This window comes from Mercenaria mercenaria, chromosome 13 (assembly GCF_021730395.1).
Source record: "Mercenaria mercenaria strain notata chromosome 13, MADL_Memer_1, whole genome shotgun sequence".
NCBI classification, from domain to species: domain Eukaryota; kingdom Metazoa; phylum Mollusca; class Bivalvia; order Venerida; family Veneridae; genus Mercenaria; species Mercenaria mercenaria.
In genome coordinates, this window is record NC_069373.1 from 63,274,544 (window position 1) to 63,342,406 (window position 67,863).

The 67,863-nt window shown below is 36.1% G+C and overlaps 2 protein-coding genes across 3 annotated transcripts; one reads left to right on the forward strand and one right to left on the reverse strand.

The window, feature by feature from the left end:
- The first annotated feature begins 8,185 nt into the window (after positions 1-8,185).
- LOC123528664 (CXXC-type zinc finger protein 1-like) lies at positions 8,186-41,978 on the forward strand. Of its 2 annotated transcripts, XM_045308556.2 has the most exons (16): positions 8,186-8,300; positions 13,793-13,831; positions 14,657-14,796; positions 16,245-16,345; positions 16,842-16,978; positions 19,473-19,562; positions 20,602-20,670; positions 26,080-26,177; positions 27,868-27,901; positions 28,580-28,663; positions 29,408-29,580; positions 35,337-35,547; positions 35,902-36,009; positions 38,853-38,996; positions 39,883-40,035; positions 40,656-41,978. In XM_045308556.2, exons 1-16 carry the CDS (start codon positions 8,295-8,297, stop codon positions 40,797-40,799), a joined length of 1,731 nt encoding a protein of 576 aa, XP_045164491.1. In that variant the 5' UTR covers positions 8,186-8,294; the 3' UTR covers positions 40,800-41,978. The 2 variants fall into 2 exon arrangements, with proteins under 2 accessions (XP_045164491.1, XP_045164492.1); XM_045308557.2 differs by lacking the exon at positions 13,793-13,831 and having other exon boundaries at positions 8,207-8,300.
- Positions 41,979-44,799: 2,821 nt separating this feature from the next.
- Positions 44,800-60,070, reverse strand: LOC123529541 (39S ribosomal protein L46, mitochondrial-like). The gene is made up of 6 exons (XM_045309910.2): positions 59,959-60,070; positions 55,498-55,720; positions 53,837-53,982; positions 46,510-46,658; positions 45,938-46,060; positions 44,800-45,075 (listed from the first exon to the last, which is right to left on the reverse strand). Exons 1-6 carry the CDS (start codon positions 60,029-60,031, stop codon positions 44,923-44,925), a joined length of 867 nt encoding a protein of 288 aa, XP_045165845.1. The 5' UTR covers positions 60,032-60,070; the 3' UTR covers positions 44,800-44,922.
- Positions 60,071-67,863: the final 7,793 nt, after the last annotated feature.

A 67,863-nucleotide genomic window follows, 5' to 3' on the forward strand; every position in this document is an offset into this window, starting at 1 on the left:
CAGCGGTCATATCTTTTTAAACTTTAATCTATTTATGCGATTTAAAACACAGTGCTATAAATGAAACTTCTATGCTTTGTAAAACAACTTCCTGGTAAAAGGTTTGCAACGAGGACCGGACCTTTGAGGAACAGGCCTATTCACACATGCGGCGCACTGTCATGATTTGGTGGTCAACATGAGCAAAAATAAGTCTTTCAAAAGGAGCTTTGAGTGATGATTCAAGGCTTGAAGGGGAACTGGAATGTTGAACGCAAAAAATGGTATATTGCCCCTTTTCGGCCCTGCTGTCGAATTCTGTTACCAGGGTGATGGTGCTCCGTGTGTATGTGACTGGCTAGTAGGAAATGGAATTCGCAGCATAAAAGTTGGCCTACCTAACACATCTCAAAAGCTGTTTGCTACGAATAATGATTAAAATATACAGTAGGGCTGATATAGCCATAAGTTTGAAGTGCCAATGTGTATGATATCTAACTCTAGTAAAAACGAAATCTGACAGTAAAATGATCATTCAGTATTTTGATTTTACATTTTAGGTGTTACATGTGATTTCTATATAACATTCTAATGAGCCAGTCGTTTAACTTCATCGAAAATAAATGCAAAACGTCTTTATTTGCACATTATGTCCATTCAGATAATTCCCATTGTCCAGTCTATGATTCAGAAACGTGCTTGAGGTTTTGCGACATACATCTACTTTTTCTGACAGTATTTTGTGCGTTCTAGTTTCGTGTTCTATATATCAGTGGTCACATGGTAAAAAGAAATGGAACACTCGTAAATGTTCTACATACTTGTAATTATATTACTGCGTTTACGGAAATGTATTTAGGCTATAAATATATATCTGGACAAAGAATAGATACCAATAATCTATCGATACTTAATACTACTCTTACTGAAATAACAATCTATGTCAAAGGGGCAGTCTCCATAAGGCTGTTTTCCTGGTACAAACAGATTTTGATATAGTTTTGCTAACAGTTAGCCTTATGAATGGGCCTTGCATCCCGGAAATAGTTTGCCAATCGGAGCTTTAGTTTTGAGAGAATTATGTCTTAAGTGTGGGTGGGGTAATTCCATACTTGTCCTGCCTTACGTAACAAATAGGTGGATTTCAATGTTTTTATATCAGCTAAACTAAAAGTAATGGGGTATAATGTGTACACTACAAATACATACTGACATCATGTATGACATTTGATTCTGCAGCATACCTTTACAAAAATATGCCACTTCATATGCACTTTGTAGAATCTTACACATTTTGCATCTACCATCTTTGCGGAAAACCACATTTCTTGATACAAGAAGAGAGACAACTTCCATTTATTGAGAATACTTGTTAATGACTAGACATTGCAGAATTATGGGGATTTTTCTGTGCTTTGTCTATGAAGTGACTTATTTGCCCTTGACTGCAGAAAAAAGACATGAGAAAAATGCAGAAAATACCAAATTGTCTTATTTCAGAATTTCAATCCATTCATGTGTAAAAATAATTCTGGCTGAACGAATCATACCGTATTTAACTAAATATCATTTTTAGCTCCACTATACGAAGTATAAGGTGAGCTATCCTACTCGACCTGGTGTCAGCGTCGGCGTCTTTCCGCGTCCTCACCTTGGTTAAAGTTATTTTTAAACCCTCTCTTTTTTTCTACTTATCTCTGTAATTACTTGATGGATTTGACTCATCATATGAAGCAAGATACATAACTCTGGCACAATTTTTTTTTTCGTGAATTATTCCCCATTTATACTTAGAATGTCATGTTAAAGTTTTGATGAACTTTCACTCTAACTCTATTATTACTGAATTGATTTGATTCAAACTTAAAGTAGTTGTTCAACATCATCATCCACATCATATGACACAAGGTGCATAACTCTGGCACAAATTTTTCATAAATTGTTCCCCCTTTTTACTTAGAATTTCAGGTTAAAGTTTTGATGCACTTTCACTCTATCTCTGTTATTACTGCATGGATCTGATTTAAACTTAAAATAATTGTTCCACATCATTACCCACATCATATGACACAAGGTGCATAACTCTGGCACAATATTTTCATGAATTAAGCCCCCTGTTACTTAGAATTTAAGGTTAATTTTGATGCATTTTCACTATAGCTGAGTTATTATGAAATGCATATTTAATTCAAACTTTAAGTAGTTGTTCCGCATCGTCACCCACATCATATGACAAAAGGTGCATAACTTTTGCACCAATATTTAATGAATTATGCAAGTTTTTTTTTTTTATTTTGCATGACACATGCTATGTAAATCATTACCGTATATGTTCTGGTAGATTATATATTGTAGTTATGCACTGTTAATACTTTAATTCAAAGAATTGAATATAAAACCTAGGAGGTTATTGTTCTGCATTATATAATAACAAGTTTATATTTGTATACATTTTGTTTTCAATATGATGTGGCAAAGTCAAGAGGCAAAATCTGCAGAGGCTGTAAAGTCAGATATGGGCGTTTGTCCCGACTAAGAAGATTGAATGAACATGATATTTGTGTTTTACCTTCAATATCAAAATCAAAAGTTAGTGAGATTAATTTCCTTTGTGATAAATGTTACGGGATTCAAGCTTCCTCCTTGCCTAACTCTATCTTAAGGGAACGGCAATCAAATAATAATGTCAGCACTTCAGAACTAGATCCACCATCATCCCCTTCTTCTGTGAAGTGTCTTATGTGTCAAAAAGACAGACATAGATATAAATCTGCCAATATGACAAAGCTTTCGCCAAAACAGAGAACTAACATATTTATAAACACAGGCATTATTATTACTTATTATTTAAGTTTTAAATGCCACCAGCAAAATTAAAGCCATCCCAATACACATGACAAACTCATGGTAGCTTTGACAGATGCTGCATCTGAGGTATGGGGCACCGAAAGTGCATAACTCCTCACGTGATGGTTATGCAGAATAACATAAAGACGATGAAATATCAGAAATTTGAAACAGAAAACATAACACAAGGAGTAAATATACACCAGGCTCTTATATTTAATTGCAAAGTATGTATCTTTTCCCCATTGCTTTCACCAGTACAGCAACGCTAAGAGAGTGTAAAGGCTGTATGACAATATCAAATTAATAGCAACTGAGAATTAAAAGAATTAAAAAATGATTTTAAGAGTCAAGTACAGTACATTTCATTAAGCAGTGGTTACTTTTACACATAAAAATAATTGAAATTGTGAAATAAGAAAGTTTGGCATTTTCTGCATTTTTCTCATGTCTTTTTCTGCAATCATGGGCAAATAAGTCACTTCACAGGCAAAGCACAGAAAAATCCCCAAAATTCTGCAATGTCTAGTCATTAACAAGTATTCTCAATAAATGGGATTTGTCTCTCTTCTTGTATCAAGAAATGTTGTGGTTTTCCGCAAAGATGGTAGATGCAAAATGTATAAGATTCTACAAAGTGCGTATGAAGTGGCATATTTTTGTAAAGGTATGCTGCAGAATCAAATGTCCTACATGATGTCAGTATGTATTTGTAGTGTACACATTATACCCCTTTACGTTTAGTTCAGCTCAGTGATATAAAAACATTGAAATCCACCTATTTGTTATGTAAGGCAGGACAAGCATGGAATTACCCCACCCACACTTAAGACATAATTCTCTCAAAACTAAAGCTCCGATTGGCTAACTACTTATGGGATTTAAGGCCCATTCATAAGGCTAACTGTTAGCAAAAATATATCAAAATCTGTTTGTACCCGGAAAACAGCCTTATAGAGACTGTCCCTTTTAAACAAGAACCCGTTCCCATGTAATGAAGCTTTTTTTGATCGCTCATTAATTAAATAATTACAAAATCAAAGTTTATCGACTATGATGATGTATTACGAAATTCAAAACTTATATCTTTTGAAAACAGATGCAGATATCATATTTCATTACAAGTGTACAAATGTAAAAAAAAAAGGAGATTGTCCTATATACATTTCAGATTTACTACATTTTGCTCATAATGATCATGATGGTCTGCGTTCATCCGAACACAATGATCAGGCATTCTTTTGTTAAACCTAAAACGAACTACCTGAAACAAACGTTTAGTTACCATGGAATTCACTTTCTTCTTACATAAAACTTCATAATACTATGTCTGCGTTCAAGCGTGCTTTAAAGGATTTTCTCTTGCTACAACAGTTTTAAGCAATTTATTACTTGTAATAACAAGAATTTTGTTGCATTTTATGCATGTTATTTGTTTTTCAAAAGAGCGTGAATGTTGAATAATTCGGATAACAATAATAGTAATAATTGTATGTAGTATCTTATATTCCAAATCTGGAACATGTATACATGTCGCAAGGGTTTGAATTTTTAAAAGCCCGAATGTTTGTTATCGTTTGGATAATCATATCCAACTTATGCGATTACAAATATTGGCAACTTTTCTGTTATATAATGCAGGTATTGTTACATATGTATTTTTAATGTAAAATTTGGTGAGCCTCAAATTCCCGTATGCGTGGATTGTGACAATCAAATTCTAGACTTCCTTTAAAACATGGTTAACACTGTTACAATTTTTGTATGTTATGTTTTTAAGACTTCTGTTATTTGAGACGTGTTTGTCGAAGAAACATTTAAGTAATTCTGATATGTGTATTTTTGTATTAAATTTTGATTATAAATTGTAAATGTATGAATGTACATGTTTATGAAATTTAATTGAAGGCCATACTTGAGATAAGTTGTATGATATTTGTTTAGTATGTAACCTCCGGAAAATAAAGTTGTTTTTCAAATCTTATCTTATACTTTTTAAATTTTCGAATATTGTTGTAGAACCATTGAAACTTTTGAAAAATTTTGTCAAAGTATATGTACAAAGACATAATTCGTCGTCTGCTAAATTCTCAACTACTTTCCGAGCTTCTGCCATATGCGTTGTAAAGCGGTAATAAATAAAAATATTGCGCAGAAAAATAGTTTGCTATATTTTCAATATATCAGCTGTAAAAATCGACGTATTTAACGATTTAAAAAATTGAGATATTCCGCACCAACAAATTATTTACCAAAAACAGTCACCCATCATTTATCCAAAGCGGGAAATCAGATATGAACTTCTATTTCCGTAATAAGCCATTTCTGGCCCATGAATACAGACAGCAACACCCATGATTTGTCCGCAAAGTAAGTATTGACCTGGCTCTCATGAATATTCCGATATAATGTTTGGTGCCTAAGCCTAAATAGTGCTAGCTATTCACGTTAGTGGATGCTTCGTGGACAACAAACGTTTTATAAAAATATAACAGCCCCATAAAATACATTACTTAGATTTGTTAGGAGAAAAGTTATACAAGAATAAGGTTACTGACTGATCTATTTCTCTATTTGTTTATCGCCTATATGTAACAGATTGAAAATACTTCAGTCCTGACCAGGAATTGGACCCGGGACCTCTCGCAAGGCAGATAGTCTACCGTGTCGTTATAAAAGCTAGCTCATATAGCAAGCAAGGCAGTATACTTTTTTATGTGCACCCTCATACTCTATGTACCCTACTACATATAGCCTGTATTTGGTCTTACTATGATAATAAAACAATTCAATTCAATTCAAAAGTTTATTAGGCATAAACATACAAACATGTTCACCGCCATTACATACATTGTGTATGTCGGTAAACTTAAACAAATAGTATGAGAAAAGTATAACAATTAGTATGAGAAAAGTATGAGAAGGTATGGGTTAGCAATTAAACAATAAACTTTACAAGATTTTATTACAAAAACAGTATCACATTTACCCTTCTGTATATATATTTCTCTTGCTATTCTAACTATATTACAACTGTATCTTTACTTTACTGTGATATATAACAGAAATGCACTTCCTGTATGTGTATACAATAAATACATTACGTAAATACAACATGTGGGCCATGGAATTTAATCCAAGTTAATGCCAAGTTCTTCATATTGCCCGCCCCATTGCATTTGAATTTCCATACAAATTTTATGGTGAAACGTAAGTCCCCGTTTAAAAATGCAAAATACCTTGGTGTTGACATCAGTCATGACCTTAGCTGGAATATACCTGTATCAAGAATCACAATGAATGAAACAAATTATTAGATTTCCAGATACGCAACATTAAAATATCGCATGAAAAGGTCAAATCGCTATCATACAAAATATTAGTCGGCCCTCCAGTACAATATGCCTCATCTGTACGTTCACCACACACTAAGCTAGAAATGTTCTAGTGGCGTACACTGATGATCAGATTGGTTAAAATGACTATTCCTGTTACACTAGTGTATCACAATTGAAAAACACTCTTGACTGGCGTACCATAAGAACAGATGTTAAGATCGCCCTGGGTAAGCCCTTGCTTCAAGAATTATACCATCATCATGCAGCTGTCTCCCTTAGAACCACCGATTAGGTTAACCAGACATAGGGCCTATGCATCCCCTTATATAGTAACCGCCAACTTCGTGTTGACCAGTTCAGATGGTTTGAAATAGGTTACCCCCCTCCCCTCCCAAATATTGACACACTTCCTGACATCAAGCAGGCATTGCCACGGGTCATTTGAATGTTTCTAACCCTCCTTTACAGATTTTGATAAAACCGTGTCTGTTTTCAGCTTCACGCTGTCGATGAAAGAACTGCTTTTCAGAGTTTGTACCCTATCTTCACTACTAGTGACATGCGTGAGATAGATGGATTGGTATTCCCTGACAAAACTAAGCCCGTCTGCTAAGCTCAATATATCCCAGTCACACATACGGCGCGGATAGCTACGTCTAGCCACGGATAGAAACGCAGTAATTGGTATCGATCCGTACCTGAGTCGTACCTCAAAGTAGTAATCCGTGTCAATCCGTACCAACACTTGGTCAAAACGCATTCAAAACTTATCCCAAACTTGCAAGTTTGAGACGTACCTTGCCGTAGCTGAACATAGTTATCCGAGGCTGCCCGTACTTAAAACGTAGTTCAACGTAGTTCACCGCATACCCGTCCACGCGCTGGGCAAGTTGCCAGGCGCAGTAAAACGTAATTCAACGTAGTACGCATTATCTATCCGTATTTATCCGCGTCCTGTATTTCATTTTTGTTCCCCGTTTCTCGCAATTTTTTTTTCCGTACTAAGACGTACTGCTCCGTACTTATCCGGGTCTCCGCCTACACAGACCAATCCCATCCGCACCGTACCTCAACATATGTCAAGGTGACTGTAGCCATAGAGAAAGTATAGATCTACGGACCACGGGGTTGTGAGTTTATTCCCAGGGCGAGGGATTTGTTAAGACATGTTCTCTCAAACCATTTCGTCTGCATGTGGAGAAGTTAGCAGTAACGGATGGCCTTTGCTGCATAACTGACGTGTGGAGTACGGTATGGAACGCCGCAGCTGTCTTATGTCGGGACATTTCATGTTATATCATATGTTTGAGTGTGGTCTTAACTTGTCAAGCCCGCCCGCTTAGCTCAATAGGGAGAGCGCAGATCTACGGATCTCGGGGTCGTGAGTTCGAGCCCTGGGCGAGGCGTATGTTCTCCGTTACCGTATGTTCTCCGTGACAATTTGATAAAAGACATTGTGTCTGAAATCATTCGTCCTCCACCTCTGATTCATGTGGGGAAGTTCGCATTACTTGCGGAGAACAGGTTTGTACTGGTACAGAATCTAGGAACAATGGTTAGGTTAACTGCCCGCCGTTACATAACTGAAATACTGTTGAAAAACGGCGTTAAACCCAAAACAAACAACAAACAAACTTAACTGGTTAAAACAGTGTCTTATTATGTTAACTAGTCATGTTATCTTCTCAGGGTGTGGTGTTAACCTGTTAACACAGACACTAAATTTGGACAAGTTAACATCTCACATTCACATGATATCATAGCTTTTTAACATAATAAGACACTGTGTTAAGACCATAATCTGACAAGATAGCATGTCTAGTTAACATAATAAGACACTGTTTTGAAAAGTTAACACAAAACTTTGACATGATAACATAGTTTTAACATAATAAGACGCTGTTTCATATTCTAGATACAAGATACAAGATACAAATTTTATTTAAAGTCGGTGTCAATATTAATATTCTGACATGATAACATGATATAAGACAGCTGCGGCATTTCATAGTACGGTATGGGGATTAGAAACTTTACGGATAGTTCTTCTTATGATTTGCACCGTGTGGTTTTTCTAAATTTTGTGTTGTTTTTGTTTTTGTTTTTCTTACTGATAAATATACTACAAACATGACGGTAGGAATTAGCTTTTTTATAGTTGATATTAACTTAAAATATGTATTTACAGTACAGTATCGAACAAGATGTAGTTTCCTAAGAATTGAGCCGTTAACAAAGTGTAGTATTAATCGGTTATTATCAGGTAGGACAAACTTTTAGGTGCTGTTTAGATCCGACAGGTAAACCCAGTCATGTAGAGTAATGTTACTACTTTCAGCATAAACTGTTCATTCCGATATTTTCAGTTCGCTTGACATTTTTTTCTCTTGTTACAAAGGTTTAGAATACAGGCAAAATTTCCTGGGTCTATCCTGGATAGTAACTTATATTCAGTTTGCTCTATTCATAATAATGACATTGTTTGAGGAGTTAAATTCTATTGTGTTTATATCTTAGCTTTAGACTTATGGTACATCTTTCATTAAAACAAAGGGTAAAAGTTCCACTTCTGTCCTGCAGAGATTGTAGCAGGCCTCGACCTTAACTTTTTTCAGCAGTTGCCAGCAGGTCCACCAACTGCTAAAATCTAGTAGACCTGCTCAGACTTTAGTGAACCTCCAATTCTATCACAAAAATTGTGATGTTGTAGACGTCATAACTTCATATGACTCAAAGAAACAGGACTTATTTCTAAAATAATTAAAAATGAAGACTGTAGCAATCTGTTATCCCGAAAATAATTATTTTGATAAGTGTTCCAAAATATGGACACAATAATCACCATCCACCCGACCCGTGTTGAAAATGAAAAAAACAAAAAAAAAAAACATTAACAATTATCGGTAATTATTCTGTTGATAAACTAAGTAATTGACCTTATTTTCATTATCAATTAAAACCTCCTCAAAGAGCTAAATGAAGTGTGTCGGTTTAAATATTATGGCATCTGAAGTGGAGATCAAAGCGGTATAGTTGCCCGAGATTGTCATGGCATTACGTCATGTTTTCGCGCCATGTGACACATCACTGTCTGATCGTACTTTCTCGATTCCTTAAATTGTTGAGAAGAAATCAATAAAAAGGTTTTTTCTTTAATTTTTTAAAAGCGAATGTGCAATATCCCGAATAAACTGACATGTAAATGTGTTAAACCGTGAACGATAATAGTGGATATCCTACCTCTGTGACCTATTTGCCCTCAAGGAATTTACATTATTGTTTGAGAAGAATATCTAACAAAGTGTTGTGTCAAAAAATACATGTACAAAGAATCATTTAAAACTTACTAAAAACCGCAACGACATCATACTGCTTTATTTTAAAACCACAATTTCTATTTACGTTCACGAGGTCACGTAACCTATTCTGCCGCGCTAACAGAAATCTGTTTGCCAAAAATCGTTTTACTCCATGTATTTAAATTGCTGCCGCTTTTTCATTATTTAAGATTTTTTAATTGTGTTTTTTGTACTTTCTGGCCAAAAGTCTGAATTTCATTACCATAGTATGTACCATACCGTTTATTTACTTTATGAAAGAAATAAATAATCAAGATAGCGCTGTTTGAAATTTTACAAAACATTATTTGATCGTTTTTAAAGAATTTTGCCTACATTCCTGTCGATATCTTATTAAAATTGTTATAGAATTCAAACTGTATTAGTTCTCAAGCGGTGTTGAAAATTTGAAGCGATTATATTAAAAAATGAATGCACTACGCGCGTTTTTTGTGTCAAAAGTTACCGCGATGTAAATTAGATATTACGATAGGGCTTAGTGCTTGTGGAATGGAAAATTACCAGCATGACGTTTTGATATTTTTACGATTCGCGGGTAAATTCCTGTCAACCCAGGTAATTTTGCCTGATGTAATTTCTCAATTTGGTAAAGTTACCACGTAAAAACCACTTGCCCGATCGGTGGAGTAGTCCATTCGTGCTATCCTGACTTTAACTCGTCAATGCTTATAACTGTAGAATGCCGTACTTAAGGCAAAATCAACTTTCGTTTTGTGAATTCGCCGATATGGGTACGTTTTTTTCCTCTTATTTTTCACTTTTAAGGGTTTTATTTTACTTGCAGACCGTGACTGAAAATTGGTTGACCGTCGGTCTACCCAACTTTTGATAGTTAGTGGACCTGCCAATATTTTGGTTGCATCGGTCCAACGGTCCACTGCTAAGGTCGAGGCCTGCTACTGTAGTCTTAACAAATTTGACGTGATCCTAAGAAGTATTGAGTTATTTTTTTATGGGCAATATCTCCACTTGCGTCAAATACTCGAAAGACCAAAATATTGGAGGAAATTGCCGATGAAATGTTCATCACTGCTGTTTACATGCTAAAGTAGTTCTTTAGACAGGTTTAAATGACGATTATATCACAGACTGGCTATAAATTCAAATAAAACTTACATACATATGTACATGTATCAAAAGGGGATTTAATTCCTCATTGATTTATGTAAAAATTATCAAATAATTTCCAAATTAAGAATTTTTTGGTGATTTAAACCTATGTATGTACTAATGTTTCAGGGTTAGAATTTGACAGTTCTTGCACTTACAAATTTTTGCTAGTACAAAAAATTTCAACTCGCAATCATATATCAACTTTAGTCGCAATTTTGTTCAACTGTTGTGGGCAGAAACAATGCTCCGTCCTCCGTAACGCTACCGGTAAGCATGTATAGTACAAAACACAGGTTTTCTATCAAATATTGTGCGCACACATACCGGTAGTTACCATGTTGCATAATCAAAATCTGCAAACAATCAAGGCATTACATATAGATGTTAAAACATTATCGATCAGTGCGTACTGTGTGAAACATCATTAAATGCGAATTTAATTTACAGCATTGAAACTGAAAGTTAAAGAAATTAAAACTGACTTAATTTCTACTTGAGATTTTGCGCTCACAAAATTTTGCGAGTTTGGGCAAAAGTCACTCACATTGTTAGCTGGACTATACGAAGTATGGAGAGCAGTCCAAATCGACCCGGCATCTGCGTCCTTCTGCATCCGAACCTTTGTTAAAGTTTTGATGCACTTTCTCTTTATCTCTGTAATTACTTTATGGATTTGTTTCAAACTTAGAGTAGTTATTCTTCATCACCACCCACATCATATAGCACAAGGGCCATAACTCTTGTACCAATATTTCATGAATTATGCCCTTTTTGCTTGGAATTATACTTATTAATGTTTTGATACACTTTATCTCTCTTATTACTTAATACTTTTGACACAGACTCGAACTATTGTCCAATATTTTCATCTTGACACATTGGAGTCATTAAACACTCCAGTGACAGCTCCAGTTTCCTCAGATGTGCCCAGTTTCACTATCCAGCATTGAAATAGTCATGCGAGCTGTCTCTATTGTCATGGGAGCTGTCTCCAGTGACAGCTTTTGTTCAAAATGTACTCGCATTTTGCGAGTATGTAAGCTTAAATTTTAACCCTGTGTTTTCTCTGTCTACTCAACATTATGCGAAGGCGATAAAACCAATAACTTTACATGTCTATGTACTGTGATTTATCCTCCATTATTTTGGTCCTTCACAGTTTTGGCATTTAGATTGCCGATCACAAATATAAAACTAAGGCTTCTTAGTCATCAACCCTACTGAAATAACTAAGATTGATAATTATTAGTTGAATTTAATGCTAATTATGGTCAGTTTTCAACTAGAAAATTTGTTAAAATGATGTGTGCAACTGTTGAGCTGTATCTGAGGAACAATGACATGTACTAGATTGAAATTTCCCGGTGTTTCTCAGTGATCAAACCTTCTGAATAAGCAAGTCGGGTAGGGCTGTCATAGATAGAAATGATATCGATGTATCAACGATATTTTTTTGTCGATCGATTATCGATTCCCATTTTCAAAAATCGATATTTTACAGAGAGAAAAAACTATCCAGATAAACACTCAGACCCTCAAAAACTAATAAGTTCACAAAGTTGTAAATTTAGATAAATGTAAAAGAGAAGTGAAGGCAAAATAAAAATGAAAGATTTCATTAATTTTTATTTATTTCTTTTATTTCATATATACAAATACAACACAATCAAACAGTAATATGAAAAGTAGGCAATTAAACTAAAAATAGCATTTACAGGAAGGTATATAGTAATATGAACAAATAGATAATAATTGATATCGATGTATCGTCGATATTTGTCTTCTGATATATCGGAATCGTCGATATGCCTAAGACCCAATCAATGACAGCCCTAAAGTCGGGTAACTCCTGGTTGAAATTTATACAAATTATGGGCGGTTTTCTTCTTTGAAAATTCAGTACAAGTTTTACATGTTTGTATCTCAGGAACTGCTATATATGATGGATTGAAACTTCACACAATACTCCCAAGTCATTAAGCTTACTGAAATAATCAAGTTAAATAACTCTTGGTTGAAATAAATACAAATTATGAGTGGTTTTCTTCTTTGAAAATTCAGTACAAGTTTTAGTACATGTCTGTATCTCGGGAACCATCCCCCACCCTCTCCCCCCAAACACACACACACACACCCCACCTACAGAAACATACCAAGTTTATTGCGCTTTTTATTCCCCCAAAGGGAGGCATAGTAGTTTTCAACTGTCTGTCCGTTCGTTCGTTCGTCACAACGTTAACTTTTTGCATGAAGGCCAACGTTAACTTTAGCATAAAGGCACTTTACTCGCGAACGACTGCACCCAGGACCTTCAAACTTCACCTGCTGATAGTACTTATTGAGTTCACGACCCTACTGACATTGGGGTCACCAGGTCAAAGGTCAAGGTCACAGGGGCCAATGTTAAATTTTTGCATGAAGGCACTTTACTCGCGAACCACTGCACCCAGGACCTTCAAACTTCACATGCTGATAGTACTTATTGAGTACACGACCCCTACTGACTTTGGGGTCACCAGGTCAAAGGTCAAGGTCACAGGGGCCAATGTTAACTTTTTGCATAAAGGCACTTTACTTGCGAACCACTGCACCCAGGACCTTCAAATTTCACATGCTGATAGTACTTATTGAGTACATGACCCCTACTGACTGGGGTCACCAGGTCAAAGGTCAAGGTCACAGGGGCCAATGTTAACTTTTTGCATGAAGGCACTTTACTCGCGAAACACTGCATGCAGGACCTTTAAACTTCACATGCTGATAGTACTTATTGAGTACACGACCCTTACTGACTTTGGGGTCACCAGGTCAAAGGTCAAGGTCACAGGGGCCAATGTTAACTTTTTGCATGAAGGCACTTTACTTGCGAACCACTGCACCCAGGACCTTCAAATTTCACATGCTGATAGTACTTATTGAGTACATGACCCCTACTGACTGGGGTCACCAGGTCAAAGGTCAAGGTCACAGGGGCCAATGTTAACTTTTTGCATGAAGGCACTTTACTCGCGAAACACTGCATGCAGGACCTTTGAACTTCACATGCTGATAGTACTTATTGAGTACATGACCCCTACTGACTGGGGTCACCAGGTCAAAGGTCAAGGGGCTGCGGGGGCATTTGTCACCATTAGTGACAGCTCTTGTTTTTTTCAGTTTCAGGGCTCATTTGAAGAGTTCTTCAAGCAACAAAAGGTAATTCTTGTTACATGTATGTTTAACTGTGAATATCAGTTAACCTTTAGCCTGCTGGTGGCAAGTGAATTTGCCTTTGCAAATAGTGCAGACAATGGTCAGCAAGCACGAATATTCAGTCAGTAAATTTTCAGAGAACACCTGTTTGAATAATAAGTGGTACTGCCCAAATTGAATGATGGACCGATCCATTTTAGAAATATAGCAAACCTGTTAAAGGTTAAGAAAGGCTGTCTGGATACAACCACTATAAGAACAAAGTTTAATGAAAGAGTACATTGAACTATACACAAATTCATCAAAATGCTGGTGATTTCTTGTGTGCTTTTAGCATTTTATGACAATACTTTCACATAGATATTCTGTTTGTAAGTTTTAAGAAACTGTTTGTATAAATTCTTGTGAGCTTTAAAAGAACATTTATTTATAGTTTCAAAATACTTTGTGGAGGAGGCCATTTTCAAACAAGTGCTTAATATTTTTTAATATGTACTTTGCACCAGTACGCGTATTTAGTAATAAAGAATATCTGAATAATACCAGCTTAACCCTTAGCCTGCTGGTGGCAAGTGATTCTGCCTTTGCGACCAGTGCAGACCAAGATCAGCCTGCACATGGTCTGCACTGTTCGCTATTCAGTCAGTATCTTTTTGGCAAGGACCCCTTTTAACAGTGAATGGAACTGTCCAAATTGAAAGATGGACAAGTTCATTATAGAAATTTAGCAGGGTAAGGGTTAATAAGAAACTTGCAGAAAATTGTAGTTCATTCTCATCTTGGCATATTGACATGTCTAAATGCATGCTGTTGTGTTTTCGTTGCTAGAAAAAGCAAATCAATCAACAGTTTGCTCTACCAGAGAGAAAAGCAAAAGTGGACCAGCTCGTTAAAACGATAGAAAACACAGACAATCCTGACACAAGATATTGCATCTGTCGATCAACTGATGGTACACGTTTTATGATGTAAGTAAGATATTGCTGTGGTGAGATTTGTCAAACATAAACCAGAGAAGACAATAGATGCTGCTTGTGAAGAAAAAGGTCAGTGTTGGGAATGCACAAGTCATGGGCATGGTGGTTAATAATTATAATTATATTTCATACAAGTTACAGCCCCAAAAAAGCTGTATGTATATGGTATGGTTTTGTAGATCTGTCTATTAACATTTTCTGTTTCCTGACTCTTGAGTCATGTTGAGAAAGTGCTATGGCTACAGTTTTCAGACTCTGAAGGATGACTTTAGGAGGAACCCTATCTTTTAAGGGGTGAATAGGTCAAAGGTCAGGTTAACATTGAACTGCAAATTGAAAATGATTCAAGATTCTAAGTCATAGGATGTAACAGCTCTACAGTTTTCAAACTTTACACAATGACTAAGTATCACTAGAGGATGTTCCCTGGGTATCACTAGAGGATGTTCCCTGGGTATCACTAGAGGATGTTCCCTGGGTATCACTAGAAGATGATTGTTGGTTTTTTTCTCATTGGCTCAAAGGTCACAGGAACATGAATGTAGTTTTTGTTCTTTTTTGTTTCTGGGCTCTGTTGGAAAATGTAATTAGCTACAGCTTTTGAAATTTACTTGATGACTAAGCACCACTTGAGGAGAAATTGTTTTTAGGGTCAATAGTTTAAAGGTGACAGTTACTGTGACATGAAGCTAGTAAACAGTTTTGGGGCCCAGAAGTCAGAAAAGTGTAATAGCTACACCTAATAAACTGTTCGCAATGATCTAGTACTACTAGAGGAAGTTCCCTGTAGTTTGTATGATCAGTGGCTCAAAGGTCAAGGTCATGTCATCTTGACTATTTATAAAATAACCCCTGTTTATTATTTTCTACATGTTCTAAATTTTTATTTTTTAAGACAATAACTAAATCAGCTGGTGGTAATTCCATGTAACTCAGTACTGTCCAGATGGAACACAACAGTGAGTAGTATTTGACAGGACACAACTAGTATTATTTCTTACCATGATAATCAACTTTTCAAACAAGGCTTTTTGTGGGGATATGAATCACCTTTAGTGGTAGCTCTTGTTTCAAGTTCCATGACTTTCCTTGCAAACTTGACCTTTATAAATACAGATTTCAAGTGTGCATTTACACGCACTTCATGCTCATATGAAAGGGCAATAACTCAAGTATTGACTTCTGTCAGACTGATATACTGGTATAGAAAAGTTAGAAATTGAAACAAGTACTGGTACTTGGATATATTTACTCACTATGAATAAAACTAAGTGTTAATGAATGCAACTGTTAACATGTTCATTTGCTACATTTTGTATGCATTTAGCTCATTGTTTAAAAGTTTAGTTCAGATATTGCATGTATAACCATTTTCCTTCGGTTTTGTCTTACCAGTTTTAAGTTGATATTTTTAATAGAAAATGTGCATGTATTTTCAGAGCATGTGACAATTGTGAGGAATGGTACCATGGTGATTGTATTGGTGTTACAGAGAAAGATGCCCAGTTTATCAAACAATATTACTGTGGCCCATGTAGAGGTAAGTAGAAATTGCTTTTGCATTATGGAAAAAAGTACCCCGTTTGATAAGATGTCTTATTTATCAAAGCATACTTATGTGGTCCATGCAGAGGTATGTGAAAATTTATCTCTGTGACAGAGAAAGATTAGGACATAGAAATAATGCAAAAAAATGATTTATACTTTTTTTTCCAGCAACTTGTTATTGTGGCTTCTTTGGCGCATGAAATGTATCTAGTGAAAGAAAGATGATGTTTTAAGACATCTCCATTATTCGAGTGATGTATTGTAGATTTAGCAACATACCAGCAAATATTTCTAAGATTAACATTACCAGTTGAATTAGTCTTTATTTAAAATTTAGCATTGCTATGATAGAAGTGTAAAAATTTGCATTTAATATGAATTTTATTTGTTGATTAGCATAAACCTACTCCCATCAAAGGACCATCATGTACAAACATTCCCAGTGAGATCAGATGATCAGACTTTAACATGTGTTTGGCCTGTTTCAGAGAGGGATCCAACATTGGTCACTAGATATAAACACAAGAAGCATAAAGAAAAGGCGGAGAAAAAGATACCTCTAAAACCAGAGAAACTTGACAGAGCTGCTCTCGAATATAAGGGCAAACTCAGGGAACCAGAAATTGTAAGTTGTTTTAATGCAAGAATTTAGATGTGTTGAATTGTACTATTATTATTGTAGTAATAGCAAATATTTAAAAGCAGAGCTTTCCAGATGTCACAACACTCAATTTACTATAATTACTGTTTACATACATAACATTATCATATGTTAAATATGGATTTTACTGGAAGTTGCTCATGTAAAGTATGCATTGTGATTCAACATTTAGAGTGTTTGCTTTTCCAACATCTAGCTTCAGTTGACAGTTATATCATTTCAGAGATTTTATTACTTTGAAAATATACAGCATAAGACAAAATAAATCAATTTGAAAGAAATAGAAAACAAAAGTGTAAATTTAAGGCATAAATTATGTTTTTGTTGTTAACATCTAGATATAAAATGCATTTGGCTGTTTTTGTGCCCCCCTCTATGAGTGGTGGGGGCATATAGATTTTGTCTTGTCTGTGCATCCAAAAAAATTTGTGACACGCCTAGCTAAAAAAGTATTTGATGTAAATTGATGAACCCTTGCGCGAGTCTCTATCATGATATGAACTTGTGCACCTTCTAAGTTTTGTCTGGCTCCGCCCCTATTTCCAAGGTTATGGCCCCTGAAATATTCAAAAATGCACATTTCACCTTGTTATGCGCCTAGCTCAAAAAGTGTTTCATATAACTTGATGAAATCTTGCACGAGTCTTTATCATGATATGAACTTGTGGTGCACCTAATTTAATTTCTAATTTTCGTCTGGCTCTGCCCCTATTTCCAAGATTATGGCCCCTGAAATAGACAAAAATGCACATTTTACCTTGTGATGCACCTAGCTCAAAAAGTGTTTCATATAAATTGATGAAACCCTGCATGAGTCTTTATCTTGATATGAACTTGAGCACCTCCTCTTTTTCTGTCTGGCTCAGGCCCCTGTTTCCGGAGTTATGGCCCTTGAAATACAATGTAATCAAAAATGCACATTTTCACCTACGGGTAATGACGTGCCTAGCTCAAAAAGTGTTTGAAATAAATTGTAGAAAACTTGCATGAGTCTTTATCATGATATAATCACATGCACCTCCTATTTTTATGCCCCCGAAGGGAGGCATATAGTTTTTGAACCGTCCGTCAGTCTGTCTGTCCGCAATTTTCGTGTCTGGTCCATATCTTTGTCATCGATGGATGGATTTTCAAATAACTTGGCATGAATGTGTACCACAGCAAGACGATGTGTCGCGCACAAGACCCAGGTCCGTAGCTCAAAGGTCAAGGTCACACTTAGACGTTAAAGGTCATTTTTCATGATACTGCATTCGTGTCCGGTCCATATCTTTGTCATCCATGGATGGATTTTCAAATAACTTGGCATGAGTGTGTACCACAGTAAGACGACGTGTCGTGCGCAAGACCCAGGTCCGTAGCTCAAAGTTCAAGGTCACACTTAGACGTTAAAGGTCATTTTTCATGATACTGCATTCGTGTCCGGTCCATATCTTTGTCATCGATGGATGGATTTTCAAATAACTTGGCATGAATGTGTACCACAGTAAGACGACTTGTCGCGCGCAAGACCCAGGTCCGTAGCTCAAAGGTCAAGGTCACACTTAGACGTTAAAGGTCATATTTCATGATAGTGCATTGATGGGCGTGTCCGGTCCATATCTTTGTCATTCATGCATGGATTTTAAAATTATTGGGCATGAATGTGTACCACAGTAAGACGACGTGTCGCGCGCAAGACCCAGGTCCGTAGGTCAAAGGTCCTAAACTCTAACATTGGCCATAACTATTCATTCAAAGTGCCATCGGGGGCATGTGTCATCCTATGGAGACAGCTCTTGTTTATGTGGCTCCAGTCCCTATTTTCAAAGTATGGCCCCCTGAAATAGTCAAAAATGCACACTTTCACCTAATAACGTGCCTAGCTCAAAAAGCATTTGATGTAAAGTCATGAAACCTTTCATGAGTCTTTATCATAATGTTACCTTGCACACTTGGCATTCTTCTTGAGATTTTAGAACTAATTATAGAGTTATGACCCTTGAAATAGCCAAAATAGTTGGTTGTTTGTGATGCTCATAGCTCTAAAAATATGTGACCTAAAATAATGAATCTTTTATATAAAATGTTTGTTGATGCTTTGCCCACTTAAAACTGCAAATATTTTAATTATTTCCCCTTACTTGTGACAAATGTACCAGTGAGGACACACCCTTTGTCCTGCAGACACATTCTAGTTGTGTGCCTCCTCCAAACTCTTCAGGTTACTATATAACCACATATTTTTAAAGGATAACAAACACTAATATTCGAACATTTGTTAGTGCCAATATGTAAAACTTCAACTATGAATGCATTTCATTTTCCTTTTGTTTGGTGAGGCGTTAGACATGATTTTGACATTTTTGGTAATCTTTTTCAGAGAAATTTAAAGGGACTTGAAATTTCTCATCTTATTATCATTTCATAATCATAATAGAATTGTAAAAAGATATTCTTTCTGTATTCAACATTGGAGGCTGAAGATAAGAAAAAGTCGAGTAGGAGATGTGGTCAGTGTACAGCATGTCATAGAACTGAAGATTGTGGAAGATGTGATTTCTGTAAGGTAGGATGTCTTATCAAGGATAATAGTGTCCAAATACAGCCACAGAAAAATGCATAAATATCTCCCATTCAAGATGGAGGAATATAGTTTTTATGTTGTCCGCCCATCTGTCTGAATGATTTGTCTGGTCCATATTTTCTAAAGCCTTGAAGGATGTTGATGAACCTTGGGTGAGTGTGTTTCTCATCAAAACAATGTGCAAAATTTGTGTTTAAATTGCACCAATCCCTGGCTAGGGTCACAGATTATCAAATATTTTAGCCTTGGATTCCTGTGGGATCCATATTCTAATGTCAGTTGAGTGGACGGTCATCTCATCCAGGTGATGTGTCCAGATGGTGTATAGAATTTATGTTCAAATTGTGCTGAATAAAGGTCAAGGTCAGAACTGAAGGTCATATGTGTGAACGTTGGATTCCTGTCAAGTCTGTATGTTCTTTACCTTCCATTCATCAAAATAACCTGCAGAACTTTTGTTGCTACTGTGCCACAACAAAGTTAAGGTCACAGCTGAGATGTGTTTGTCTCTTTTAAATGTAAGATAAATTTGTAACTGGGTCACATGGGAAAAACTAGGTCATTAGGCCAAATCATAGAAAAATCTTCAAGGTCAAGTTCAAAAGTGGGGTACCTAAGGTCAGAAACTATGTGACTAGGTCAGGTCATTGAAAAATTTGGATATTGATCTGATCTACCTTATTTACATAAAACATGGTCAGAATGTTTGTCTCTATGAAATCCAGACTACATTAAACACTAGGTTATCTGGGGGTAAGAAGTAGGTCTGATGGGCCTTCCGGTCCCTCTTGATTAATGTTTACTTACAAGAGAGTTGTTCCAGATACAGGCGTTTGCACTGTACCCTTAAATATTTTGTACCATTTACAGCAAACCTTATTACTATGTATATTGTGTATGGTTTTCTTCACATTTGCGAAGTGGTAAGCATTTTTGAAATCTCAGCCTCTACTGTATTAATCAATTTTTGTTATGTATTTCATGTTAGCATTTATATTGATATATTTTGCTTTGAATACAGGATATGAAGAAATTTGGTGGTCCGAACAGAATCAGACAGAAATGCAGACTAAGGCAGTGTAGTAATTTTGTAAGTTTTTATTCAACATTTAATTTGATTGAGCATAGAAAAAAACGGCGCGTTTTTATCAGAAGATGCAGATGTTTAAATAAAGAACTCTTTGAATATGCATCTAAAGTCCATAGAAACTTTGACAGACAACCTGTAATTCAAAACAACAAACTTTGATAAAATAAAAAGAATTAACATTGACAACAGAACTTCTTTGGGTAAGTATCTTACTAAATGGTTTGATTCAGATACACACAATTTTTGAAATCATCAAAAGTGGGATCAGAAATGTTGAAAAATGCAAGAGAAACAGAACAACCTCTGATCCTGGTTAACAGACAAAAGGTCACTAGACAACTTTCTTGGATTTGTACCTGTACCCTCCAGAAGGGGGAATTTCACGTCATCTGTAGACAAAATACTTTTACAAATTAAAACATAATATAATAATTTTTAGCTAGGCTATACAAAGTATAGAGAGTTATCCTACTCGACCCGGCGTCGGCATCCTTCCGCGTCCGCACTTTGGTTAAAGTTTTGATGCACTTTCTCTTTATCTTTGTTATTATTTGATGCATTTGCTTCAAACTTAAAATAGTTGTTCTTCATCATCACCCACATCATATGGCACAAGGGTCATAACACTAGTCCCAATATTTCATGAATTATCCCCCCTTTTTACTTAGAATTTCAGGTTAAAGTTTTGGTGCACTTTTGCTTAATGGATTTGATTCAGACTTAAAATAGTTGTTCCACATCATCACCCACGTCATATGACACAAGGTCCATAACTCTGGCACCAGTTTTTCCTGAATTATGCCCCCTTTTTACTTAGAATTTTATGTTGCTTTTGATGCATTTTCGCTATACTGGTACTGATGATAAACTCGAACAGATGATAAAGTCGACCACCTTCAAATTATTCAATTGCAATTGGTTTTTTATATAATTGAACATGCCGTCTAATAGCAACCGCTTACAACACTAACTGGTGTAAACAAAAACAAAATTGGTAAATATTCTGTATAAATAAATGACTTACATGTGTCCGTTTAAAAAATATTTATCCAAAAATACTTGGGAAGATGATGCTTTTTTGCGCATGCTCACTGTCAACACATAAAGGCCTGACATTTTTGGGAAAGTTTCGATATAATACTATGGAGAATTTTTTTTAAATGACAAAGTGGTCGAATTTATCATCAGTCAACATTCGTACAGTCCCCATTTTACATACCCCTTTCAGGGCCTCACTTCTTGTGAGTTTGCTTACTAAATATAAATTTAAATTATGTCAATTATTCAGTAAGAGCTAAGCTTTATTTTGATACCAACCATTGATAACAATTTGCAGAAATAAAAAAGTTACAAGTGAAAAACCTCATTTTCTGTTCGAGTTTATCGTCAGTACCAGTATCTCTGTTATTTCACAAGGGATTTGATTCAAACTTAAAATAATTGTTCATCATCACCACCTACATCATTTGACACAAGGGCCATAACTGTGACACCTGTATTTTATGAGTTATCCCCCTTTTGTACTTAAAATTTCAGGTTAAGGTTTTGATGCACTTTCACTTTATCTCTGTTATTACCAAATGGATTTTATTAGTCCCCTACTGGTTGAAAACCAGTTTCGGGGACTATAGGAATGCACTTTTCCGTCATTCCGTCCGTCCGTCTGTCCGTCCATCTGCAATTTCGTGTCCGGTCCATAACTCTGTCATCCATGAAGGGATTTTAATATTACTTGGCACAAATGTTCCCCATGATGAGACGACGTGTCATGCGCAAAACCCGGACCCCTAGCTCAAAGGTCAAGGTCACAATTGGAGGTCAAAGGTCAACAGGGCTTTTTTCCTGCCCGGTCCATAACTCTCCCATCCATGATGAGAGGATGTGTCATGCGCAAATCCCGGACCCCTAGCTCAAAGGTCAAGGTCACAATTGGAGGTCAAAGGTCAACAGGGCTTTTTTCCTGTCCGGTCCATAACTCTCCCATCCATGAAGAGATTTTAATATTACTTGGCACAAATGTTCCCCATGAGGAGACGACGTGTCATGCGCAAAACCTGGACCCCTAGCTTAAAGGTCAAGGTCACAATTGGAGGTCAAAGGTCAACAAGGCTTTTTTCCTGTCCAGTCCATAACTCTCCCATCTATAAAGGGATTTTAATATTACTTGGCACAAATGTACCTCATAATAAGACGATTTGTCATGCACAACTTTCAGACCCCTAGTTCAAAGGTCAAGGTCACACTTAGCAGTCAAATGTTAACATAGCATGAACAGGGTCTGTTTCGTGTCCGGTCCATAACTAAGTGTTCCCCATGATGAGACGACTTGTCATGCGCAAATCCCGGACCCCTAGCTCAAAGGTCAAGGTCACAATTGGGGGTCAAAGGTCAACAGAGTTTTTTTTCCTGTCCCGTCCATAACTCTGCCATCCATGAAGGGATTTTAATATTACTTGGCACAAATGTTCCCCATGATGAGTCAACATGTCATGCGCAAAGCGCAGACCCTTAGCTCAAAGGTCAAGGTCACAATTGGAGGTCAAAGGTCAATAAGGTGTTTTCCCTGTCCGATCCAGAACTCTGTCATCCATCAAGAGATAACAATATTACTTGGCATAAATGTTTCCCATGGTGAGACGACGTGTCATGCGCAACACCCAGTACCCTAGCTTAAAGGTCAAGGTCACACTTTGAGATCAAAGGTCAAGAGGATTTTTTTCCTGTCCGGTCTATAACTTTGTCATGCAAAGCAGGATTTAGATATCAGTTGGCACAAATATTCCCCTGGATGAGACAACATGTCATGCGCAAGAACCAGGTCCCTAGGTCTGAGGTCAAGGTCATATTTAGAGGTCAAAGGTCAGATTCAAGAATGACTTTGTAAGGAACATTTCTTCTTCATGCATGGAGGGATTTTGATGTAACTTGGACCAAATGTTCACCACCATGAGGCACCCTTGTTTTTAGAATTACGTCCCTTCGTTGTTACTATAAATAGATTTTATTGTAACTTTTTTATTACTGGCGGTAGAGAAAAATCGAGACCACTTTTCTGTGGTACAGCATGCATGTTACATCCAATTTTTAGGTGTATTTTGACCTATCTCTACCTGGTAAAGAGTTTCTTGTGGACTTATATTATTTAGATTTTTTTTTTTTTTTTTTTTTTTTTTAAAGATTAATTTCCCTTTGTTGTTACTATAAATAACTTACATGATAACATTTTTATAATCAGCCATAAAAATTCAATATGAAAACAACTGTGGGTTTTTATATATGCACATTTTAATCCAAGTGTGTTGTTATCACATATTGTATATGTAGTACAATATTGTTTATACATCATTGACAGATATCAGTTCATTATGTTATACTGCAGTAGAGAAAATTAGGTGCCTTCCAGTAGGGGACTTTGTATTGCATGGCAATACTTCATTCACTTGTTCTAACTTAGAATAGTTGTACTACATCATCATCCACATCATATGATACAAGGGCCGTAACTCTTCCACTAATATTTCGTGAATTATGCCCCCTTTTTACTTAGAATTTCAGGTTAATTGTGGAGCACTTTCACTATATCTTTGTCATTACTTAAAGTGGCATTATGCGCATCTTACTGCACATAGTGTGTTTTTGGTGAATGTTTTATAAAAGCAATTTTCGGTTGCTGTGCATTTAAATGTGTTAAATTAACGATAATGCCGCATAAGTATTTGAAGTTGATGCTCTAGAAATAAAGAAATCAGACTAATAAGATAATAGTTTTTTTTCTTCAGTCTTCTGCGCAGTGATCTCCCTTACCTATAGGTAGAGATTTCTGTAGTTGAAGGGAAGCAACTCCTGCGTGCAGTTTGACTTTTCTTAAAATGACTGCCCCAGTCAAAATAAGAAAAGTCATATTTGGAAAGAAATTATCTTGTACTGGTAACAGGAAGAGTTTGTTTTATTGGGTTAAAAGCTGTAATTTCCTTCACCCTTTTTTTCTCACACATCTACTTCAGCTTGATTTGTACTTGAAAAATGCGCATTTTTCCACTTTAATGAATTTGATTAAAACTTAAATCAGGTTTTCCAGATCATCCTTCTCATCATATGGCACAAGGTCAGTCACTCTGGCACAAATGTTTTATGAGTTAAATCCCCTTTTTAATTAGAACTAGTTTAATTTTGATGCTTTTTATATCTCTGCTGTTACTAAATGGATTTAATTAAACTTAAATGATTGTTCCAGATCATCACTCACATCATACAACACAAGTTCGATAATGCCGGCACCAGTGCGTTCTGAGTTATGCCCTCTTTTTACTAATAGAATTTCCGGTTCAAGTTGTGATGCACTTTTGCTGTATCTCCAGTATTACTAAATAGATTTAATTAAAACTTAAAATAGTTGTTCAGAATTATTAGCCACATGTGCATTACTTTTGCAGAAGTTTTCCATGAATTATGTTCCTTTTATACTGATTTAATTTTTGAGACTTAAGCTATTGTTTAATATCTTCATCCACATTTGAGTCATTAAACACTCCATTGACAGCTCCAGCTTCCTCAGATGTACCCAATTTCACTATCCAGCATCGAAATAGTCGAGCGCTCTGTCTCCTATGACAGCTCTTGTTAAGCTTAACTATACAAAGTATGTGGAGAGCTGTCCTACTTGACCCTGTGCCTGCGTCTGTTCGGCATCCAAACCATGGTTAAAGTTTTAAATAATGCACTTTCTTTTTATCTTTGTCATTACTTTATGTATTTGCTTCAAACTTGAAATAGTTATTCCACATCACCACCCACATTATGTGACAAAAGGGACCTCAATAAAAACTCACAAACAATTTTTATAAAGTTTTTTTTTTTTTTTTTTTCAATCATTTATATTTTCCTTGAAAAAGACAAAATATATGTTTGTGTAAAATGATTGTAATCAGAAGACAATAAAAATGATTTATTCCAAGTGTCTACAATTTATTGGGACAACCCTTGTAGTTCCACATTTTTAGTCACATTATATGACAGATGGTGCATTACTCCTGCAGAAATATTCCATGAATTATGTCCCTTTTATTTTTAATTAATGTTTTGATACACTCACTCTGTCTCTGTTATAAATAAATACATTTGACTCAGACAGACTATTGTCCAATATTGTCTTCAACATTGGAGTCATTAAACTCTCGTGTGATAGCTCCAGCTTCCTCAGATATGCACTATCCAGCATTGAAATAGCTGAGCACACTGTCTCCTGTGACAGCTCTTGCTTATTTCCCAGGGGAATCTTTGGTCAAAAAAGGGAAAAACACTTATTTATGATAGATTAGGTTCCCATATCCTGCCCCAAAACAACAAATGGAGTGCTCTGCACCTCCTCAAGTCCTTGATGACTTACATGTTTGTTTCTGTTTTTTCTAGGGTTTAGGTATATTAACAGTAAAAGATTTAGATGATTCTATGTCCTCACCACAGTTAAAGGATGTCCTGTCCAGTCCAGGTTTCGTGAATTTCTTTGGGTAAGTATCCTACTTTATAGTTTGATTATGACCCATTTTACTAACTTCTAAGTGAAGGTTATAAAAGCTAGGACAAGGAAGGGCACAGACCCAAAAAGTAAAGTTGTTGTTGTGAGTGGTAAAGACAGCGCACTGATGAAACACGGCAGTTCAAGCAAAATGATAAGTACAGTCAAACTTCGTTAACTCGAACCCAGATGATTCGTACACCACCTTTCTCTCAAAACTCGTCATCAGGTCCTGGAAAAATCCCTGTATAATGAATTTTGTTCGATAACTGGAACAACCGATCACTCCAACAAATTTTGCTGGTCCCGTCGGGTTCGAATTAACGAAGTTCAACTGTAAATCATTATTTTACAATTTATAGATACTCTCATATGAAATTCTCTGAAACTTGAACAATGTTTTCAAATTTTTATGAAACGTTCATGTTTTACTTGTGAACAGGACATGCTATGGGATCATCTGTTGCAGGCAAATAGCATCCACAAAAATTGTCTGCCCTTTAACTTGAACAGTTCTTAGCTTATGTTCTTGAAACTTGGCTGGAATGTTTGTGGGTTTTATGTCTTTGACTAGAATGATAACCATCCAGATTGTCCCAGTTGCTCTTGAGTTATAGCCCTTGAATAACTTAAAATGGTGAAAATTGACAGTGTTGTCTCTAACTGCAGCAATTCTTATCCAGATTTCAGCAGATTTTATGAGAATCATATCTTTGCCAAGTATAATAACCAGACTTAGTTACTTTGGAGTAATGTCCCTTTAATTACTTGAATTTGGAAAAATTCACAGTGTCCACTTGATTATTAGAGTATTTATTTCTTGGAAGGAAGCCAGATTTATGCTGAATTTATATCTGTATCTGAAACCTAGACCAGTATCAATGAATAGCCAGATTGGATTATTATCTCCAAAGTTATGATCCTTGAATTCATCAAAATCCTGAAAATTAACAGTGTCTACTCCATTACTTTTATCTCGACATGTGTAGAATGCGTGTCTCTATAAAATATAGGTCCAGGTAATCACCAGCCATTTTGGATAATATCTACAGAGTTGTGACCTTTGAATTAGTCAAAATTTAGAACATTGACAACTTCTAATTCAACTTGGTCTGATTGTGTCGGTGCGACGTTAAACCCAACAAAATAAATAAATAAATTCAACTTGGTCTGAAGCGATCTTAGCATGGACTTCTCTCGGTTTTGCTCATAGGTTTGCTCCGTTGCACACAGGGTTAAGCAATATTAAAAATAGGTAAAAAAAGTTTTAACAATTTCTTCTTATAAACAAATTGGAGGATTTTCATCAAACTTGGCCAAAAGGGTCAGTGCATGAATTTTTCTAAAGAAGGGGCAGAGATATAAAGGTCACTGCGTTTGAATAGTTAAAATCCCACTTCAGATATATAGCTCATTCATGCGAGAAAGCTATCAAACTAAGTTGGCGGTTCTATCCAGGTGCCAGCCTTTGGCTTTAATACTGTTTAGAAAGATACTTTTGGTTTACCACCAATATTAAAGCTAGAAAGTTATCTAAAGCTATGTCAAAGTGACTCAGAGAAAAAAAAAATATTGAAGTTTTACAAAATTCTGCAGCAAATACACAAAATCTTTAGCCCATTACTGTTTTATGAAGAAGTATATTGTTGAAAATTTAAAGTGGTATTTTTTTATGTTTTTAGAAAAGACCAGGCAAAGCTAGATAAATCAGAAAAGGTAGGTTGAAATAGATACCTTATTATTCATTATCTAGTTTGTAGGTGTGTTGTCCTAGAATGATATTTATTGTACAGATGTGCTTTCTTTGGTGAACCGTATACATTGATTATGTCTTAGTTTCTTATGAAAGACATTTCAAGGTACATGCATTCTATGACATGGTACCCCTGGTTAGTGTGCATTTGATATGGCTATTGACTGTCAGACAGGAGTTATTAATAGACAATGTCATTCTGTTGTTTTGAAAACAGATAGTTTTGTCTAAAGCCATTTTCATTTTCCACTCAATTGTGACTGTACAGTGGAAGTAATCTAATAGAATCTATGCTTGTAAGTACCTGATAAGGCAAGAGTTGTCATTCTTTGCAAACACAGATGTAACAGATATCTCAAAACTTCAGTTATTAATATATAAACAGAACTTTTATGAAATTCAGATATATAATTTTTGGTTATTTGAATAACTATCTTTGATATTTGGTTCTACCTCTACAAGGTTTGTAAAGTACACATGTGACCTTAAGACCTTAAAATACTTAACCTGCACATGTATTAGAGTGAAATCTTTTGTGGCTGGAATGTTATGAATAAAGATAATAATAATTTAATTTTATAATAACCTCTAAAATTTTCATAGGCATTTTATTCAAGCTTTTAAAATTTTATTTTTGATAGAAACGCAAAAAGAAACTATCTGGAAAAGAGGACACTCCAAGAAAGAAGTATAAAGACAAAAAATCTCCTACAAAAAAGAAACAGGTAAAACAGAAGTAATCTCAAGTTCTAGCCGTAATGTGAATGAGTCTGTATAAAAGCTTGTTTAATATAAACGTAATGTGTATATTTTTCAGGTGTTACAGAAAAAGGTGATTTATTATATTTTAAATATTGATAGTTATATGCATAAAAATGAACAATTGTTACTGAAGATCATTTTGATTTTCAGGTAAGCAGGGTGTGTGTTTAAGCTTCTATACTAAACAAAATCAGAATTCATTTTGAAAAATACGAGTGTTTTGCCCAAGCATGCAAAAAATTTTGAGTGCAAAAATTGAAATGAAAAGCCTTCATTTCTTAAACTTTCAGTTTTGATTTGCTACAAATGTGTGCTCATTAATGGTGTTTTACACAGTAAATGGACTGGTTAGCAAATTTTAATCATGTGATATTTTATCTACAATCTCAAAACAAAAAACATGTATTTATGTATATAAAATATCTGTCAAAAATGGTGGAACAAAGATGCGAGTAAAGTTGACATTTTGCAAGTTGAAATTTCTTGTACTCTCAATAATTGGTGAGTGCCAAAAAAGTTAAATTCTAATCCTGTCAAGATGAATGTTTGCCTCAACCATTTTTCAGAAGGCATTATGTATGGTGGAGGCTGTTTTGATTTATGAGGACAAAGTAGTTTAGGTCAGGTTAACAACAGTGTAAGTTAATTTAAATACTGTTAGAAAGAGGCATTAAACAAACATATAATTTTGTGTTTGGATATTACAGAAAGGAAGAGAACATAAACGAGAACACCATCATCGCCATTATCAGGAGTACGAAGAGGTGGAGGAACCAGAGGAGGAGGTTCAGAAACAATGTCTGGGTCCCGGCTGTGTGAACCCAGTGAGAACTGCCTCTAAATACTGCTCTGATGAATGTGGTTTAAAACTCGCAAAAAGGTTTGTTGGTTGTATAGACATCTGTGTAGAAAAAGGAGTATGATACCAGTCAGACTAAACCAGTATGAGCAATAACTTGTTAAAATGATTAAAAATAATGAAAAAATTTAGGAAAGTTTCCAATTATAATGATTATTGGTCCTAATATTTATTAAGTAACAAAATGAAATTTAATGAAAGTAACAATTACCAGATGATATGCCTTTGTAGTTCTAGCAAATGCAGTGAAAAGGAATAAGTAATTATGTCTCCCCAGGAGACATATTGTTTTTGCCCTGTCCGTCCGTACGTCCTTCCGTACTTCACACTTCATTTCCGAGCAATAACCGGAGAACCATTTGACCTAGAACCTTCAAACTTCATAGGGTTGTAGGGCTGCTAGAGTAGACGACCCCTATTGTTTTTGGGGTCACTCCATCAAAGGTCAAGGTCACAGGGGCCTGAACATTGAAAACCATTTCTGATCAATAACTAGAGAACCACTTGACCCAGAATGTTGAAACTTCATAGGATGATTGGTCATGAAGAGTAGATGACCCCTATCTATTTTGGGGTCACTCCGTCAAAGGTCAAGGTCACAGGGGCCTGAACATTGAAAATCATTTCCGATCAATAACTTGAGAACCACTTGACCCAGAATGTTGAAACTTCATAGGATGATTGGTCATGAAGAGTAGATGACCCCTATTGATTTTAAGGTCACTCCGTCAAAGGTCAAGGTCACAGGGGCCTGAACATTGAAAACCATTTCCAATCAATAACTAGAGAACCACCTAACCCAGAATGTTTTTTTGAAACTTGATAGGATGATTGGTCATAAAGAGAAGATGACCCTTATTGATTATGGGATCACTCCGTCAAAGGTCAAGGTCACAGGGGCCTGAACATTGAAAACCATTTCCGATCAATAACTTGAGAACCACTTGACCCAGAATGTTGAAACTTCATAGGATGATTGGTCATGAAGAGTAGATGACCCTTATTGATTTTGGGGTCACTCCGTCAAAGGTCAAGGTCACAGGGGCCTGAACATTGAAGACCTTTTCCAATCAATAACTAGAGAACCACCTGACCCCGAATGTTGAAACTTGATAGGATGATTGGTCATAAAGAGAAGATGACCCTTATTGATTATGGGATCACTCTGTCAAAGGTCAAGGTCACAGGGGCCTGAACATTGAAAACCATTTCTGATCAATAACTAGAGAACCTCTTGACCCAGAATGTTGAAACTTCATAGGATGATTGTACATGCAAAGTAGATGACCCCTATCGATTTTGGGGTCACTCCATTTAAGGTCAAGGTCACAGGGGCCTGAACATTGAAAACCATTTCCGGTCAGTAACTTGAGAACCACTTGACCAAGAATGTTGAAACTTAATAGGATGATTGGGCATAAAGAGTAGATGACCCCTAACGATTTTGGGGTCAGTCTGTGAAAGGTCAAGGTCACAGGGGCCCGGACATTGAAAACCATTTCCGGTCAGTAACTTGAGAACCACTTGACCCAGAATGATAAAACTTCGTAGGATGATTGGTCATGCAGAGTAGATGAACCCTAACAATTTTAGGGTCACTCTGTTAAAGGTAAAAAAGGCCACAGGGGCCTGAACATGGAAAACCATTTCCAATCAATAAGCTGAGAACCTCTCGGCCCAGAATGTTGAAACTTCATAGGATGATTGTTCATGCAGAGTAAATGACCCTTATTGTTTTTGGGGTCACTCCGTTAAAGGTCAAGGTCACAGGGGCCTGAACATTGATAACCAGTTCCGATCAATAACTTGAGAACCACTTGACCCAGAATGTTGAAACTTCATAGGATGATTGAACATGCAGAGTAGATGACCCCTATTGATTTTGGGGTCAGTCTATTAAAGGTCAAGGTCACAGTGGCCTGTTCATGTAAAATCATTTTTTGGAAATAACTTGAGAACCACTTGACCTACAATGTTGAAACTTAATAGGATGATTGGACATGCAGAGTAGATGACCCCTATTTATTTTGAGGTCACTTGATCAAAGGTCAAGGTCACAGGAGCCTGAACAGTGACTTGAGAACCACTAGGCCACGAATGTTGAAATTTAGCGGGATGACTGGACATGCCAAGTAGATGATCACTATTGCAGCCAACCATCAGTGTCTCTTTGACTTTCGCTCCTGACCCCTATTGACTTCTTGCCTACAGGACTTTGCATTGGGGGAGACATGCGCTTTTTTACAAAAGCATTTTCTAGTTTAATTTTTAATTTTTTTCCCTCATTATTTTGTTAACTTTGTTTTAGAAGTACATGTAGTACATATGTTGACACCATCCACCATGAATTTTTAGCTCACCTGTCACATAGTGACAGGGTGAGCTTTTGTGATCGTCCGTTGTCCGTCCATCAACAATTTTTTGTGAACACAATAGAGACCACATTTTGCAAGCAATTTTAATCAAACTTGCACACAACTTGTATTGGCATAATATCTCGGTTCCTTTCGAAAACTGGCCAGATCCCATCATGGGTTCCAGAGTTATGGGCCAAAATTTGCTATTTTTGGCTTGTGAACACGATACAGATCAAATTTTGCAATCAGCTTTAATCAAACTTGCACACAACTTGTATTAGCATAATATCTGGGTTCCTTTCGAAAACTGGCCAGATCCCATGATCATGGGTTCCAGAGTTATGGCCCCTTAAAGGGCCAAAATTTGCTATTTTTGGCTTGTGAACACGATAGAGACCACATTTTGCAACCAGCTTTAATTAAACTTGCACACAACTTGAACTGGCATAATATCTCAGTTCCTTTCGAAAACTGGCCAGATTCCATCATGGGTTCCAGAGTTATGGCCCCTTAAAGGTCCAAAATTTGCTATTTTGGCTTTTGCAGCCATATAGAGACTTCATTTATGGTTTGATTTGATACAAACTTGCAAAATATCTTCAACAACAATAAATCTTGGATTCCATGATGAATCTGTCAGATCCAATCATAGGTTCCGGAGTTACGGCCCCTGATTGACCCCTGAAAGAGCCAAAATTTGGTAATTTTTACCTTGTGAACACAATAGAAGTGACATTTTATATTTGATTTTAACCACACTTACACACAACTTAAGTCACAATAAGATCTCGGTTCCTTTCGAAAAACGGCTAGATTCCATCGTGAGTTCTAGAGTTACTGCCCCTGAAAGGGGCAAAAGTTTCTATTTTGGCCCGTTCAGCCATATAGAGGTTTCATTTATGCTTTGATTTGATACAGACTTGCACAGAATGATTATCTTGATGATCTCTAGACCTGGATCGAAACTGGGTCATGTCAGGTCAAAAACTAGGCCATCCTGTCAAATCAAAGGAAAAGCTTGTTGACAACCTAGAGGCCACATTTATGACCCTATCGTCATGAAACTTGGTCAGATTGTTTATCTTGATGATTTCTAGGCCAAGTTCGAAACTGGGTCATATGGGGTCAAAAACTAGGTCACCAGTCAAATCAAAGGAAAAGCTTAACACTCTTGTTCATTTGATGTGCATGAAACTTGGTCAGAATGTTTGTCTGCATGAAATATCGAATGAATTTTTATCTGGGTCATGTGGGGTCAAAAACTAAGTAACCAGGTAAAATCAATAAATAAGCTTGTTTACACCCTAGGGGGCACATTTTTTATTCTATCTTCATAAAATTTGGTCAGAATATTTGTTATCATAAAATTCTTGGATGATTTCAGATCTGGATCACGTGGGGTCAAAAACTAGGTCACTAGGTCAAATCAAAGGAAAAGCTTGTATACACTCTATAGAGGCCACTTTTTTGCTCCAATCTTCCAAAAACTTTGTCAGAATGTTTGTTTTCATGAAATTTTGGACAAATTCGAATCTGGGTCATGTGGGGCAAAAAACTAGGTCACTAGGTCAAATCAAAGAAAATGCTTGTTTACACTCAAGAGGCCATGGTTTTTTTGGTCCAATCTTAATGAAAATTGGTCAGAATGTCTCCATGAAATCACTAGGTAAAACATGTTTACACTGTTATGGTGTGTTACTCAGGTGAGCGACCTAGGGCCATCTTGGCCCTCTTGTTTTGTTAGCTCAACTGAGCAGTGTGCTCAGGGTGAGCTATTATGATCGCTCACCGTCCGGCATCCGTCCGTCTAGCGTCAGGCCACACTTTCCTTTAAACAACATCTCCTCTGAAACCGTTTGATGGAAGTTGATGAAACTTGGCCTGGGTGTTCCTTGGGTGGTCCCTTTCAAAGTTATTCAAAGAATTGAATTCCACACAGAACTCTGGTTGCCATGGCAACCGAAAGGAAAAACTTAAAAAATCTTCTTGTCCAAAACTGCAAGGCGTAGAGCCTCGATATTTGGCGTGTGACATCATCTCATGGTCCTCTATGAAGTTTGTTCAAATTATGCCCCTGGGTTGAAAAGAGGCCCCCCACGGGGGTCCTAAGTTTTACATAGACTTATGTAGGAAAATTTTTTAAAAATCTTCTTGTCTGAAACCATAAGACCTAGGCCTTTGATATTTGGTATGTAGCATTGCCTTGTGGTCCTCTACCAAGATTATTCAAATTATTACCCTGGGGTGAAAAGAGGCCCTGCCCCGGGGGTCCCAAGTTTTACATAGACTTATTTAGGAAAAAATCTTCTTGCCTGAAACTGCAAGGCCTAGGCTTTTGATATTTGGTATGTTGCATTTGCTAGTGGTCCTCTACCAAAAGTGTTCAAATCATGTCCCTGGGGTGAAAAGAGGCCCAGCCCTGGGGGTCCCAAGTTTTACATAGACTTTAAAAATCTTCTTGTCTGAAAGTTCAAGACCTAGGCCTTTGATATTTGGTATGTAGCATTGCCTAGTGGTTCTCTAACAAGATTTTTCAAATTATGCCCCTGGGTTGAAAAGAGGCCCTGCCCCGGGGGTCACTTTTATATGAGTTATATTGGAAAAAGTACTTCAAAAATTATCTTATCATATTTCCTAGACTGTCTAATTATAATTACCTGATGACCCCAAGTAATTAGGGGTCACTTGACTGTGACCTTGACCTACTGACCTACTTTTTTGTTTTTAAAGATACAGCCTTGAAATTTGGATGACATGTACAGTTTTGCACATCGATCTTAACAGCATAGAACTTTGGACCACGTTTATAACTTACGATAAAGATTTCAATACTCATCTTTAATGTTCTTAGCCCTGACCTACTGACCTACTTTCTTGTTTTTGAAGCTACAGCAAAGAGATTTGGACCACATGTATAATGTTTGATACAGATTTTAATACTCATCTTGAATAGTCTTAATCATGGCCTACTGACCTACTTTCTTGTTTTTGAAGATACAGCATGGAAATTTGGACGGCATGTATAACTTTTGATACAGATTTCAATAGTCATCTTTAATATTCTTAAACCTGACCAACTGACCTACTTTCTTGTTTTTGAAGCTACAGCAAAGAGATTTGGACCACCTGTATAGTTTTTTAACAGATTTCATTAGTTATTTTGAATAATCTTTACCATGACCTTCTCACCTAGTTTTTTGTTTTTGAAGCTTTAGCAAAGAAATTTGTTCAAGAAAGCAATTAAACTCAGGGGAGCGATATAGGGCCATCTTGGCCCTCTTGTTCTAGTTAGTTACTCAAATGAATTTTAAGTATTACTAATGATTTTAGGAAAATGTTTATTTTGAAAATCTCAGATTTTACTAAAGGGTCTATCATGCAAAAATAAGTAATGTGTTGTTTTTTTTTTTCATTGTTAAGCCGAATCTATGAACTGTTGCCACCAAAAATTCAGCAGTGGCAGAGCAGTCCTTGTGTAGCGGAAGAGAAGAATCGCCGAACGTTAGACAAGATCCGTCAGGAACAAATGGAAGCAAGGCAAAAACTGGTGGAACTGGAAATGAAAATCCAAGAACTTGATGCACTTGTTGACAGGGCTAAACATGCTAAGTGTGAAGCTGAAAAAGAACAGGTTCATGTTTTTTAAATACTCTAGAAATGTTCATTGATTTTAAATATGTTGACTTTCTTGTGTATTAAAATGGTATACATGTAATTGTAGTATTTTTAACAGAATAGTGAAAGGTTTTTGTTTCCTGTTAAAGGTTTATGTTTCATCTGCGGGGCTATATCTATTTAAATCTGATCCATTTTTGTGTAAAATGAATTTTTGACTTTTTTAAAGTTTGCTTTTTATGGTGTCCTATGTTACATATACTTTGGCATTTGCATTTTATAGCCTATCTTTTTAAGTGAATATATTTGTTGCTTTAGTCAAAGTTCTGAACAGAGTATGTTTTGAAAAAGAAGAAATTTATAATTGCAGCCATCAGAATCAGAGGACGAGATGGAATACAATTTGTTTTGTGTAACTTGTGGTCTTGAAATTAACCAGAAAACAGCATTGAAGCACATGGAGAGATGCTTTGCAAAGGTAAACAGTTTCTGTTGTTCTTAAACTCACCTGGGTATGAAATACTCGATGTTGAGCTTTTCAGATTGTTGGATATCTGTCTTCAGTTTGGTTCTTCCTTCCACAATTTCTTAAAAGAATATTTATGCTAAGTCACAAAGGCATTCTCATCTTATCTCAATGGATGGTCTTTTTTCAGACTTCTTCAAATCTAGATCATCCATGCAGAACTCTGGTTGCCATTCCAGCCAAAAAGAAATCTTAAAAGTCTTCTCTTAAACTGCTGGTCAGATTTTGAAATAATTATGTCTCCCCCAGGAGACATATTGTTTTTGCCCTGTCCGTCCGTCCGTCTGTCCGTCCGTCCCGTACGTCACACTTCATTTCCGAGCAATAACTGGAGAACCATTTGACGTAGAACCTTCAAACTTCATAGGGTTGTAGGGCTGCTGGAGTAGACGACCCCTATTGTTTTTGGGGTCACTCCGTCAAAGGTCAAGGTCACAGGGGCCTGAACATTGAAAACCATTTCCGATCAATAACTAGAGAACCACTTGACCCAGAATGTTGAAACTTCATAGGATGATTGTTCATGAAGAGTAGATGACCCCTATTGATTTTGGGGTCACTCCGTCAAAGGTCAAGGTCACAGGGGCCTGAACATTGAAAACCATTTCCGATCAATAACTAGAGAACCACTTGACCCCGAATGTTGAAACTTCATAGGATGATTGGTCATGAAGAGTAGATGACCCCTATTGATTTTGGGGTCACTCCGTCAAAGGTCAAGGTCACAGGGGCCTGAACATGGAAAACCATTTCCGATCAATTACTAGAGAACCACTTGACCCAGAATGTAGAAACTTCATAGGATGATTGTACATGCAAAGTAGATGACCCCTATCTATTTTGGGGTCACTCCATTAAAGGTCAAGATCACAGGGGCCTGAACATTGAAAACCATTTCCGGTCAATAACTTGAGAACCACTTGACCCAGATTGTTGAAACTTAATATGATGATTGGTCATGCAGAGTAGATGACCCCTAACGATTTTGGGGTCACTCTGTGATAGGTCAAGCTCACAGGGGCCCGAACATTGAAAACCATTTCCGGTCAGTAACTTGAGAACCACCTGACCCAGAATGATGAAACTTCATAGGATGATTGGTCATGCAGAGTAGATGACCCTAATGATTTTAGGGTCACTCTGTTACAGGTCAAGGCCACAGGGGCCTGAACATGGAAAACCATTTCCAATCAATAACTTGAGAACCTCTCGACCCAAAATGTTGAAACTTCATAGGATGATTGTTCATGCAGAGTAAATGACCCCTATTGTTTTTGGGGCCACTCCGTTAAAGGTCAAGGTCACAGGGGCCTGAACATTGATAATCAGTTCTGATCAATAACTTGAGAACCACTTGACCCAGAATGTTGAAACTTCATAGGATGATTGAACATGCAGAGTAGATGACCCCTATTGATTTTGTGGTCAGTCTGTTAATGGTCAAGGTCACAGTGGCCTGTTCATGTAAAATCATTTTTTGGAAATAACTTGAGAACCACTTGACCTACAATGTTGAAACTTAATAGGATGATTGGAGATGTAGAGTAGATGACCCCTATTTATTTTGAGGTCACTTGATCAAAGGTCAAGGTCACAGGAGCCTGAACAGTGACTTGAGAACCACTAGGCCAAGAGTGTTGAAATTTAGCGGGATGACTGGACATGCCAAGTAGATGATCCCTATTGCAGCCAACCATCAGTATCGCTTTGATTTTTGCTCCTGACCCCTATTGACTTCTTGCCTATAGGACTTTGCATTTGGGGAGACATGCGCTTTTTTTACAAAAGCATTTTCTAGTTTAACAACAATGTTCCTTGGGTAATCTTATTAACATGGCTGTTTTGAAATGTCCTTTTGTGTGACCCTCTACCAATTTCTTTCAGGCTATATTAGTTTGTTAAAAATCATGGCTTGTAGGGGGGGCGGGGTTAGTTTTTTTTTTTGTATTGTTAGATGGAAAACTTAAAATTCCCTTCTGAAACTAAATATTCCTCTTTCATTTATTTATGTTCCTCTGCTGGATTCCTTCAGATCATTCAGTGTCATTAAAGGAATGGGTCATTATTTTCTTTTTATGTATAGGGTAAACATTTGAGTCTGCTTGCCACATTTCAAAATAATTGTAATAAAATGTTCTTTATGGGGACCCTCTGTCAACAGTGTTCAAATTATTTTGATTTGTCTAAAAACATGGCCACCAGAGGTCTTGCTCACTTGTCCCTATCTTAAATTATTTTTTATGTAGTAGAAACTTTAAAAATCTATTCAGAAACTACATGGCTGATTTATTTCTGTTCCACAAAAAGTAAGATTAAGCAAAATTGAATGATTTCACAGTATCTATTAAATAAAGCCCAGTTAGATTTCTAAATGGACTGGTCTGTCATTGACTTTGAACAGTACCATTTGTCATGTGAAGGGTGCTCACTGAAAATTTACTGACTGAATAGCGACAGTGCTGACCAAGATGAGACTGCACAGATGTGCAGGCTGATATTGGTTTTCACTGGTCGCAGAGGCAGAATCACTTTCTGCCAGCAGACTAAAGTTTTTATAAAGCATATTGTAGCATATTTTCGAGAGAAAAATAGAGGCAGTAGAGAGGATTGGACCTTAGGAAAATTTGTTATAATATACAGTTCTTATTATAGTAAATGTCAGCCATTTCTTCTTTTTTATAAAAAGGTTTATGCCATTAACCAGGATACTATTTGAATAATTTGTATTTCAGAGATAAAGGTTTATTCCATGTGAAAATATTTTCTGACTTTTAAAACTGACATTCTTTTTACAGTTTGAAGCTCAGACTTCATTTGGATCTATTTACAAGACTCGTATTGAAGGCACCTCAATGTTTTGTGATTTCTACAACAGTCAGAGTAAAACATACTGTAAACGACTGAAAGTCATCTGTCCGGAGCATATGAAGGAACCCAGGGTAGGTCATAGCAATGTTAATTTCTGATGAATCATACTTATTTGATAATATAACATACAGCATTTAATATATACACAGAACGTGATTTGAAGTTTGAGAGAAAGATCAGATTATCTGTCAAGACTGACTTTAGTGCTATAAATTGAACTACATGTATAAGATATATTTGAAGAAAAAATGTAATATTCTGTTTTGATTGTCATCATTATAGCAGATCTTTTAAAGTAAGATTGAAGGGAAAGGTTGGCAGAAGAGAACTATTTGAAAGCCTCATTTGTTAGGTGGTCAAGGTTGCTGACATTGTGAAAACTTCTTGCTGAGTAACTGCTGTGAAACTGCACTTAAGATGTTGAATTTTTTCATGTTACGAAACTATCCAGCTAGCTTTTGACAGGTCACCTGGTTGAAAACAGGTGCCAGCCCTAGTCTGAAATAATGTCTCATGAGGTACTTTAGGCCTTTCTCTACAACTGAAGCTGCTTAAATTTTGTCAGTGTGACTTGAAACACCACAAAATGTAATAAAAGATAATAGGAGAATGATAACTTTGGTATGGGAAATTGAGATAGGAGTGAAGAGTATTCAGATTGGATGGAATGTTGAAGCAATAATTTAAAGGTTGGAATTCTTAGAAATGAGGAACATGGGAGGTGGGAATAGGAAATATTGATTTGGAGTTCTAGTTGCTGTAGAGTTTGGAAGAAAATTGCCAAACAAAGGGCATTTAACAGTGAGAGTGCAGTGAGAACTTTCGGTAGATGGAAACTAAAGAATCTGATGCAGAATTAGGAGAAAATAATGCAATGAACTTTGAAAATTCTTGAGTAGGGAATGAAAAGTTAAGGTAAAATTTAAATTGTTCAGGAGACGTGTTTCTTTACTCTAGGTACCTGCAGATGAAGTATGTGGGTGCCCTCTTGTATCTGATGTATTTCAAGAAACGGGTGAAATTTGCTTAACTGCAAAGCGTAGATGTAACAAACATTATGGCTGGGAAAAATGTAGAAGAGCTCAAATAGACATGGAAAGAGTCAGACAGGTATGTTATGCTAATGTGTTAGGCAGAGTCAGACATGCCTGAATGTATTGTGTCATAGGAACAGACATATGTGCTCCAGTTTTTCCCGCTTAGCTCAGTAGGGAGATGGATCATGTGGTCATGGATCTATGGATCATGGGGTCACGAGTTCAATCCCTGGGTGGAGCATATGTTCTCCACGATGATTTGATAAAAGAAATTGTGTCTGAAATCATTCGTCCTCCACCTCTGATTCATGTGGAGATTTGTCAGTTACTTGCGGAGAACAGGTTTGTACTGGTTAAGAAGGTAAACTGTCAGTTGTTGAAAACAGTGATGAACCTAAAACAAAGAAACCACACAAACCAGGTTTTTTCTTAGTAAGAATCTTGTCATAGAATTATGCTGAAATATATGATCTTGTGCGAGTCTTTTCATATTGAGTAAATTATGTTCCCTTGAAAATGTTCTACCAAAGTTAGGGGCACATACGTTGCTGCCATGTCTGTATGTCTTCCTGTGTGGCCACATACACGGGATAGTAATTAAGTGGCTATCAGATCAGTACAGAACAGTAAATTCAGATACTACAAGGTTTGATAATGAATTTTTGTTTTAAACATATTCCATGTTTATTTCAGTGGATGAAGATTGACGACTTGTTTGAACAGGAGAGGAATGTACGTCATGCTCTGTCTAATAGAATGGGTGTACTGGGGCTAATGCTACATCAAACTGTTGATCATAACCCCCTGTACCCAATCATTGTACCGGATATGGACTGAAACTACGATTACATGGCAAAGGATTATGCAACTTGAAATTCGTAAACTTGTCAAATGTTGAGATGTTTTACACTAAGCATTGCAATAATGTAGTCAAAATGATTATTTTGCTATGCAAGTTGGCATTTCAGTAAAGGTTTTGAGATTCCAAATTTGTAAGTAGTTATGACGGATACAGACATAAAGTGCATCAGAAAAACGTGCACAACAAGAAAAATGCTGTACATCAGTTTAACATTTAAAAGTTCAGATTCAATGTTAAATAATGGGTATACGTGGGTCTGTGGTAGTAAAACTGGATTTGGAGACCAGTCTCAAATCCCCACATTTTGATTGGTTGATCCTGAGCTTTTGTTTTGAAATTGGCCAATAGGAAGGCTGTATTCTGAGACTTGTTTCCAAACTGAGTTCTGTATCCTTGGACACAAATACTACAGAGAACAGAATAGGACTCACTCTCTTCAGATGCTGCGAAAGAGGAAAGGAAAATGTCAGTTCAATATTGTTGACTTGAGATGATATGTTGAAGTCTGTAGACTGTTAACTCTAATTCTGTTGTCTCCACCACAAATAGTCTGCACTTTAAATGAAACAAACTAAAGAGAGATGTCTTATAATAACATTTCTTGATATATTTTATCTTCTGTAAGATTACTTTTGAAGTGTTAAGAGGACATTAATGTGGCATGTTCGTGGAGACTTCGGCACGATTTCCTTCTTCATTTCATGCATGAATTACACAAAGAGCATTAAACTGCCATAGATGATTGGTTGATTAACATTGCCAGGAAATGAGCAGAATGCTTCAGTTATCCAGTGTTCAAGTGATCCAAGCATACAAGGAAGACAGCTAGAGACCACACAAATTCCTTGGTGCTAGAGCAATGATTTAGTATCTTTTGAAGAAAAACATCAGTACTGTAGAGCATAAGATTTACGAACATTTCTTTCTTGTCATATTTATTGTTAAGAACTGTAGAAACCAGTGTAGTTAAATCAGCAGGCATACCGTACAGGAAATCAACAAAAACTATGAGGAAAGGTTATTCCAGTCTTAGATTTTCTGAGAGTGGTCTAAAGAAGTTTTATTTAAAACCTGTATTTGCTTGATAGCTTTCTTTGAAGAGTAAATTGTTTAGACTAAGATTAGTGTATATTAAAACATGTAGAATGTAATAAGTGTTGTGATTGGTATTTAACAACTGTAGGTTGCAGGCTTCTGTAGATTACAATTTAATATGACTTAATTGAGCAGTACATCCATGGTCTAGTGGATAAGGCGTCGGCTGCTCAATCCTGGGGTCATGGGTTAAGCTTCACTGGCATCACGACCATGACCTCATATGACACAGTACTGTTTTTTCCAGGAAGCAGACTTGAGAGTGGTTCCAATAAGCTTGAAGCTTTCATCACAATCAAGCTTATTATTATTATTATCAAATTATTAAAAATATTTTTTTTTTTTTAGCAAAACAAAATATGAAGTCGGGCTTTTGAGAAATCCAATATCCAGAAATCTCATACGATTTACTTACCTTTAAGCTTTGTACTTGGCCATATATTCTGGGTAGTTCTGTTTCACATTATTGCAAGACACTGCTGTTGGTCTACACTTTGACTACCATTATAAGAAATGACTACCACACTTGCATTCATAACATGCATGAGGGCTTTCTCACCCCAATAGCCTTTCAGACATCAAAAAATAGGCTTATCTGTAGTCAAATTTGTTACTTTTTCTGAAACACGCTTACCCTGTTTGTTGAAAGACATGTTGAGACCAAATGCCTCCGACACCTTTTCTAAAGTGGCAGGTTTGTCTTGCATTGATACAGACACTTAAAATATTTCATATTTCAAAGAAAACATTGTATTGTTTGACACAGATTTCATTATTGTACATGTAAAACTTACTATTCAATCCAGTAATCTCAAGTAGAATGAATCATACCATTTTTGTCAACACTTTTCAAGTAATCCAATGCTGCTTTTAAGTAACAACATCTGACCTAAAGAGACTATAAATTTCAAATTCAAGCAATTCAGCTTTTACAAATTTTAAGAAAACACACATTAAAGATGTGTTATTTTTACTCTCAAAATCTAGGCCTTCCATTATGTCTCCCCATTTTCATGAAGACCTTTTTGCCCTCTCGTCTGTCTATTGGTCCACGTTTGGCTTTTGCACACTTTGTTGCAAAAACAGGTGATCAGATTTCAATGAACTGTACTCTGTGTGATTGTTATAAAGAAACTTTGTTCATATTATCCTCGTGTCCAGCTTGGATTAATTTTTTTGGGGGATTATGGCCCCTTCAGTCATTTTTTTTTTTAAATAAAGTTTATCTGCACTAATTTTAGGAATGGAATGAAACTATAGGAATGCTCAATTACAACTGAATAATTTTTAGTGGATTTCAATGAAACTTCACTGTCCAAGGTTCAAAGTCATTTATACATAGGTCAGTTTGTAGATCTTGCCACTAGGATTGTCGAGCGCGAGCATGAACTAAATTGACTTATTTATCTGGGTCCCCTCCCCCCCCCCCCAGCAACCCCACGCCTCTGGGAGAGACATATTGTTTTTGCCCTGTCTGTATGTCACACTTCATTTCCTATCAATAACTGGAGAACCATTTGACCTAAAACCTTCAAACTTCATAGGATGGTAGGGCTGTTGGGGTAGACAACCCCTATTGTTTTTGGGGTCACTCCATTAAAGGTCAAGGTCACGGGCCAGAACATTGAAAACCATTTCCCATCAATAACTTGAGAACCACTTGACCCAGAATGTTGAAACTTCATAGGATGATTGTACATGCCAAGTGAACTTCATAAGATGATTGTACATGCAAAGAAGATGAACCCTGTTGATTTTGGGGTCACTCTGTTAAAGGTCAAGGTCACAGGGGTTTGAACATGGAAAACCGTTTCCGATCAATAACTTGAGAACCACCTGACCCAGAATGTTAAAACTTCATAGGATAATTGGACATGCAGAGGAGACGACCCAATTAATTTTGGGGTCACTCAATTAAAAGTCAAGGTCACAGGGGCCTGAACATTGAATACCGTTTCCAGTCAGTAACTTGAGAACCACTTGACCCAGAATTTTGAAACTTCATAGGATGATTGGTCATGCAGAGTAGATGCCCCTATTGTTTTTGGGGTCACTCTGTTAAAGGTCAAGGTCACAGGGGCCTGAACATTGAAAACCATTTCCGATTAATAACTTGAGAACCACTTAATCCAAAATGTTGAAACTTCATAGGATGATTGAACATGCAGAGTAGATGACCCCTACTGATGTTTGGGTCAGTATTAAAGGTCAAGGTAACAGGGGCCTGGTCATGTAAAATCATTTTCGGACAGTAACTTGAGAACCACTTGACCTAGAATGTTGAAACTTATTAGGATGATTGGACATGCAGAGTAGATGACCCCTATTTATTTTTGGGGTCACTTGATCAAAGGTCAAGGTCACAGGAGCCTGAACAGTAACTTGAGAACCACTAGGCCAAGAATGTTGAAACTTAGTGGGATGACTGGATATGCCAAGTAGATGATCCCTATTGCAGCCAACCATCAGTGTCTCTTTGACTCGCTCCTGACCCCTATTGACTTCTTGCCTAAACGACGTTGCATTGGGGGAGTCATGCGCTTTTTTGCAAAAGCATCTTCTAGTTTAAGTTTGAAGTTGGTCATATGAGTTTCAAGGTCACCTATATAGAGATCTTGCCACAAAGATTGCCGAGTTTGGGTATGAATTAAATCTGTCTGATCATTAATGTGGGCTGTTGATGAAATGGTAAAATCTGGTTTGTATGGATTGCCTTATAGAAGAAAAATTAATAACAAATTTATCTTGCATCTGCCATTAAATAACAAATTTATCCTGCATCTGCCATTAAAAAACAGATTTATTTTGCATCTGCCATTGTATAACAGATTTATCTTGCATCTGCCATTGTGCAACTCCATAAAGAAACAAACAAGTACATGTACTAATAAATCTCTGTTTCCTGCTGTGGTCTGAATATACCACTGATTATTGATTCATAACAACCTATTAATACGGAAAATATTATATATTCAATTTTAAACATAAACATGTACATTTCACTTAAAGATCTATCAAAAAGTCTTGTATGTTATCTAGGTATGGTGGATCCAAGTAATCCTGCATCTCATCTATAGTAACCCATTTATATTCTACCACATTGTCTGTTTGTAGTGCAACTTCACCACCATGGTAGTAGGCTTTGAAAAAGAACAACTGAAATAGAAAGTAGAATATATATGAAAATCTAATATGCAGGTCCTTTCTTAATGACATTAATTAATTCTCAAATCCTGAGCATTTAATGACACAGATTAAAGGAGGCAAATGAAGTCTTAAATATAAATTCTGGCCACAAACTGTTGTAATCGTCATCTCCAAGGTGTGTTAAATATAAATGAGCCGTGCCATGAGAAAACCAACATAGTGGGTTTGCGACCAGCATGGATCCAGACCAGCCTGCGCATCCGCGCAGTCTGGTCAGGATCCATGCTGTTCGCTTTTAATGCCTATCAAAATTGGAGAAACTGTTAGCAAACAGCATGGATCCTGACCAGACTGCGCGGATGGTCTGGATCCTTGCTGGTCGCAAACCCACTATGTTGGTTTTCTCATGGCACGGCTCAAATATAATAACCTACCTAGAATTTTTATTTTGTTTCATCCGTTTCAAATGTATAGGTCACTTTACTGTTTTCAAATTGATTTTGCAATTATAATATTTTAGCTTGTTTAAGGAGGATTAGTTCATCAATAACATTTTGGTATAATACAACAATAAATGTAGCACTTCCATTTACTCCCTGTTGAAAATGAGGCTTCCTATTTCTAGCCAGCTACTACACTAGAGAATCTAGTTTCTGACCTTTGATGACCCAGTTTTGTACTTCACTTAGATGTCACAAAGACATAATTTCTGACAATTTTATGAATATTATTGAATAGAAAATGTGGAGTATAAGCTGGAAAGTAGCCATATGACCTATAAGTGTGTTGCTGCGATGTTAAACCCAACAAAATAACTAAATAAATAAATGAACATGATGTGCTCAGGTAAGCAAACAATAAAACAACATACCTTAACTCCAAAATCATCTTGACCTGGGGGTAATTTATACCTGTGATAACCACAAGGCGCATTTCCAATATAAGTAGCATTTACTGACTCCCCACAATGGGATTTAAGGGCTCTTTCTGCTGCCTGTAATAAAATATATCAAAGTTTATTTCTATTAAAGTAGCACTCCCCAAGGTTTATGTTAAAATATCAAACTCTATATATAATTAACAAGTGCATCATGACGGCCCTAGAGTTGCACAGCACAATCACTGTGGCTATGGTTTATGATTTAACTCGTTCAGTAGAGGGTAAGTCTGAAATTATTCTGAAATCGAACACTTTTAGACAAGATAATTGTTAAAGTGCACCTTCTATATCAATATAAGCCAAGCACATTGTTGCCATAGTTTCTAACAGTAGGTACAGCCATCCTTGATAGAAGTTCTCACAGGGAACAGTTTCTCATCTCAAATTTGTTAACAGTTACTCACAAAATGTCAAATTTATTTTCAAACACATTAAAGGGAATAAATCATTCAGCTTTAAAACCAACACTTAGTCTTTTTTATGCAAAAATATAAAATACCAACCTCACGCATTGTCTCTCCATCTAGTCTCAAAACCTGAGGAAAAACCCAATATGGCTCCGTGCCTTCTCCCCATCTCTGCTTTGTGATGAGTACTAATCGCTTATCCAGTTTCCTATTTGGAGTTGTCATGTCATTACTTCTGTCTGCATCTAAAATTAATTTACAGTACCCAGAGTTCTATCAAAATAGCAGTCTCTGTGAAAAATTGTACCTAAAGAGACACAAATAAGCCGTACCATGAGAAAACCAACATAGTGGCTTTGCTTCCAGTATGGATCCAGACCAGACTGCGCATCCATGCAGTCTGGTGTGGATCCATGCTGTTCACTTTCAAAGCCTTTTGGAATTAAAAAAAAAACAGAAAACAGCATGGATCCTGACCACGGATGTGCAGGCTGGTCTGGATCCATGCTGGTCTCAAAGCCACTATGTTGGTTTTCTCAAGGAGCGACTCATTTAATAGTTTTCTTGGAAAAGGTCTTAACCATTAGCCTGCTGGTGGCAGTGATTCTTACCTCGGTCTGCACTGCTCGCTATACAGTCGGTACAGTTTCAGGTCCCCATTTCAATAAATCTGCAAGAGGACCTTTCAAAGATGCTATGATTTAAGTTACTATTTCTATTTTTAGCTGTAGGGATCCCTTAAAGTGGCCAAGTGACCTTAGTTGAAGAAACTGAATGAAGGACTGTATGAGAATGCTACAGACAAAATTTTATGAAGATCCATCAAGCACATCATACCCGGTAAGTTGTATACAGGTTTTTCTATTTTAAACTCTACTTAAAAGAGACAGGGTTCCTAAATTTGAATAAATTTTGCACAGTACCTTACAATGATGCTACAGACCAAGTATGATGACAATTCACATGAAGTTTATGAGAAGAAGTTGTTTAAAGGCTATAAGGATGCTACAGATGAAGTCTGATGAAGATCCTTCAAGAGGTTTAGGGAAAGAAGTGGTTCAAACTGACAGACTCACAAACTGACCAATATACCGGTAAGCCAAACAACTCGAATTCCTCAAACAGTGAAAAGTCAAGTTAGTTACTCTAAAAATCATTCGTATTCTGGGATCAGGGAGGGATAATTTTCGTGAACTTTGTTGTGTCAATCCATACAAATGTGAAATTTATTCAGTCATCACAATCTGACTTCAATACATATCTATTAAAATGATAGCACCCACAGATGAAATTTCTACTTTAAGCAATAACAAGAGATCACAGAGTGATCTTGGCGCCCACCATTGAGCCATTTTTGAATGTTCCAAATTTTAAGACTAGCTCAAGGTCAAAATCAAGGTCCAATTTCATTTCACTACACAACACTGTGTATGTGGTACTTCAAATCTGGAAGCTATAGCTTGAGAAATGTGAAAGTAGGTACTAGGTAAAAATCAATGTCAAATTTCAATCCAGAACACAAAAGTATGCATGTGGTCCAAATTTGAAGCCTGTAGCTTCAGAAATGTGAAAGAAGGTCACTAGGTCAATCTCAAGATCAAAGTTCATTTCAAAACACAAAAATACACATGTGGTCCAAATTTGAAGCCTGTACCTTCAAAAATGTGAAAGTAGGTCACTAGGTCAATGTCAAGGTCAACGTTTGTTTCAGTACACAAACCTGTGCATGTGGTCCAAATTTGAAGGCTGTAGCTACAGAAATGTGAAAGTAGGTCACTAGGCCAAGATCAAGGTCAACTCATGTCAAGGTTCATCTTGCCACTCAAAACTATACATGTGGTCCAAATTTGAATGTTGTAGGTTATGGACAAGAAGATTCTAAAAGTTTTTCCCTATATAAGTCTATATGAACCATGTGACCCCTTGGCCATATTTGACCCTAGGGGGATCATTTGAACAAACTTGGTAGAGAACCACTAGTTGATGCTACATTACATATATCAAAGCTCTAGTCTTTGTGGTTTGGACAAGAAGATTTTCAAAGTTTTTCCCTATATAAGTCTATGTAAACTATGTTGACCCCCAGGGCGGGGCCATATTTGACCCTAGGGGAATAATTTGAATAATCTTAGTAGAGGACCACTAGATGATGTCACATACAAAATATCAAAGCCCTAGGCCCTGTGGTTTGGGCAAGAGGTTTTTCAAAGTTTTTCACTATATAAGTCTATATAAACCATGTGACCTCCGGGGCGGGGCCATATTTGACCCCAGGGAAATAATTTGAATAATCTATGTAGAGGACCACTACATGATGCTAAGTTTTTCCCTATATAAATATGTGAATTATAAAAATAAACAAAGGGCCATAACTCACTCAAAAATTGTTGAACCAGTCTGATTTTCAGGGGAACATCACTAGGGTACCAATACATCATTCTGACAAAGTTTGGTAAAAATCCCCCCAGTAGTTTCTGAGGAGATGCAATAACGAGAAATTGTTAACGGACTGACGGACCACAGACGCAGAGTGATTTTAATAGCCCACCATCTGATGATGGTGGGCTAAAAAAAACAACTCCTTCAGCATGATGGTGAACACATCTGGGCCAGGGGTAATGCTAGTTACAACTTCAGAACTGGACAGACCCTGATTTAAAATTAAAGGGCAAGGAAAGCCTGGCAATAAGTTACTTTTATAATAAAGCAATCCTCAAGCCTTTCATAACGTTGAAAGAATTTTTAAAATCGGATAACTATTAGAAAATATATAGCAGTTTGAAATTAAAAAAAAAAAATAGCTGATCATGGAGGCAGCCGTTTTAGTGTGTTTATGACATCATTTACATTGTACACACTGCTGAATTCTTTATTTAGCAAATAACCTTTTAATAAATAGATTAATTTCATATGTTTCTTGAGTGTATGATGTCAAACATGGTAATTTCTTTCACTATATCTTGAAAAGGTAGAAATATTGTTTAACAAGAATTTGTACATTCAGATATGTGTCTAGAAATTTAACAAGAGGGCCATGATGGCCCTATATTGCTCACCTGTTATCACTGCACTTGAGGACAAGAAGGTCCTCAGAAAAAATATCTAAGTCCATATGACAGGAACAACAAAGGAAAGAAGTTTAACCAAAAAGAAAAAAAAAATTCTACAAGGTACAGATATGTCAAAATACACCTAAAAATTGGAGGTACCATCCATGTTGTACCACAGAAAAGTGGTCTCGATTTTTCCCTACGGCCAATAATAAAAAAGTTACTAAAATAAGCTATTTATAGTAATGTAAAAGGGAAGTAATTAAAAAAAATTATTGTAAGTGAACAAAAGAAGGATCTGCCAAATAAATCTGTTGACATAAATGAAATTTCAGATCAGTATTTTCATTAGTTACGGAGATATACCCATTTTAATTTGAAATAAAGGGAGGTAATTTGACATAAAATCAGTCCATAGTTATCTTCTCTAATTGGCTCAGTCCAACTAATGACAATAATGAAATTTCAAATAAGTCCTATAAGTACTTACTGATATTTATCCATTTTGACTACAATCAGGGGAGGTAATCAGATATAAAATAACTGGAACCTACGATTGGATCTAATTTGTCATGGAATCCAAGATCTATTGGACCTTTAAGGGGCCATAACTCTGGAACCCATGATGGAATCTGGCCAGTTCAAGAAAGGAACCAAGATCTTGTGGTGATACAAGCTGTGTGCAAGTTTGGTTAAAATCAAATCATAAATGAAATTGATATTGTGCAGACAAGGTCAAAATAGCTAATTTTGGCCCTTTCAGGGGCCATAACTCGGGAACCCATTATGGGATCTGGCCAGTTCAAGAAAGGAACCGAGATCTTATGGTGATACAAGTTGTGTGCAAGTTTGGTTAAATTCAAATCATAAATGAAATTGCTATTGTGCAGACAAGGTCAAAATAGCTAATTTTCGCCCTTTCAGGGGCCATAACTCTGAAACCCATAATGGGATCTGGCCAGTTCAAAAAAGAAACCGAGATCTTATGGTGATACAAGTTGTGTGCAAGTTTGGTTAAAATCAAATCATAAATGAAGCTGCTATTGTGCAGACAATGTCAAAATAGCTAATTCTGGTCCTTTCAGGAGCCATAACTTTTGAACTCATAATGGGACTGGCCAGTTCAACAAAGGAACTAAAATCTTATGGTGATACAAGTTGTGTGCCAGTTTGGTAAAAATCAAATCATAAATAAAGCTGCTATTGTGCAGACAAGGTCAAAATAGCTGATTTTGGCCCTTTCAGGGGCCATAACTCGGGAACCCATAACGGGATCTGACCAGTTCAAGAAAGGAACCAAGATCTTATGGTGATACAAGTTGTGTGCCAGTTTGGTAAAAATCAAATCATCAATAAAGCTGCTATTGTGCAGACAAGGTCAAAATAGCTGATTTTGGCCCTTTCAGGGGCCATAACTCTGGAACCCATAATGGGATCTGGCCAGTTCAAGTAAGGAATCGAGATCTTATGGTGATACAACTTGTGTGCAAGTCTGGTTAAAATAAAATCATAAATGAAGCTGCTATTGTGCAGACAAGGTCAAAATAGCTGGTTTGGGCCCTTTCAGGGGCCATAACTCTGGAACCCATAATGGGATCTGGCCAGTTTAAGAAAGGAACTGAGATCTTACGGTGATACAAGTTGTGTGCAAGTCTGGTTAAAATAAAATTATAAATGAAACCACTATCGTGCAGACAAGAAATTGTTGACGGACGCACGCACAGACTGACGACGGACGAAGGGTGATCACAAAAGCTCACCTTGTCACTATGTGACAGGTGAGCTAATAAATCTGCCATTTTGTTTTTTGTTGCCATGGAAACAAAATGGCCACCAATTTAATAAAATATTTTAATGTGCATAACTTTCTCATTTTCAAGCCAATTTTGAAAATTCTTTCACCTATTTCAATGATTAAGGATGTACGCCTAAAAATTGGAGGTACCATCCATGTTGTACCACAGAAAAGTGGTCTCGATTTTTCCCTACGGCCAATAATAAAAAAGTTACTAAAATAAGCTATTTATAGTAATGTAAAAGGGAAGTAATTAAAAAAAATTATTGTAAGTGAACAAAAGAAGGATCTGCCAAATAAATCTGTTGACATAAATGAAATTTCAGATCAGTATTTTCATTAGTTACGGAGATATACCCATTTTAATTTGAAATAAAGGGAGGTAATTTGACATAAAATCAGTCCATAGTTATCTTCTCTAATTGGCTCAGTCCAACTAATGACAATAATGAAATTTCAAATAAGTCCTATAAGTACTTACTGATATTTATCCATTTTGACTACAATCAGGGGAGGTAATCAGATATAAAATAACTGGAACCTACGATTGGATCTAATTTGTCATGGAATCCAAGATCTATTGGACCTTTAAGGGGCCATAACTCTGGAACCCATGATGGAATCTGGCCAGTTCAAGAAAGGAACCAAGATCTTGTGGTGATACAAGTTGTGTGCAAGTTTGGTTAAAATCAAATCATAAATGAAATTGATATTGTGCAGACAAGGTCAAAATAGCTAATTTTGGCCCTTTCAGGGGCCATAACTCGGGAACCCATTATGGGATCTGGCCAGTTCAAGAAAGGAACCGAGATCTTATGGTGATACAAGTTGTGTGCAAGTTTGGTTAAATTCAAATCAAATAAAGCTGCTATTGTGCAGACAAGGTCAAAATAGCTGATTTTGGCCCTTTCAGGGGCCATAACTCGGGAACCCATAACGGGATCTGACCAGTTCAAGAAAGGAACCAAGATCTTATGGTGATACAAGTTGTGTGCCAGTTTGGTAAAAATCAAATCATAAATAAAGCTGCTATTGTGCAGACAAGGTCAAAATAGCTGATTTTGGCCCTTTCAGGGGCCATAACTCGGGAACCCATAACGGGATCTGACCAGTTCAAGCAAGGAACCAAGATCTTATGGTGATACAAGTTGTGTGCCAGTTTGGTAAAAATCAAATCATCAATAAAGCTGCTATTGTGCAGACAAGGTCAAAATAGCTGATTTTGGCCCTTTCAGGGGCCATAACTCTGGAACCCATAATGGGATCTGGCCAGTTCAAGAAAGGAACCGAGATCTTATGGTGATACAAGTTGTGTGCAAGTTTGGTTAAATTCAAATCAAATAAAGCTGCTATTGTGCAGACAAGGTCAAAATAGCTGATTTTGGCCCTTTCAGGGGCCATAACTCGGGAACCCATAACGGGATCTGACCAGTTCAAGAAAGGAACCAAGATCTTATGGTGATACAAGTTGTGTGCCAGTTTGGTAAAAATCAAATCATAAATAAAGCTGCTATTGTGCAGACAAGGTCAAAATAGCTGATTTTGGCCCTTTCAGGGGCCATAACTCGGGAACCCATAACGGGATCTGACCAGTTCAAGCAAGGAACCAAGATCTTATGGTGATACAAGTTGTGTGCCAGTTTGGTAAAAATCAAATCATCAATAAAGCTGCTATTGTGCAGACAAGGTCAAAATAGCTGATTTTGGCCCTTTCAGGGGCCATAACTCTGGAACCCATAATGGGATCTGGCCAGTTCAAGTAAGGAATCGAGATCTTATGGTGATACAACTTGTGTGCAAGTCTGGTTAAAATAAAATCATAAATGAAGCTGCTATTGTGCAGACAAGGTCAAAATAGCTGGTTTGGGCCCTTTCAGGGGCCATAACTCTGGAACCCATAATGGGATCTGGCCAGTTTAAGAAAGGAACTGAGATCTTACGGTGATACAAGTTGTGTGCAAGTCTGGTTAAAATAAAATTATAAATGAAACCACTATCGTGCAGACAAGAAATTGTTGACAGACGCACGCACAGACTGACGACGGACGAAGGGTGATCACAAAAGCTCACCTTGTCACTATGTGACAGGTGAGCTAATAAATCTGCCATTTTGTTTTTTGTTGCCATGGAAACAAAATGGCCGCCAATTTAAAAAAATATTTTAATGTGCATAACTTTCTCATTTTCAAGCCAATTTTGAAAATTCTTTCACCTATTTCAATGATTAAGGATGTACGATCGGATTTTTTCTATGGGTATTCTATATTGTAGCTTACAACTCATAAATTAAAACAATAAAAGAATATATTGTTACCTCACTGTCGTTTTGTCTATCCAAGTCACGTACGAATTCCTATTGTTTCAGTCATTTGTCACTAATTAGAGCAACTCACAGTGTTGCAATCATACAAAACAATCCCTTATTTTCACATAGATATTGAGGATTTATCTAATGAGCACATGTATTCGAAACACAATTTCAATACAGATTGTGTATTGCAATAATGCTAAACTATCTCAGCCGTGATGTGTCCTTAATTAACAGATTGGCAATTAAATTATAAAGATTTCACAGTACCTGTAATTCTATCAGCAAACTGAAATGCCTCTAATTCTTTCTGCCAATCATCTTCCATCTCCTCTGCAGTCTGCAATGACTCTTCTACAACAATCTTCTTTTTAATTTCCTCTTCTGTATCTGGTTTCTTTTTCTCTTTTCTCAACCTACAATGGAAGAAAAGTAAAGATTATAATCCTTTTTTCTTTTCCCAGCTATCAAACAAGAGGGTCAAGATGGCCCTAGGTTGCTCACCTGATAAACACACCATAACAGTGTAAACATGTCCGACCTAGTGATTTCATGGAAACAAATATTCTGGCCAATTTTTATTAGGATTGGACCAAAATGTGGTCTCTTTAGTTTAAACAAGTATTTTCTTTGATATGAACTAGTGACCTAGTTTTTGACCCTAGATGACTCATATTCAAACTTGACCTAGATTTCATCAAGGCAATCATTCTGACCACATTTCACAAAGATCAACTGAAAAGTACAGCTTCTATCGCATACACAAAGTTTTTCTTTGATTTGACCTAGCGGCCTAGTTTTTGACCCCAGATAACCAATATTCAAACTTGATCTAGATTTCATCAAGGCAATCATTCTGACCAAATTTCATGAAGATCAATTGAATATTCAGCCTCTATCGCAAACAAAGGTTTTTCTTTGATTTGACCTAGTGACCTTGTTTTTCATCCCAGATGACCCATTTTCGAACTTGTCCTAGATTTCATCAAAGGCATCATTCTGACCAAATTTCATGAAGATGAAAAATACAGCCTCTATCGCATACACAAGCTAATTTTTGACAGACGCCGGACATCAAGCAATCTTAATAACTAACCTGAGCATTGGAATTTGCTCAGGTGAGCTAAAACAATCATTCTGTCTTCAGCTCGTTACCCTTTGGCCTGCTTGTGGCAAGTGGTTTTGGCTTTGAGACCAGTGCAGACCAGTCCATTTTGGAAATTTAGCCGGGTAAAGGTTAATGAAACAGTATATGTTAAGACCCTACTGGTAATAATCCTAGGAAAAGTATAACATTTCTTGCCTTTCCAAACCCTTGTGATAAACCATATGTTGTGCCTGTAGACATCAGTGACCGTGCTAGGCTAAAACTATAGGCAGAAGTTTAGCAAGGACATTTTTCATTTCTGCTGAAACAGGAAGTAATTTTTTTTATAATCTGGGAGACATTTGAAAGACTTACTGCTTTGACTTATAAATTTTTTTTGTCTCTATTTCCCAAATGTATGTGATGGATTTTATCCATGTAACGCACAACATAAACAGAAAAGCATGTGTTTTCCAATGTGAAAACTGTTTGTTTAATAAGATAAATACTTTACCCTACTTAAATATTTTCCAATGCATTGCAGAAAAATCTGAAAGAACAGCAAGTTTCAGTAGATTCTTATAGAGGGACATAATAATCACAAATGGTATCACAAACAAACCACATAATGTCATGGTCTATTGTGTCCACTGATTAAGCTATGCATTTAGATTTCTTACTGCTTACTGCATAATGCATGACATGACAACATAACATTTAATATGAAAAATCTGGCAACTAGAACTTCATTTTTTATGTGAATGAATTTGAATATTTCACACAAGTCGCCTACAGTGGAGTCCTTTGGCATTATTTCTTATCCATTGAAATATAAATTACACACCTGTCAGATATCATTTGTAGTTCATGATCGGACAACAGACTTTGGTTAACTTCAACTTCATCAAGATAATCTTTGTACTTTTGTTCAAATTGATTACGTGTGGTTGAGATAACTGGATAACGTTGCAGACATACAGCGCTGTGAAGTTGCCATGTTCTCGGTTTTACTTCAGCGGCTGTCTGACTGCCCCTTTGAAGGTGACAACAACAGCTTTTGGATAATACTGAAAACAAATAAAGTTAGTGAGTTTAAAAATTTTGTAAATCTGTTCATGCAAACATTTAAATACATGTTAAGAGATTATTGTACCATGAACAAAATCCTAAATCATATCATCAAATAAATTAACAGCACTAAAAAAGTGGTATATTTGCATATAATCTGTAAATTTACAGACAGTCTTTAATTCAAAGGAAAAGAGAATACCGGTAATGATTGAAAGAAAATGTTGAAGTGTAAGATTCTCCATGAATGCCATGACATTGCAATGTTATGCGATTACAAGTGACGTTACTCTGGCAAAATGCGTAATTTTTTGTTAAAATCATGAAATTAAAATAAACTTGAAAATTGAAATAAAAAATAAACTTGTGCTTCATTAAAGTTTTAGCTAATGTGAACTGCAGATTACAGATTTTTCTCATTATTCTGGTGTTGCTCAGTGAAAACTAAAACTGGTTACATGCTGCACACCAATGAAAAACTGATCATGGTTATTCAATTAACAAGTTTTTTGAAATATTTGCCTTTATTCCTAAATTTTATTGATGTGATGTGATACCAGCCAAGGGCAACACTGATGTAAACCTTACAGAAAATATAGAAAAGAACAATTTATGGCAAACATTTAGAATGGCTGTTTTCAAGGAAACAACTGAAATAATTTTTTCCAAGGAACCAATCAGAACGACTACTGCGTCATGGCTGAATTGTCTAATTATGCACATTAGATCAGTTATACATTAATCATGCACTGTACATACATAGGTTAAAATCACCAGAAAATTCGTATTTTTAGAAATTATTTGCTAATTTTTACATAAATTAATGAGGAATTGAATCCCCTTTTGATACATGTATTGTAAGTTTTATTTGAATTTATCTCGTATTTGCAACATAATCAGCATTTAAACCTCCAAATTGGCAGCCATGAAAATTTCGTCAGAAATTTCTTCCACTATTTTGGTTTTTCAAGTGTTAGACGCAAGTTGAGATATTGCCCATAAGAAAACATAACTGAATATTTCCTAGGATCGCGTCAAATTAGTTAGACTATCGCCTAACTATCCATCCAACAATATCACCAATCTAATAACCAGGTTTTCAACATGTTCAACTTTCAAAAGCCTGGTTAAAAATAGACTGCAAACTCCATCTCTGAATACAAAGATAACTCCAAATACGAATGTATCATCCAGGCATTGGTAAGAAACAAGGATTAGGAACAACTGTTCAAACAACGTAGTTAGACACAATGGGCATAAAAATCTTGAGTTTGTAAAGAGATAGTCTGTTAATAAAAATATAAATTTACTTACTTTCAGTAAATAACCCACTTTCTTTGACCAGATTAAAAATAAAGTTTGTATGTTTGTATTTGTTATAGGGTAACATTATAATATATATATAAATAAAATGAATCAAGTGGTTGTTGTTTTTCATTATACTCCTTTATATCGTGAAATGACAGCTTTAAGATATTTAGTTTGAACATCATACAGTATTTCCTTTACTTTCCATTTAGCCTATATGTATTTCCCTTACAATAGTCCCATTATTCCTATCATATTCAACTCTACTTATCCATGCTAACCATGCACCTATGCCCTTCCGAACCAATGATCTAGACAAGTGCAATGCATCATTGCACTTGCTATATGGTTATCATTCTTATACATAAAATAAATTATCTTTTATAATCTTTCTTGCAGGTTAGTTATTGTTTATTATTTTTAACTTAGGTCTTCCTCAATGTAGAAAAAACATGAAATCATTTATTATTTATTAAAACAATCATTTCATTACAATCTTATTTATTCATTGAAACAACTTGTTATTTCAAGTAAACTTTACAAGAAACGCATTGTCATAGAAATTTGCTTAAGCATTACAATGCTTAAACAAAATTCCCAAATAATTTGGATTTTGAGAATTTAAGGTTCATGTAAAGTCTTTTGAAACAACCCCTCATGTGAATTTTTGTTTTTGTTTTTTACGCCACATAGGCCTTGGTCTATCATAAAGAATACACCAAAATGTTCATAATAAGTAGAAGAAACAATTTTGAACAACACATTTTGTCTTATATCACATGTGCTTTGACTGTTCATGTTCTAGAAGATATCAAGCTTCTTTTTCAGAAGTATATTGTCATTACTTTTATAATCATTGTGTGTCTAACATATTTGTCCAGGTACTCCGGGAGTTGAAGTGTTACAAACTATGTACATTTAAAAAAAAAATGCAAAAATTGCAAAATGAAAGTGAAAGTAGAGCTGTCAAATTGACAAATAACTGCAGTATTTCAACAAATATAAAAGTAAACTATTTTTCATTTCCCGGAGTATCTATAGATAAGAATGTAAAACACACAACAACAAAAAACTTAGAGAAAAAATATGTTTGAAAAAGAAGTTTGATATTTTGTACAAAATAAAATGTGGACAGCTGAATTACATGTTTTGTAAGACAAAATACTTATTACCAAACAAGGTGACCTCTATACAAAGTATTTTCTACTTCTTCTGAACAACTCTGTATATGTATGTTTACTATGTTATAAGGAATGTCTAGGGGTACGGATCCGTACCTCTAGAAAAGCTTGTTAGGGGTTTTCTAGGGGTACGGACCTCCTTTTTCTAGAGATTTAGGGTTATTGACATCTTAAATTTTATTGAAAATGAAATAAGAAAATAAGACTTAACCAGTGTTCACTTAAAACTTGGATTTAAATGATTTACAGATATCAGCGTTCACCCGATTGTTTACCTCTTCTTTGAAAACCTAAATAACCGAGGAACACCAAATGAATACACTGTTCCGTGCCAATTAGTTTATTGTAAAACAAACTGTTGATAACAGATTAATGAGTGAATCTAACTGTTGAATAAATTATATATGAAATTCAGCAGAAAAAAATAGGCATAATAATAAGCACCTATTTATTTTGTTATTTAACAAGATACAATGATAATCGGCACGGAACTGATTGTTTAATAATCAATTAACTGACATTAAGTAAAAGAAACTGTTTGTCAATACGTCCGTTGTATCTCATTAGTGCTACCAAATGTGCAGAAAACATAAATACCCTAAGGGTTAATTAGCATTAAAAAATAGTTGTTTTTTTTACAACATGTTTAACAATATTTTTTTTTAAATCTTCATATCTTTTTTTCTGCCAGTTTGAATCCTCGTCATTTATTTGGTGTTCCTCGGTCATTTACATTTCGAAGGAAAATGTAACAAATCGGATGAACGTTGTTATCTGTAAACCATTTAGATCCAAGTTTAAGTTGAATATTGATGAAGTCTTATTTGTTATTTTATTTTCAATAAAATTTATTATTTTATTTTCAATAAAATTTGCAATGTAATTGACCCTTAATCTCTAGAAAAAAGGAGGTCCGTACCCCTAGAAAACCCCTAACAGTCTTGTCTAGAGGTACGGATCCGTACCTGTAGAATCAGATTCTGGATCCGTATTCCTAGACACTTCCATGTTATAAATATTATGGGTCTGTCAGGTGTAATTTCCAAAATGAAAATTTACCCAAGGGGTGGTCTCAAATGCTTTACATGAACCTTAATTAAAGAAAGATAATTTCCTATATTTAAAAATGAAATAAATCCAGGGGAAGTCACCGACCTGATGGTCACCAGGTCTAGGAAAGTGGAGTATTTACAGATTATCTGTAAATTTACAGATAATCTATAAATTTACAGATTTTTCAATCTGTAAATTTACAGATTGTGTGTATGAAAACTGATGAAATTACATTTATCCTCAAAACCGCAGCTTGGAATTAATTGGTTTATTTACAGCATGCATAAATTAAGGTCGTTTGTGGGTTTCAGCCATTTTTGTTGACTTTGAGTTTTTGGCATTTTAAGAAAAATCAAAGTCAACAGAAATGACTGAAAGTTACAATTGACCTTTATTTATACATACCATAAGTAAATCAATTAATTTCAAGCTGCGATTTTGTGTCTAAATATAATTTTAGCAGTTTTCAAACACTTGATCTGTAAATTTACAGATTGAAAAATCTGTAAATTTATAGATTATCTGTAAATTTATATAATCTGTAAATACTCCACTTTCCTAGACCTGGTTACCACATATCCAAACTTTTCTGTCCGAATGCTATACAAATTTTATACATAGCTATTTAGGTACTGGTGTAAATGCAAAGATTCTACACGAAAATGCATTTAAAATAAGTTTGTTAGATGAGTTACAGAGTCCGTTCTGTGTGGCTGACTTTCTGTAGCAAGAAGAAATCATTCGTGTAACTTTCAAGGGCGCAGACATCTTGAATCTGTGTGCACAGGCGCTTATTTTAGCGACCACCTCAATATAGGTCAGGTACTGCTATTGATTTTTCATATGCTTCTACCATAAGAAATGACTCTAAATCTGTCACAAACCCTAGAATTAATGGATGGCGATTAAAATGTGATTCTTTTAACAGGGCCGTAGGAACAGTGGCGGGAGGAGGAGGGGGACAATAATTTGACCGATTATGGTAATTATCTTAGCAATCAATTATTTTTTGACAGCGAGTCCATTTTAGCTGTGACCTGTCACCAGACATGCAGTTTTATGATTGTATTGTTAACCTTATTAGTGTCGAATCAAAAAAGAAAAGATGTAAAAATAATAAAAAGCCTTAGAAAAGAGTTTATCGGACCCAAGCCCTGCGAAGGCATCGGCAGTCATACTTACGATAAACTCTCAGACTCAAAGTTCAGCTGGTACTGTCAGCACAGCGGCTCTCTTAACCACTCAAGTTCACTGACTGAATCCCTAGATACTCTCAGTGACACTTCTTATTATTCCCCTTTAAGTCACGACCACAGTAAAGCAAGTTTCAGCTTAAATAGTTCTTCTTTTCTCCATGAGCCCCCAGAAACCCCAAAGGCCTCATCTACCCCAATCCCTAAAAAGAAAAAGGTTACTCCCAAACCTAAACTAAAAACATCTGAACGTCTCACAGTCCTTAACATTAATTGTCGCTCTGTCAAAAACAAAATTCCTGAATTACACCTAGTCATTGACCAAACTAAACGAGATGTTATTTGCCTTACTGAAACATGGCTTAAGCCAGACATCAGTTCCTCCGAAATATTTCCTGATAATCTTAATTATAAGGTATATAGGGATGACAGGAGTGAAGGTCAAGGCGGAGGAGTGATGATAGCTATATCTAACTCACTGATCAGCCAAGAACAACCAGACCTCAAGACTTCATGCAATATAACCTGGGCCAAAATTACCATCACTGGCCTTAAAGATATCTTTGTCGGAGCCTACTGTAAACCCCAAGAATTAGACGCCGACTCCCTGTCCCAACTCTGGTTATCCCTTAGTAAAATACCCAAGGGCAGCATAGTATGGCTACTTGCAGACTTCAACCTCCCCGACATTGACTGATCAAAAGAGTCCCCTAAACAAACTTGTAAAAACAGATCCTTTTATGAAGAATTTATTGAAAGATATTCCCATTATAATCTTGAACAAATAGTTAAGATCCCAACTAGGTTATCCAACACCCTTGATCTCTTCTTTACAAACCATCCACCCCATGTCCACTTGGTCAAATCCCTACCGAGTCTAGCAACCTTGGATCATGATATAATTTTTCATGAATTGAATCTTAATAGGGGCCGCCCAACCCAAACTAGACGCCCTATAAAACTCTATACGAAGGCTAATTGGGAAGGGCTAAAATCTGACATGAAGGCTTTTGGTGCTAGATGTCTCATCGAAAACCATTCAGACTCTGAAGTAGCGTGGAATTCATTCAAGGACTGCCTTAATGAATCCCAGTCAAAACACATTCAATCTAAAATGTCTAAACCCCGTGCCGACTTGCCATGGTTAACCCCAAGAATTATCAGGCTTATACACAAGCGTGATAAACTGTACCAGAAACTACACAAATCTCCCTCCCCAGCCCGCCAACAAAGATTCAGACCCCTTAAGTCTTCTATCCAGAAGCAGATAAGAGCCCAATACTGGTCATATATGGAAAGTATCATAATATTTTATTTGACCATGACTCACAACCTGGTAAAAACAAAAAGTTCTACAGCTTCATCAAGCACAACAAAAAAGAAAATGTCGGCATCGCCCCCCTCAAATCAGATGGTCTTACCTACACGGACCCCATCCAAAAGGCTACTATCTTAAACAAACAATTTGAATCTGTCTTTTCCCCTCCCCAGCCCCTTAGTCTGAAGCATATATGTTCCAACGTTCTCTCATCCCCAGTCTCCAAGATGAATAAGATCCAGGTCACCACTGAAGGTGTGGAAAAACTGATCCATGGCCTATCCCCACATAAAGCCTCAGGACCTGATGAACTATCCCCACGCATCCTAAAAGAACTCCACCATGAAATTGCTCCTGTACTTGCCCATATATACAGGTTATCTCTCGAATCTGGCCTAGTACCCAGTATTTAAAAAAGGTCTCAAGTCTAAACCTAGTAACTATCGCCCAATTTCCCTAACTTGCATTGCTTCTAAACTCCTTGAACACATTGTTGTTTCCAATCTTATGACCTATTTTGACAAGCATAAGCTACTTAGCCAGTTCCAGCACGGCTTTAGATCAGGTCACAGTTGTGAGACTCAGCTCATTAATTTCACTCAGGAACTTTACAATAACACTGAACAGGGTCAACAAACAGATGTTATTGTCATGGACTTCTCCAAGGCATTTGACAAGGTCGATCACATAAGACTAATTTATGAACTACAAAGCCTTGGTGTCAACCCACAAATCACCAATTGGGTCAAATCTTTCCTGTCCAACCGATCCCAGAAAGTCGCTGTTGATGGTCATTTTTCCAGTGAACTTCCTGTACTGTCTGGAGTTCCCCAGGGGTCTGTTCTTAGGCCCTGTCTCTTCCTGGTATATATCAATGACTTACCAGACTCGGTCAAATGTAACGCAAGAATGTTTGCAGATGACACCATAATATACCTTACCATCAACTCCATTTCAGATAGTGTATCTCTGCAACAAGACCTCATTAACTTAGAAACCTGGGAGAAGACATGGTCCATGGAGTTCAACCCGGACAAGTGTGAAGTCCTTAGAATCTTTAGAAAGAAAAATCCTGTGGTCTACCCCTACAAACTTCACTACATAGAGTTAAAAACTTGTGAGGCAGCTAAATACCTAGGCATAACCTTTTTACAAAGATCTAAACTGGTCCAAACACATTGACAATATCACTTCCAAAGCAACTTCCACTCTTCGCTTCATACAACGGAATGTAAAAACTGACAATAAAAAGGTCAAAACTGCTGCCTATAACACCTATGTCCGCCCTCAACTTGAGTACTGTTCAAGCGTCTGGCACCCTTGGCAAAAAACCCTCACTAGCAAAGTCGAAAATGTCCAAAGGTCAGCTGCTAGGTACGTCATGTACGACTACAGTTACACCAGTAGTGTTACACAAATGCTGAACACTTTAGAATGGAATACACTCCAATATAGAAGGTTACACAACTCATTAGTAATGTTTTATAAAATAAGGACCCAGACAGTTGCAGTCGACCAATCTCATCTCATTCCAACTAGAAACCTAAATTACTTAATCCCCATGTCTCACACTCAGTATTTTTCTAACTCCTACTTCCCAAGGACCATCCGACTCTGGAACTCCCTACCAACTTATGTTAAATCTAGCCCCAGTCTCAGTATCTTTAGAGAGAGGCTGGCGGTGGTCAGTATGTAATTCTATTGCCTCTGTCCCATTTTAACTGTAGCATACTGTCTTTTTTAGCTTTTATTTTTTTAACATTGTAACATATCATTTCTTTAACAACTGTTTCTCTGACAGCGCCGCCCAGTGATAGTCGGAAATCGACGGTTGGGTGAAAGATGTAGATGTAGATGTAGATGAAAAGGGTGAGGGGTTTTATACTATACTCATTCTATTCATTTGAAAATGTCAAAATATGGGGTATATTGTATATAAAATTGCAGTGGTAAAAGTGTTATTAAATGCTTCCAAAATGCCCCAGAATGCAGGAAATGAAGCGCTGAATTTCAAAATTTTTCGTGGGAGCATAGCCCTGGACTCCCCCCCCCCCCCCCCCCCCCCCCCCCCCCCCCCCCCCCTGCGAAAATGTTTAATAAGAGAACAATGTTGTCAGATACCGAAAATATAGTATTTCATTTAGGCTTAACAGGTTTTTTTTTAAATTTCTAGTCAAACACACATACTGTACACCCTTTCTTGAATGACACAAAGAGGCAAAATGCCAACTGACACCTATCATTCTAAAGTTACAATTGAAAAGTCATGCATTCAACCAGATAGTTGTAATATATTCCAAATTTCACAAAAACATTGTATTGTTTGATTTTGACACAAATCCAAAGCCTCGTTTCAATAACAATATCTGACCTACAGTTAATTATTGCACCATTTTCCAAGAACAGAGTAGCCTGGGAATCCAGTTTGACAATTTCTTACCTTTTTGATAATATCACAAACTCAATGAATGCCAGTTAGCACTAATTAGCGCAAAATTAGTGGGGTCTTTGATGCATAGATATTAGGTACGATATATTTTGATAAAACACGAATTATCAACTACTTTTCAGGCGGGAAGCAGATGATGGTATTTGAAAAATTCATTGATACCAATGCCAATTCGAAAAAAGTGATAAAAATACAATTTTAGTGTGCTTCCGAGAAACCTACCCTTACCTATTATCTTTTGTGAAATGTCATGGGAGAGTAGAGTCAATGTATCATAAAAACTTAGCACTTCATCATACAACCTTTCAGCCATCCAATTTAATTGATTTTATGGTATAAACGAATTCACTATCACTATAAGGAGACATAATTTAGATGCAAAAATGACACAAATTGCACACATAGTGAGTCCAGGCCTATAGCATCTCATGTCGCTTAAAATCTTGTTAATTATTTAGCACCAAATTAATCAATATTTACATTCTTCCCATTCTTTTCCATTCAAAATTATGACGTTCATTTTGTATAATTAGCAAAAGGAAAGGCGCCTAAATTACAATAACGCTATTTGGTGATAACGGGCCGCTGTTTTGACGATGTCCGCGTATAGTCAGGGAAAACGTTCCTTAGATGATTTTGCAGTTGATCTGCCTGGTGAACAGAATGGCATGGAAGCTGATTTTAATGTTAACTGCAACAAAAAGTTTGCAATTTATGATATAACATTCCTTACAGATGGGAATGAAATATAATGTAAATATAGTAAGAAATAACATTTTCGGAGTTCATGCGAAATGAACGGCAGAAAAGGACCAGCAAGTTTAAACATGAAACGCGATTTGCCAATCTCTTTAATGACACATGTTAACTCCCGTCTTTCATGTTTATTGTGTGGTCGTTACTAGACCTAATACAATTATGTCAGAGATTTTTTTAAGTAACTCTCAGGATAAAACATATAGAATCGTTACTTCCTCTGCTTTTTACTAGTATATTATTTATTAATGACATAGGTAAATGAATTTATTACAATAACTTATCTGTTAATTATCTACAAATATTTCCAATTTATTAACATCATTTCTTACTGCTTAAAGAGACATGAAAAGATATTATAACAAATTTTACGAAAACTCTGATAAAAACTTATTTTGGTCGGTAAAAAAGTTCTGGCGAAATCTTGGATAAAGTTAGAATTAATAATTACAATGTGTCTTCAGTCAGTACATACGAAATTTCTACTTTGTATACCACATGACGGCATAACTTAAAAAATGAAAAAGTAACTGCTTTAATTCAAAAGACTTTTGCTATGGAAAATGCTACTCTTCTCGCTTGCAATGTCGATAAAGCATTTTTTACTAGTTGCATTGTAAATAATTATACTATTTTGACCTGTGACGAAGTTTGTAAAGACCTTTCCTTTTTATTGAACAATATTTACGTCAGGTTTGGGAATGCAGTTTTCAGACAAGACTTAGTGATTGGTATTCCCATGGGAACAAATTGTGCACCCCTTGCAGCAGATTTGTTTTTATATTGTTATGAAAGAGATTTTATGTTTGGCTTTTATGCAGATACACAGGCATACATTAATACTGCATTTAATTGTATATCACGCTATCTAGATGATATATTTAATATGGATAATCCGTTTTTTTTTTTTTTGTTTGTTTGTTTGTTTTTTGCTGTTTTTTGTGTTTTTTTTTTTTTTTTTTTTCTTTTTTTTTTTTTTGCTAAGCCGGGAGCTGCAGTTAAATTGGGATGTGGTTTGTGTAAATGTTGAGTTCTGCTCAACCCGGGGCTAGAGGGCGTGGACGGTAGCATGCATTTCCACTACCGTCCATGAACAGGCTCAATCAAACTGAGCCTGCAACATTTTCGTTTTTGTCGTGTTGAACGATCTGTGGAGTTTCCACTTTTTCTATTTTACAAACTTCATAAGATTTTGGGTCATCGTTTAAAAAGTCCAATTTAATATAAGAACAATATTACAATTATTCATTACTTTGGTAGTACCAATACTGTCATATGGATCCGAAGTGTGGGGTACATATTAATTTAAGGAGTTTGATAAATTACGCACCAGATTATGCAAATACATGTTAGGCGTACTTCAATAAACACTCAACTGTGCAGTTTATTGCAAACTGGGGTGTTTTCACTCTCTAGTATAGGCAAAGACAAAGCTTTAAAATTTTAGGTAAATGAATTGCTGGAAAATACTCCTGTAATGTTTCATAATACCAGATCAAATACTTTTTGAGATACATGCGACACAAACTTAGGTCCTTTTTATGCATATTTTGACTATGTTAAGGGTCATAACTCTGGTCTGGTTGTGTGATATCTACATTAAAATCCATGGTGCACAACGTCCCATGCTGAATATGAACGATACACTCAAAAGTGCTAAAATTGACAGAGGATAGTTCCAGTCAATATTGAGTTATGGGCCCTGAATTATCAAAATTGCGAAAATTAATAGTATTTGATTAATAAGTTAGGCACTTCTTATCCAATGTTCTGCAAACTTAGTCAAACTGTTTATTGGCTTATTATCTTGGCCAACTTCGATTACCAGCAGGATAGTCTTAGTCACTCCAGAGTTGTTGTCCTTAGGTTAGTCAAAATCCAGAAAATTGACGACTAGTCTGCCCAATATGTAGAGAATTTTAAAAGTTGAAAGTACTTTGATGTACTAATGGCGTATTTTGTGACAGTTTGACACCCTTGTTAATGATATTTATGATTATCTGAATGATGACAATGTTGAAATAAAACAAATGGAAAACCGCATGAGTTTTTTTCTCTAGAAGCGTCAGCGCAACTTCATAACATCTGCGCGATATGTGATCTTTTTATTAATAATAAACATATGCCAGTGGTTTATGGTATACAGCTTGTCGTTTCTTATTAAAATTTGTTGTGCACTCGGATTAAGTGATGTGCAACCTAAATAGTGGCTGATCAATAAAAAAAACTGCCTTGAGGTAGTTACGCACGTTTGGATCCAAATATTTTCTACAATGTAGAATTTGATTAAACTCCGATTTTTCAAAACTTCAGAATATACCTAGAAAATTCAGCAAATAAAAAGGATGGGGTTGTGTGCTTGATTTTTTGCTAGAATTCTCTGAAAAATGTGGACCTCGCGCAATTTGTCATAATGGGAATCTATGGGAAAAACATAACTTTTATAACATTTTCGCGAATAGAAATTTTTCTACGATGTAGATTTTGATGAAACTTCTCACAGTTGTAAATAAACGTATGGCCTAAAATGTGACGAAATTAAATGTACAGGTCCGTGTGCTTATTTTTGAAATATTTGACCATGCTTAAAGTGAACCGAATATTTCACGCTCATTTTGATACCCTATTTTGAATTTTTTAACTTGTCATATGTTTTAATATCATATTTTGACTTTAGAAATATAGTAACATTGCCATTTTGATAAATTTACTCACAGGTTGTTATTAATTCATAAAATGATTTTCATTTCCGTACGCCGAGGCCAGGCTTTATTCTACGTTTTCCGGATAAATGACGTTACGCCATCACTTCCGGTTTATCAAACGTGCAGAACTACCTTAACAAAGCTTTACAGCAATAACGTCAGTAATTCGGTCGAAAACG

What these genes read in the sequence shown, in the direction of transcription:
- LOC123528664 (XM_045308556.2), top strand. An exon ending in CTCCTACAAAAAAGAAACAG is followed by an intron (nt 28,664 to 29,407) that starts GTAAAACAGAAG and finishes TGGATATTACAG; the next exon opens with AAAGGAAGAGAACATAAACG. An exon ending in TGGAGAGATGCTTTGCAAAG is followed by an intron (nt 36,010 to 38,852) that starts GTAAACAGTTTC and finishes TTCTTTTTACAG; the next exon opens with TTTGAAGCTCAGACTTCATT.
- LOC123529541 (XM_045309910.2), bottom strand. Translation starts at nt 60,031, where the DNA reads ATGTCTGCGCCCTTGAAAGTTACACGAATGATTTCTTCTTGCTACAGA. An exon ending in GTTTGCTGATAGAATTACAG is followed by an intron (nt 46,659 to 53,836) that starts GTACTGTGAAAT and finishes AATTAATTTTAG; the next exon opens with ATGCAGACAGAAGTAATGAC. An exon ending in AAGATGATTTTGGAGTTAAG is followed by an intron (nt 45,076 to 45,937) that starts GTATGTTGTTTT and finishes TTTCTATTTCAG; the next exon opens with TTGTTCTTTTTCAAAGCCTA.